The following is a 72,089-nucleotide window of genomic DNA, read 5'->3' on the forward strand; positions in this document are numbered from 1 at the left end:
GTGAAGCAGGAAGGGAGCCATTTATGAGCTACAAAAACTAGTTTCTAAACAGAGATCATGCCCTGAGCCTTTGGAGTGGGAGCATTGACACCAAGACCCTAGACTACCAGAGAACTAACCCTGGGGAGTATCAAATAGTGAGAACTCCCACAAAGGAAACCATTTGAATACAAGACCTGGCATCACCAAACCATCAGGACCACGTGGTACAGAACACCTCATCCAAAAAAAACCAGTACCAATCAATCATCAGAAGATAGGATTACCCCCTCACTCAGCTTTCCCCATCAGAGGAAAAACAAACAAGCAAACAAACAAAAACTCAGCATAAATCTCACCTTATAGGAAGCTTACACAAACCACTGAACCAAGCTTTAGGGGGTTAGAAGCCAAAAGAAAGAAGGAATTCACCCTTGAAGGCTGGGAAAAGGAAACCTCAAACAAAATAAGTTTTAAAAAAATAATAATGATAACGAAAAGGCACAGAGCTGAGTTCACTTTGGTCACTCAGTCTGTCCGACTCTTTGTGACGCCATAGACTGCAGCACACCAGGCCTCCCTGTTTATCACCAGCTCCCTGAGTTTATACAAACTCAAGTCCATTGAGTTGGTGATGCCATCCAACCATCTCATCCTGTGTCCTCCCCTTCTCCTCCCACCTTCAATCTTTCCCAGCATCAGGGGCTTTTCAAATGAGCTAGTTCTTCGCATCAGGTGGCCAGAGTATTAGAGTTTCGGCTTCAACATCAGCCCTTCCAACGAATATTCAGGACTGATTTCCTTTAGGATGGACTGGTTGGAACTCCTTGCAGTACAAGCGACTGTCAAAGAGTCTTTTCCAACCCCACAGTTCAAAAGCATGAATTATTTGGCTATCAGCTTTCTCTATAGTCCAACTTTCACATCCATATATGAATACTGGAAAAAGTATAGCTTTGACTAGATGGAACTTTGTTGGCAAAGTAACGTCTCTGCTTCTTAATATGCAGTCTACATTGGCCATAGCTTTTCTTCCAAGCAGCAAGCGTCTTTTAATTTCATGGTTGCAGTCACTATCTGCAATGATTTTGGAGGCCCCCCAAAATAGTCTGTCACTGTTTCCAGCGTTTCCCCATTTATTTGCTGTGAAGTGATGGGGCCAGACGCCAAGATCTCAGTTTTCTGAATGTTGAGGTTTAAGCCAATGTTTTCACTCTCCTTTTTCACTTTCATCAGGAAGCTCTTTAGTTCTTCTTTGCTTTCTGCCATAAAGATGCTGTCATCTGCATATATGAGGTTATTGATATTTCTCCTGGCAACCTGATTCCAGCTTGTGTTTCATCCAGCCCAGCATGTCTCATGATGTACTCTGCATATAAGTTAAACAAGCAGGGTGGCAATATACAGCCTTGATGTACTCCTTCCCCTCTTTGGAACCAGTCTGTTGTTCCATGTCCAGTTGTAACTGTTGCTCCCTGACCTGCATACAGATTTCTCAAAAGACAGGTCAGGTGGTCTGATATTACCATCTCTCCATGAATTTTACACAATTTGTGGTGATCCATACAGTCAAAGGCTATGGCATAGTCAATAAAGCAGAAGTAGATGTTTTTCTGGAAATCTCTTGCTTTTTCATTAATCTGACAGATGTCGGCAATTTTATTTCTGGTTCCTCTGCCTTTTCTAAAAATGGCTTGAACATCTGGAAGTTTACGGTTCACGTATTGCTGAAGCCTGGTTTGGGAAATTTTGAGCATTACCTTACTAGTGTGTGCGATGAGTGTACTTATGCGGTAGTTTGAACATTTTTTGGCATTGCCTTTCTTTGGGATTGAAATGAAAACTGACCTTTCCAAGTCCTGTGGCCACTACTGAGTTTTCCAAATTTGCTGACATATTGAGTGCAGCACTTTCACAGCATCATCTTTTAGGATTTGAAATAGCTCAGCTGGAATTCCATCACCTCCACTAGCTTTGTTTGCAGTGATGCTTTCTAAGGCCCACTTGACTTCATGTTCCAGGATGTCTGGCTCTAGGTGAGTGATCATACCACTTTGAATATCTGGGTCATGAAGATCTTTTCTGTGTAGTTCTTCTGTGTATTCTTGCCATCTCTTCTTAATATCTTCTGCTTCTGTTAGGTACATACTATTTGTGTCCTATATTGAGCCCTTCTTTGCATGAAATATTCCCTTTGTATCTCTAAATTTCTTGAAGAGATCTCTAGACTTTCCCATTCTATTGTTTTCTTCTATTTATTTGCACTGATCACTGAGGAAGGCTTTCACATCTTTCCTTGCTATTCTTTGGAACTTTGAATTCAGATGGGTATATCTTTCCCTTTCTCCTCTGCTTTTCACTTCTCCTCTTTTCACAGCTATTTTTAAGGCTTCATCAGACAGCCATTTTGCTTTTTTACCTTTCTCTTTCTTGGAGATTGTCTTGATCCTTGTCTTCTGTACAATGTCACAAACCTCCATCCATAGTTCCTCAGGCATTCTCTCTATCATATCTAATCCCTTGAAATTATTTGTCACTTCCACTGTATAATCATAAGGGATTTGATTTAGGTCATACCTGAATGGTCTAGTGGTTTTCCCTACTTTCTTCAATTTAAGTCTGAATTTGGCAATAGGGAGTTCATGATCTGAGCCACAGTCAGATCCCAGTCTTGTTTTTGTTGACTGTATAAAGCTTCTCCATCTTTGGCTGCAGAGAATATAATCAGTCTGATTTTGGTGTTCACCATCTGGTTATGTCCATGTGTAGAGTCTTCTCTTGTGTTGTTGGAAGAGGGTGTTTGCTATGACCAGTGCATTCTCTTCACAATGCTACATTAACATTTATCCTGCTTCATTCTGTACTCCAATGCCAAATTTGCTTGTTACTCCAGGTGTTTCTTGACTTCCTTTGCATTCCAGGCCCCTATAATGAAAAGGACATCTTTTTTGGGTGTTAGTTCCAAAAGGCCTTGTAGGTCTTCACAGAACCGTTCAGCTTCTTCAGCATTATTGGTCAAGGCATAGACTTGGAGTACCATGATATTGAATGGTTTGCCTTGGAAAATAAACAGAGATCATAGTGTCATTTTTGAGATTGGCTCCAAGTACTGAATACTGGACTCTTTTGTTGACTATGATGGCTACTCCATTTCTTCGAAGGGATTCTTGCCCACAGTAGTAGATAAAATGGTCATCTGAGTTAAATTCACCCATTGCAGTCCATTTTAGTTCGCTGATTCCTAAAATGTCGACTTTCACTTGCCATCTCCTGTATGACCACTTCCAGTTTGCCTTGATTCATGGACCTAACATTCCAGTTTCCTATGCAATATTGCTGTTTACAGCATCAGACCTTGCTTCTGTCACCAGTCACATCCACAACTGGGTATTGTTTTTGCTTTGGCTCTGTCTCTTCATTCTTTCTGGAGTTATTTCTCCACTGATTTCCAGTAGCATATTGGGCAATTGGGCACCTATTGACCTGGGGAGTTCATCTTTCAGTGTCCTATATTTTTGCCTTTTCATACTGTTCATGGGGTTCTCAAGGCAAGAATACTGAAGTATTCCATTCCATTCCATCTCAAGTGGACCATATTTTATTAGAACTCTCCATCATGACCCGTCCATCTTGGGTGGCCCTACATGGCATGGCTCATAATTTCATTGAGTTAGACAAAAATGTGGTCCATGTAATCAGATTGGTTAGTTTTCTGTGACTGTGGTTTTCAGTCGTCTGAAAGGCATAGAAATACTGCACAAATTAAGGAACAAACTAGAAATACAGAAGTCCAGGTAATTGAAGAGGAAATAGGCAAACTACCTGAAAAAGAATTCAGAATAATAATAGTAAAGATGATGAAAAACCATGAAAACAGAATGGAGAAAATGCAAGAATCAATTAACCAAGACCTAGAAAAATTAAAGAATAAACATGCAGAAACAAAGAACACAATTACTGAAAGCAAAAATACTCTAGAAGGAATCAATAGCAGAATATCTGAAGCAGAAGAACAAATCAGTAAGTTGGAATATAAAATGGTGGAAATAACTTCTGAAAAGCAGAATAAAGTAAAAAGAATGAAAAGAACTGAGGATAGTCTCAGAAACCTCTGGGACAATATCAAAGACACCAACATTTGAATTATAGGAGTCCCAGAAGAAGAAGAGAAAAATAAAGGGTATGAGAAAATTTATGAAGAAATTATAGTTGAAAATTCCCCAAACATGGGAAAGAAAATAGTCAATCAAGTCCAAGAGGATATCCATAGAGGATAAAGACATACACTCATCAAACTAACAAAGATTAAATACAAAGAAAGAATATTAAAAGCAAAAGGGAAAAGCAACAAGTAACATACAAGGGAAACCCCATACGTTTAACAGCTGATCTTTCAACAGAAACTCTGCAAGCCAGAAGGGGATGGCAGGATATATTTAAAGTACTGAAAGGGAAAAATCTACAATCAAGATTACTCTACCCAGCAAGGATCTCATTCAAAGTTGATGGAGACATCAAAAGATTTTCAGACAAGCAAAAGTTAAGAGAATCCAGTACCACCAAACCAACTTTACAACAAATGTTAAAGGGACTTACATAGTCAAGAAATACAAGGGAAGAAAAGATCTATAAAATCAAACCCCAAACAATTCAGAAAATGGCAATAGGAACATATATATCAATCATTACTTTAAATGTAAATGTATTAAATGCTCCAACCAAAAGACACATATTGGCTGAATGGATACAAAAATAAGACCCATATATATGCTGTCTACAAGAAACCCACTTCTGACCTAAAGACATATAGACTGACAGTGAGAGGATGGAAAAAATATTTCATGCAAATGTAAAGCAAAAAAAAAAAAAAAAAGCTGGAGTAGCAATCCACATATCAGACAACATAGACCTTAAAATAAAGAAAATTACAAGAGATAAGGACGGACACTACATAATGATCAAGGGATCAATCCAAGAGGATGACACACAATTTTAAATATCTATACACCCAACACAGGAGCACTTCAAAACATAAGACAAACACTAACAAACATAAAAGGAGAAATTGCAGTAACAGAATAATAGTAGGACACTTTAACACCCCACTCACACCAATGGACAGATCATCAAAATAGAAAGTTAATAAGGAAACACATCTTAAATGATACATTAGATGAGATGGATCTCATTGATATCTTCAGGACATTCCTCCCCAATGCAGAAGAATACCCCTTCTTGTCAAGTGCACATGGAACATTCTCCAGGATAGACCACATAAGTTTGCTTCAATAAATTTAAGAAAACTGAAATACATTAAACATCTTTTCCAAACATAACACTATTAGACTAGACATCAATTACAAGAAAAAAACTGTAGAAAACACAAGTACATGGAGATTAAACAATATGTTTCTAACTAACCAACAGGTTACTGAAGAAATCAAAACAGAAATAAAAAAAAAAATTCTAGAAAGAAATGACAATGAAAGCACGACAACTCAAAACCTATGGGATGCAGCAAAAGCAGTTCTAAGAGGGAAGTTTACAGCAATTCAATCCCATCTTAAGAAACAAGAAAAACATTGAATAAAAACCTAACTTTCCATCTAAAACAACTGGAAAAAGAAGAACAAATAGAACCCCCAAATTAGTAGAAAGAAATAAATCATAAAGATCAGAGCAGAAATAATTGAAAAAGAAATGAAAGAAACAATATTAAAGGTTAATAAAACTAAAAGCTGATTCTTTGAGAAGATAAACAAAATTGACAAACATTTAGCCAGACTCATCAAGAAAAAAAGAAAGAAGAATCAAATAAACAAAATTAGAAGTGAAAAAGGAGTGGTTACAACAGACAATGTAGAAATACAAAGGATTATAAGATACTATTATGAACAACTATATGACAATAAGATGGGTAACCTGGGAGAAATAGACAAATTATTAGAATAGTTCAATCTTCCAAGACTGAGCCAGGAAAAAATAGAAATTATGAGCAATCCAATTGAAAATGGGTTGCTGAACCCATACTGAAAATGAAGCTGTGATCAAAAATCTCAAAAAAACAAAAACAAAAACAAAAGCCTAGGACCAGATGGCTTCAGAAGATAATTCTATCAAACATTTGGAGAAGAGCTAGTGCCTATCCTTCTAAAACTCTTTCAAATAATTGCAGAGGAAGGAACACTTCCAAACTCATTCAATGAGGTCATCATCACCATAATACCAAAACCAGACAAAGACAACACACACACAAAAACCTACAGGCCACTATCATTGATGAAGTATGGAAATATAGAAGTCAAGTCAGTCAATCGTATCTGACTCTTCGTGACCACATGGACTGTAGCCTACCAGGCCACTCCAACCATGGGATTTTCCAGGCAAGAGTACTGGAGTGGATTGCCATTTACTTGTCCAGGGGATCTTTCAGATCTCCTGCATTGCAGGCAGAGGCTTTACCATCTGAACCACCAGGGAAGCCCATCACTGATGAACATAAATGTAAAAATCCTCAACAAAATTTTAGCAAACAGAATTCAGCTGCACATCAAAAAGTTTATGCACCACGATCAAGTTGGGTTTATTCCAGGGGTGCAAGGATTCTTCAATATATGCAATTCAATGTGATATACCATATTAACAAAATGAAAGATAAAAAAAAGAAAAACATGTAATCTAAACAGATGCAGAAAAAGTCTTTGGCAAAGTTCAGTACCCATTTATGATTAAAACTCTTCAAAAAATGGGCATAGAAGGAACCTACCTCAACATAGTAAAAACCATATATGATAAGCCTACAAAAACATTATTCTCAATGGTGAAAACCTGAAAGCATTCCCCCTAAGATTGGGAACAAGACAAGGGTGTCCACTTTTAGCACTATTATTCGACATAGTTCTGGAAGTTCTAGCTACAGCAATCAGAGAAGAAAAAGAAATAAAAGAAATCCAGATCAGAAAAGAAGAAGTAAAACTGTCACTGTTTGCAGATGACATGACACTTTACATAGAAAACCCTAAAGACACCACCAGAAAATTACTAGAGCTAATCAGTGAATTAAACAAAGTCACAGGATACAAAATCAATACACAGAAACCACTTGCATTTCTATATACTAACAATGAAAAATCAAAAAGAGAAACTAAGGAATCAATCCCATTCACCATTGTAACAAAAAATAATAAAATATCTAGGAATAAATTTACCTAAGAAGACAAAAGAACTGTACACAGAAAATTATAAGACAGTGATGAAAGAAATCAAAGATGACATAAACAGACGGAGAGATATTTCATGTTCCTGGGTAGGAAGAATCAATATTGTGAAAATGATATATTACCAAATGCAATCTACAGATTCAATGAGATCCCTATCAAATTACCAACAGCATTTTTCAGAGAACTGAAACAAAAATTTCACAATTCATATGGAAACACAAAAGACACCAAATAGCCAAAGCAGTCTTGAGAATGAAGAATGCAGCTGGAGGAATCAACCTTCCTGACTTCAGATTATACTACAAAGCTACAGTCATCAAGACAGTATGGTACTGGCACAAAAACAGAAATATAGACCAATGGAACAAGATAGAAAGAAACCCATGAACCTATGGGTACCTTATTTTTGACAAAGGAGGCAAGAATATACAATGGGGTAAAGACAGCCTCTTAAATAAATTGTGATGGGAAAACTGGACAGCTACATGTAAAAGAATGAAATTAGAACACTTCCTAACACCATACACAAAGATAAACTCAAAATGGATTAAAGACCTTAATGTAAAACCAGAAAATATAAAACTCTTAGAGGAAAACATAGGCAGAACACTCAAAGACATAAATTAAAGCAAGATCCTCTAAGACCCACCTCTTAGAGTAATGGAAATAAAAACAAAAGTAAACAAGTGGGGACTGATTAAACTTAAAAGCCTTTGCACAGCAAAGGAAACTATTAGCAAGGTGAAAAGACAACGCTTAGGATGGGAGAAAATAATAGCAAATGAAACAACTGACAAAGGATCAATTTCCAAAACATACAAGCAGCTCATACAACTCAATGTCAGAAAAACAAATTCAATCAAAAAATGGGAATAAGACCTAAACAAACATTTCTCCAAAGAAGACATACAGATGACTAACAAACACATGAAAAGATGCTCAACATAGCTCATTATTAGAGAAATGCAAATCAAAAGCACAATGAGATGTCATCTCACACCGATAAGAATGGCCATCATAAAAAAAGTCTACAAACAATAAACGCTGGAGAGGGTGTGGAGAAAAGAGAACACTCTTGCATTGTTGGTGGGAATGTAAATTGATACAGCCACTATGGAAGATGGTATGGAGATTCCTTTAAAACACTAGAAACAAAAGCACCATATGACCCAGGAATCCCACTCCTAGGCACATACCCTGGGGAAACCAAAGTTGAAAAAGACACATTTATCCCTTTGTTCATTGCAGCAGTATTTACAATAGCTAGAACATGGAAACAACCTAGATGTCCATCAGCAGACAAATGGATAAAGAATTGTGGTACATATACACAATGGAATATTATTCTGCCATAAAAAGGAATGCATTTGAGTCATTTCTGATGAGATAGATGAACCTAGAACCTATTATACAGAGCTAAGTGAGTAAGAAAGAGAAAGATAAATATTGTATTCTAATACACATATCCAGAATCTAGAAAAAAGGTACTGCAGGGCAGCAATGGAGAAACAGACATAGAGAATAGACTTATGGACATGGGAAGAGGGGAAGAGAGGGTGAGATGTATGGAGACTAACATGGAAACTTACATTACTATATGTAAATTAGATGCTGCTGCTGCTGCTAAGTCGCTTCAGTCGTGTCCGACTCTGTGCGACCCCATAGACGGCAGCCCACCAGGCTCCCCTGCCCCTGGGATTCTCCAGGCAAGAACACTGGAGTGGGTTGCCATTTCCTTCGATGCATGAAAGTGAAAAGTGAAAGTGAAGTCACTCAGTCGTGTCCAACTCTTAGAGACCCCATGGACTGCAGCCTACCAGGCTCCTCCGTTCATGGGATTTTCCAGGCAAGAGTACTGGAGTGGGGTGCCATTGCCTTCTCCGATGTAAGTTAGATAGCCAATGGCAATTTGCTGTATGTCTCGGGAAACTTAAGCAGTGGCTCTGTGTCAGCCTAGAGGGGTGAGATGGGAGGGAGACGGGAGGGAGTTTCAAAAGGGAGGGGATATATGTATACCTATGGCTGATTCATGTTGCAGTTTGACAGAAAACAACAAAATTCTGTAAAGCAATTATCCTTCAATTGAAAAATAAATTAATTAAAAAAAATTTGTGGACACATTGAGACCTCTCAGATAACATCAAGTGTAATAGCATTCATATAATAAGGTTTGAGAAGGTGAATAGAGAATGAAAGGGTAACTTAGTTGAAAAAGTAATAGCTGAAAACTTCCCTAACCTGGAAAAAGATGCCCACATCCAGGTCCAAGAAGCACAGAGTCCAAATGAAATTTATATTTAAAATGGCAAAAATTAAAGACAGATAAAATCTTAAAAGCATCAAGGGAAAGACAAATAGTTACCTAAAAAAGAGCTCCCACAAGACAATCAGCTGACTTTTCATCAAAAACTTTGCAAACTAGAATGGAGTGACATGATACATTAAACGTTATGAAAGGAAAACACCTACAACCAAGAATACTCTTCCCAAGGAGGATAACCTTCTAAGTTGAAAGAGAGATCGAGTTTTACAGATGAACAAAAGCTGAAAGAGTTCAGAATCACTAAATGAGTTTTATAAAAAGGTTAAAGGTACTTCTTTAAGCAAAACACAAGAAATCATTATTAGAAATGTGAAAATTATGAGAGGAAAAATCTCATTGGTAAATATACTGTGTATGTAGTAGATCAAACACTTATAAAACTAGTTGCAGCTGTTGTTCACTTGCTAAGTCATGTTGGACTCTTTGTGACACCATGGACTGCAGTACGCCAAGACCCCTGTCCATCACCAACCCCCAGGGCTTGCTGAAATTCATGTCCATCGAGTCGGTGATGCCACCCAACTGTTTCATCCTCTGTCATACCCTTCTCCTCCTGCCTTCCATCTTTCCCAGCATCAGGATCCTTTCCAATGAGTCAGTTCTTCATATTAGGTGGCCAAAGTATCGGAGTTTCAGCTTCAGCATCAGTCCTTCCAATGAACATGCAGGATTGATTCCCTGTAGGATTGACTAGTTTGATCTCCTAGCTGTCCAAGGGGCTCTAAAGAGTCTTCTCCAGCACCACAATTCTAAAGCATCAATTCTTCAGCACTGAATTTTAATAATGCACTAAACAAAAATAAGATTTGATAAAATACCTACGTATATTTTTTGATGTTTAGCAAAATAACAGACTGCAAATTAACTTAGTTAAATTGCAAGAATATGCTCAAAATTCTAATCATATAGGATAATATGATTATAAATTAGATTCATTTATGCAATCTCCACATACATTTATAGTTTTTTTTATATCTAACTTTCTTACAATTAGATAAAAGCAGATTTTCTTTATTTCAACATGTTTTTATACATTTATTCAAAAGACATAAATACTTGAAATAAATGGGATAGTCAAGGCAGGTTTCCAAGATTATGACAGCATACATAGTCAGCTAAATACCTGTTAAAATATGTTGTTAGCTTGATGTTTTGACAATCAAAAAGTGAAATAGGCAAAAGGGAAATAAAATATATGTGTCATTTTTTAATGAAATCATGTTCAGTCATGTTAACGATGAGAGAAAAATTGTCATTCTATTTCTATATCCTGTCTTTTTTATAAACTTAGAGTTGGTAAGTCTTTGCATAAAATGGAGACTATTTTTTTGTGTTTGATTGGTTTTAGTTCTGAGGAAATGGTATTTCTCAGTCTCTCTCCATTAATATTGTTTTCTCCCTTGTGACCTATGCATCTATGTTCCAGAGCTTAGTCACTCTCCAATACACTGTAACTCCTGAGAGTGAAATGGCCTAAAGAAAAAGAAAAAAAAATTATTTCTAGGAGTCTTGGTGTGCAGAAGATTTTAGGAAAACAAAGGTACAGTGTAGATTTAATTGATATTATAAATGTAAGTTATCAAAACATATATCTTAAATGTCCATAAAATGTTAATAAAATTGTATTTAATTTTACTTTAAAAATTCATAGATTTTGTGTATTTCTAAAATGACATTTTTTAAAAAAAAGCTTAAGCAATGCTTAGTGTATTGAAATATCTTATGTACAAAATCACCAATAATTTTTCTTTTTTTTCCCAAATATTACTAATTTCAAAGAATGTACTGATACTACTAGAATGTGAACATCCACCTGAAGGCTTCAGTCTTCTTCCTTTATATTGTCAGATTCTTGAATGACTAATTTCCAGTGCCCTAATTAAGTTAATCACATGCTATCAGATTGTGTAGAAGTTTAAAACACTGACATTTAATAGGATATTTTCAATTAAAGGTTTGCAGTTGTGGATCCTGATTTTTAATTCATGGATAACTACAGGTTTTCAAAATAAAATCCTAACAGTTAAAGAAGGGGAAAGAAGCCCCAAGAATAAAATTGTCAAAGACAAATTTATTTTAGTTTTAATTAGCCAAGCAACTCTGTCAGTGATATTTTATCACAATAAACAGAGCTATCACATGCATAAATAGGATTATTATGTTAAGACTGTTGGAAATACAGAGTCACATTAGTAAAAGAAAAAAAAAAAAAACAGACACAGATTGCAGGCTGATTAGAGATATATAACTGGAATTAGTTCATTAAAACATATTATCTGAGCTTGTACTATAAGCCAGGCCCTTAGCTATTCCAAAATGTGTGTATAAGTGTGTAATACATAAAAAATATATTACAAAGAATGGGATGTGGAGGCTGGCTAAGGGGATATATCATCATAGGCAGGCTGTCAGGAAGAGGGGATCATCAGTAGGCTGTTATTTGCGCTTGATCAATCAGCTGGTAAAGAATCAACCTGCAATACAGGATTCCTAGGTTGGGAAGATCCCCTGGAGAAGGGATAGGCTATCCACTCCAGTATTCTTGGGCATCCCCGGTGGCTCAGTAGGTAAAGAATCTGCCCACAATGAGGGAGACTTGGGTTAGATCCCTGGGTTGGGAAGATCCCCTGGAGGAGGGCATGGCAACCCACTCTAGTGTTCTTGCCTTGAGAATCCCCGTGGACAGAGGAGCCTGGCGGGCTCCCAACCAGGGGGTTCAAAGAGCCAGACAGGACTGAGCCACCACACACAGCACAGTTCAGCTGATTTGACTTTGACATTTGAGTCTGACATGCTGCTGCTGCTGCTGCTAAGTCGCTTAATTCGTGTCCGACTCTGTGCGACCCCATAGACGGCAGCCCACCGGGCTCCGCCGTCCCTGGGATTCTCCAGGCAAGAACACTGGAGTGGGTTGCCATTTCCTTCTCCAATGCGTGAAAGCGAAAAGTGAAAGTGAAGTTGCTCAGTCGTGTCCAACTCTTAGCGACCTCATGGACTGCAGACTACCAGACTCTTCTGTCCATGGGATTTTCCAGACAAGAGGACTGGAGTGGGAGGCCATTGCCTTCTCCGGAGTCTTTGACGTAGGAAATGCCTAATCAACAGACTTGACCTGATTAGGTCAGGCCATTCAGGATAAAGAAGCTTAATCACATTTTCAAAAATCCTTTCACAGCAGCATGTAGATTAATGTTTGCTTGAATTATTAGGGACCATAGTGAAGCCTAACCATGTTGCCATGCCACAAAGCTGTCACAGTATCAGGGACTCCAGTTGTCAATTTAAGGATTTGGGAATATTCCAGAAAATGTGGTTATTCTAAAGTAGAATTAGCATCTTAGAAAATATGCTATTTATTTTTAAAGTTTCAATGGTAATTTTAAAAGTGAATATCTATTGAGTACTTAACATATATTTTAAGCAATTTCCAAAGTATTTTACATGGATCAATTATTTAATACAAAGAATTATGAGGTAGATATTAGTATCCCTATTTGGGGAAATCAAGATTCAGGTTAAAGAAATTGCCTATTTTTAAGCATCATAGGCATATTGCATAATCAGTATCCTGTATAGTGTGACAGAATAGATAGAAGTGAGGAGTGAAAGAAATTCAGACAGCAAGTGTAAGATGACTAAGGTCCTGAATAGCATTCAGACAGTGACGTAAACAGAATTAAATAAAGGCCTGAATGTGAGAAAATTATATTTGAATAAATACAAAGGATAAATAAGAGAAATGCATCAAAATTCACTTCAAGGTAGAGAAAATGGGAAGCCATGAATATTATGCTAGTATTGATATAAACTAAGATATTCTCAAAGAGAGATTGTTAGGGAATGATATACTTTACACTTAGTAGAGATGTGAATCTTTCCAAAAAATAAAATAAGATAACTGGGTGTTGGTGAATTGTCTGCAGTTAAAGTACAAAGGAATAATGCAAACAGCAAACAAACATGACAAATACTTAGGAAATTAGGAAAGATAAAATATGCAGTATTTTAGGAAGATAAAAAATTAGAAAGATAAAATACACAATTTAATGAAGGAGGGATAATTAATCTTTTAAATAAATTTGAGAGCTGAGAAGAATTTCTTTGGAATTTAGCTAGTAGAAAAACAGCAGTGATATTTAAGAGGACTATCTTGATGGTAGAGGTTAGAATGCCAACTACAGAAAACAAAGAAGGAGCTAAGGATGAAAATATTCATTATTCATGTGAGGATGATTGTTGTAAGAAGGGAGGTATGATTGAGTTATATCCGGAGAATTGTGGGGTCAACTGAATGCTGTCTAAAGTGATTTTAAAAAGGCAGAAGAGGGAATTGATAGGTACAATGTGTGATAGAGCGATATATGAGAGCAAACCACATATAACTTTAAATATATCCATGAATTATATCTCTAAACAGCAATCTGATGTCAGGCCCACAATGAGGTATTAAATATTAATTTGGATATCATCAGATTTTAATCTGGTATATTTAAATTTCAAAATAAACTAAGAATTAAGAAAATCTTATGAAAATGATTTTCAGAACAGAGGGATTTAAAGAAAATAAGTCGTTTGGAGAAAGTTCCAAGGAAAAAAAAGTTTAAGGCCAAATAGTGCCAAAAGTGCTCAAAGTTGAAGAAAGGACACAATCTATTTATGAATCCATTTTATGAATGCAGAGAACCAGGAAAACAAATTTTTCAAATGTGAACCTAGTCTGACCTCTCTCCCTTCCTAATGTTGTTGGGTCATTAGAGTTTGCATACCAATTTTGAAGTTGTAGATTTATGCAATTAAAAATCTTATTTATTGATTTTTTTCTTAATTACTTACTTTCAGCTTTGACTCTCTTGTTATACCTTTTTTATTAAGTCCCTTGCAGTTTAAAGCCCAATCCCTCTTAAAGACAAAAGGACTGAAAATATGATAATGCACATTTTAAACACTAAAGTCCTCAGACATTTAAAGGTGTATAGCTCCAACTCGCGTGAAGAAAATCATGTTCCCATGGAAAAATAAGGTTAGTTCATGATGGAAAACCTCAAAAAGCACATTTTCCAGAGACAAGACAAATTATTTTCAGGACAGTACTTTACTCTTTTCTCTAGGTTTGTACTCAGTGACATTTCTTTTAATTTAGTAACACGTTATTCAGTAGACAGCTGTATCAATTAACTCAAGTTACCTTAACGTGGAATGCTCCTCTATCAATAGACATGCACCAGGATTAAAGACAAGGCTAGAAAAAATGAAGTGTAAAATAAAATAGGAAACATGGAGTTGTAATATGTCAGTTCATGTGAAGTTGTGGGAGTTAACCTTATAGTGAAAAATGGAAAATAAATAATGATGCAAATAGCTTATTGGTGAGGAACTTGTTCTGTCAATTTTAACACTGACTTTTTTGCTTTTGCAAAATAATAAAGGCATAAAAGATATTATATTTAAAAATAACTCATCATTACTTATTCTAATTAAACAGTGGCAATTCTTATAAACCTGATACCTTGATTATTTAAAGGCAGAATGCTAATTAATCCTTATTTTCCAGCATAATACAGTCATTAAAGTGCTAACATCATGATCCACTTTTCAGATCGCTCATCCTGAGATCTGATTATGAGTCCTCTCACAAGCTGTATGTGTATATAAATTTTTAAGAAATATAAACAGTAAATATATGAATGTATTTAGCATATTCAAAATAATTTGCATGCAATGTCACAATCCCTGTGATTTAGATAAATGCTTTAGTTCTAGGCCAAAGTAGGATATGTTTAGAAAGCAGAAATCTGGTGATATCTCAGTAATCAAATCATGCAGAATTTCATCTGTACACATACACATCCACCTGCAGACTGTTTTTATCTTATTGGAAATGAGTTCTACTGACATGACAGAGGCATCTTTAGGATTTTCTTTTTTATGTTAATTATCATCTGTAGTTTGCTCCCTATTCTTCACATTTCTTCTGTCCCCATGTAAAGTTATGCTAATTATTTCTATACTACTGACGTTAAGTTACCTGTACAAAGGGCTTCCTGCAAAGGAGGCACACGTGGTAAAGAAACTGCCTGCCAATGCAGGAGAGGCAAGAAATGCTGGTTGAAGCCCTGGATCAGGAAGATGCCCTGGAGAAGGAAATGGCACCCCACTCCAGTATTCTTGCCTGGAAAATCCCATGGACAGAGGCACCTGGCGGGCTACAGTCCTTGGGGTTGCAGAGTCAGACACGACTGGTCACGAGAACAGGCTTGTACAGAAACCTCACACATATGTGCGGCTGCCGTTTAGTCGCTAAGTCGTGTGTCCAGTTCAGGAAACTGAACCTGCGTCTCCTGTTGGGCAGGTGGATTCTTTACCGCTGAGCCACTTGGGAAACCCCCACACATATGTGATCTGAGACTAAATCTTGCCTTCCTATGTTCTTTATTACCAGAGTCCAGTTGAAGATAGAATACAATATATCCAATGCCTGGCTCAGTACACTGGCTACTGGTAACTAAATCTTACATTGGATTAAAACTTTTAGAGGCATCAATTATGTTCAAAGGTTATAAAAAGGACTGACAGTCATCCAGTCCAGTCCTAACTGGATATTACAGTGGAGTTAATCTCACTTATTCCCTGATAATGTTCTCTCTTCTGATTGTAGTTTATTTTTAATTCCTCATTAACCTCTGTTGCTCCAGTGTGTTTCAGAAAAATTGTTTCCCAGGCTACATTATACAATTTGATCAGAAAAAAAAACTCATATCTGTCACACTAGAAAATAAATGACAGCTCCAAACCACAAGCAACCAATACAAATTTCAAAATCCTCCTCTGCTATAATCACACTCTCCCTCTCAGCCTCACAAGAGTAATACTACAGTAAATCCTTTTTTCCTGCCTCACCAGTCTTATGCTAATACACTTTATAAGATTTGATTTTATCTTTGATATTTTACAAAACTAAGCTCCTTTGGGAAACACCCTTTCTGTGTTTTCCTGCAATAATTAATGCATTACTTGTTAATTATGGAGATTCTTATTATGTCACTTTACTCACTTAGAAAATACAGGTAAAGACATCAAACCCACAGTCTCTTCATAATAAGATTTCTTTGAATAAAATTCCTTGCCATTTATTTATGTTAATGCTTCACTTGTTGGTTTGTTTATAAATTACATAGTACTCTTACATTTAATTTTATTAGTAATTATTTATTTATCATAGGAATAACTAAAGGAGCACAGAAATGAGGGTGATAGCAACATTAAAGTAGCTAGTTTTGCTACTGAGAGTTGAAGTCAGCTTTTTTAACTTAAAGATTGGGATTTTTCTAACTGAACACAATTTAAATGTCCAATAATAGAAAATTTTTAATGTAAAGTATTCTATATTCAAAGTATATAATACTATGCAGAAATTAGCAGTAGTGATATTACTCACATTTATTGACATTAAATTTTATTGAAATTAAAACTATAACTCTGATCTGAAAATACATATCCATGCATGTATATTTTTAAACAGTGATTTACTGAGATATTGGTTTAAGAAATAATTTCCCTTTTATCTTTTACTGATTTCCCAAATTTCTAATATGGGTATCATTTACTAATGTAAGAGTATAGTACAAAATTAATTGAATTAATGAAAATATTTCTGCTTACTCTAATGTATTAGTATATTTGATCTTTGGTTTTCATTGTTAACAATTTATGAGTGCTCAGTCACAACTGATTGACATCCTATAACAATATGCATCTATTATGCAGATTTATAAAAGTTTATTTTTCCTACTAATGCATTCATTTAATTAGGCATAGTCATTTTTCAGGACTCAGCAAGGCATGTTCTTATTACACTGAAATAAGAATAGAGGGAGGGCCTCCGGAGGGCTCAGCAGTAAAGAATCCCCTTGCAATGCAGGAGCGGCAGGAGATGTGGGTTCAATCCCTGGGTTCAGAAGATCTCTTGGAGGAGGATATGGCAACATACTTCAGCATACTTTACCTGGAGACTCCTATGGACAGAGGAGTCTGGTAGGCTGTAATTCGTAGGGTCACACAGAGTCAGACATGACTGAAGCATCTTAACAGTCATGCATGCATACTAAAGGGGACAGTTCTCCTTAATGGGAAAAGGTGTATAAAAATGATACCAATAGAAGGTATAGAGAAGGCTTATGTATATAAGAAGAAAAAGGTAACTAGTCATCTAAGAGATGTAAATATACAGAAACATAATTGTCAATTGGGGCAATAAAGGAACCTTACAAAGATTCGGTACAAAGAACCAGACTATACTTTTTTTTAATGAACTATTTTATGTCTGAAAATGATATCAGGTATGTTTAGAAAAATGCTCAGATGCAGTTACACAATGGATATTAGAAAAATCATCTGAAGCATTTTACAGAAGTGAGGTGACATTAAATGTGGACTGGAAGCAATTATGACAGACAGTACAACATAATTAATATTATATACAGAAACAAAGAAAAGGCATAACATTTTAAACAGGTGGATAAAAATTTATTCTGATATAATATTCTGTTTAAACAATAAAAAATTTAAATCTGAGGCTTAATTTCTTAAATTAAAGTTTTTAAAACACAAACTAAAAATGATCACAAAGAAGGACAAAGTTGAAATTTATCACCATTGGTGATAAATGTATAAGGCAGTGAAAACAGAGGAAAGTTATTAATAATTTAAAACATTGAGGTCAATGGTAACATGTCATTTGTATTTGTAACATGAAACATGTATTTGGTAACATGTAGCATGTATTTGGTAACATGTTATTTTCTTTTTTTTTATTTTTCATTTTTTTTTCATTTATTTTTACTTGTTGGAGGCTAATTACTTTACAATATTGTAGTGGTTTTTGTCATACATTGACATGAATCAGCCATGGATTTACATGTATTCCCCATCCCAATCCCCCCTCCCACCTCCCTCTCTACCCGATCCCTCTGAGGGTGGGATGTTTCAAGAGAACAGCATTGAAACATGTATATTATCTATGGTGAAACATGTTATTTTCTTTGGCTTAAGAGTCTCCTTGATATTTGGTGTCTGCAATCTGAATATAATATGTCTAAGGTGTGTGTGTGTGTGTATATCTGTGCATGTGCTGACACATTTTGTTTCAGTATGCATTATGAATCTTATTTTAATAGGTACTTCAGAGGATCTATGGACCATCATTTGATTTATTATCATTAATTTTTCTTATGTAAATACTTTTAATGCCATTTTTTCTCAAATCTTTATTTGTACCACATTCTACATATTTTGATATGATATTTTTAATACCAAGTCATGTTATTAAAATACTCATAAGGATGAAAAGTGATATTTTAAATTAAAAATGAGTATCTATTTTTATTATTAGTATCCAAATTAATATTGTATAGAATATATGATATCAAGTCTTTAAATTTTGTTAAAAATTTCAAAATTTGCAGTAATAAATAAATGCAAGTATATTTCTGATGTATGTGGAGGAAATCATTTCTTAAACTAAACACAGAAGTATCACCTCTAAAAAGTTTTGTCAATTTTGGATACGTAAAAATTAAAATTTCTGTTAATATATTTAAAATGCACATACAAACAGAAGGAATAATATCAAGAATAGCATTTATACACATATACACACAAATTTTTCTAAATCAGTTAATAAAGACAACCCAACAGAAATATGGGCAAATTTAAACCAAAATTAAGCCATATTTTGCAAGCATTTGATTAAAATACAGAAAAGTTATGACCAACCTAGACAGCATGTTAAAAAGCAGAGACATTACTTTGTCAGCAAAGGTCCATCTAGTCAAGTTTATGGTTTTACCAGTAGGCATGTATGGGTGTGAGAGTTGGGCTACAAAGAAAGCTGAGTGCCGAAGAACTGATGCTTTTGACCTGTGGTGTTGGAGAAGACTCTTGAGAGTCCCTTGAACTGCAAGGAGATCCAACTTGTCCATCCTAAAGAGATCAGTCCTGGGTGTTCATTGGAAGGACTGATGTTGAAGCTGAAACTCCAATATTTTGGCCACCTGATGAGAAGAGCTGACTCATTTGAAAAGACTTTGATGCTGGGAAAGATTGAAGGCAGGAGGAGAAGTGGACATCAGAGGATGAGATGGTTGGATGGCATCACCAACTCAATGGGCATGAGTTTGAGTAAACTCTGGGAGTTGGTGATGGACAGGGAGGCCTGGCGTCTGCAGTTCATGGGGTTGCAGTCGTATACAACTGAGCGACTGATCTGAACTGAGAGTTCTGATAACACCAAAAACTGCAGATGTATATCAATAGCTTTCCTCATAATTAACTGGTTGGGATGTAAATTAGTAAAAATAAATTAGAAAAATAGTTTCTAATTATTGTTTATTGTTGATAATATCAGTCTCAACCTCTCTTGCTCTCTCTCTGTCGTTTTCTGTCTCTTTTTCTTCCCCTCTTTCTCTTATTTGTCCTTCTATATGAAGAGATGTACACAGATCAGCAGAGGTACATATAGGCAAATTATTTTCAATATTCTTCTATTGGCAGTTATATTCACAGATATTTATATATTTTAAAAAGTAGTATGCAATGAATCAAAATTCTCTTTAATCCATTTCTACTATTTTTTTATTCTTTACACAGAAACAGGGAGAAATTTCTAATATTTTCTAAACTCTGTTTTTACAAAGGAAAAATAGGTTTTAAACTCAAAGCTTGGCAGACAGCAATATCTAGGGGAAATTTAATAACAAAATTTTCCAATATGCTTTGTTAGATACAGCATTTATATATTATAAGCAATACTGCTTTTTAAACCATAATGATATTGCTACCTTTTAAGCTAAAATAATACACAGAATAGTTACTTAATATAAGAAAATAAATTAGAGCAAAGGTGGTAGGTATGATATGTGAACAACTGTGGAAGTGCTAGTCATATGACTAATAGCTGGGAACAAAAAAATTGAGAATAGGTTTAAAATAGATTACCATACCAAAACATAAATAATACTAAATGTGCCAGATTCCAAGAAAATAAGAGAACTTTACTAACCACAATAGTAGGAAAACAAAGAATTTTAAATGAGGAATTTTGGATGGAATGTTCATTAATTTTGCTTACTTAGAACAAAAATATAATTGTTTTACAGTATTTCTACCTATAAGCCATATATATTCTCTTACAGGAATGTATTCATTTCATACCATCATATTCTTAACTATGTGCACACTATTTTTCTAAACTATCTTAGAAATTTGTTTTATAATAATTTCGTAGTGGACTTTATAAATATAGACTTAAATTTGACAGTAGTAATAGCACAACATGCATTTTCATACTTATAATAGCTGTATTTTTCTTGACACAAGTTGTTATTCTGATAAGTGGACATGTAGTCCAATGCTGAAAACCACATGGTGTACTATGTTGTCCACTAGTGAAATTCAGACTTTCACTCTTAAGGGAAGAATCCTGCTGCATGCTGAGTGCAGCTTGAATTAAAAGTTCCCCAGCCACACCTGGGATTAATAGAAGTTATATATTAGTTTTAAAATCTAATCTTTAGAAAATTCCAACCAAGTAAATTTTACACGTACTTAATTACTTCGATAAGAACCTATGACTTCTATTTATTCTCCTATAGTATCCACTAAATCTCAAATGTTTATAGTCCATAAAGTAATACATTTAAGCAGCATAAGCACTATTTATTTACCAAATTTTAGCTTGAGTTTCATAAATAAGATGTATCAAATATAGGATATAGCAAACATATTATTTGATTAAGAAACAATGGTAGGGAAATTATTCCAAACTGGCACACATATGTCTTTAAATTAATCAGATAAACATCATCCTTGCAATCCAGGCTGACCAGTCAGTACAGGTCAATATGTGAAATATCCCCATTATACTCATGACTAGGCTGAGTCTTCTGTTAGTCCCTTCAACAAAGAACACCATTTCTCATATCACAACTTTCATGCTTTCTCTTCTACAATGAAACAAAGGTTTCTCAAATCTTTGATTATCTAAATCATTGTTATCTAAAGAGGTCTTCTGTTTTCATTGTTTTACATAGCTTTAAGGCATTAAGTTTACTTTTGTTCTCCTTAATAACAATCTCTATTTTCAGTTATTTGTTATCTATTATGTTTATCCTCAACCATAGTATATACGGTTCATGAGACAGGAACTTGCCTGTTTTGTTTTCTGTTCTTGTACACTTGTTCATTTCAGAAAGACAAACCCGACACAGAGTTAATTCTCAATAATATTTGGTGAATGAACAACTACATTACTATAAATTTTAATAGTATTTACATTTCTAATCACATTAAATCTCATGAGTCCTCACTTGATTTTTATAAAAGTGATCTCACTTGATCTGATATTGAATTTTATATCAGTCTACAGACCTTGGAAATTTTTCAGGTTTAACATTCTGCTGTTATCATTCTCTCATCTCTATTATATTTGGAAAATTGTTTCTTGGTCAGAAACCACTATTTCCCAAATCCTGGATAATTTTAGAAATTGACTTTATTTATATTTTTAGACAATAATCAATGGGGTATTGCTTGCCCCTAAAATTGCATGGAGAAATATCAATAACCTCAGATATGCAGATGACACCACCCTTACGGCAGAAAGTGAAGAAGAACTGAAGAGCCTCTTGATGAAGGTGAAAGAGGAGAGTGAAAAAATTGGCTTAAAGCTCAACATTCAGAAAACCAGCATCATGGCATCTGGTCCCGTCACTTCATGGCAAATAGATGGGGAAACAGTGGAAACAGTGGCTGACTTTATTTTTTGGGGCTCCAAAACCACTGCAGACGGTGATTACAGCCATGAAATTAAAAGACACTTACTCACAGAGTCCAAAAGTCTGTTCTCTGTGTCTCTATTCATCACATGTATATTATCAAGTGTGAAGCAGATCGCCAGCCCAGGTTGGATGCATGAAACAAGTGCTCAAGGCTGGTGCACTGGAAGACCCAGAGGGATGGGATGGGGAGGGAGGTAGGGTGGGGGATCGGGATGGGGAATGCATGTAAATCCATGGCTGATTCATGTCAATGTATGGCAGAAACCACTACAATATTGTAAAGTAATTAGCCTCTAACTAATAAAAATAAATGGAAAAAAAAAAAAAAAGACGCTTACTCCTTGGAAGGAAAGTTATGACCAACCTAGACAGTGTATTAAAAAGCAGAGACATTACTTCATCAACAAAGGTCCGTCTAGTCAAGGCTTTGGTTTTTCCAGTGGTCATGTATGGATGTGAGAGTTGGACTATAAAGAAAACTGAGCACTGAAGAATTGATGCTTTTGAACTGTGGTGTTGGAGAAGACTCTTGAGAGTCACTTGGACTGCAAGGAGATCCAACCAGTCCATCGTAAAGGAGATCAGTCCTGGGTGTTCACTGGAAGGACTGATGCTGAAGCTGAAACTCCAATACTTTGGCCACCTCATGCGAAGAGTTGACTCATTGGAAAAGACCCTGATCCTGGGAAAGATTGAGGACAGGAGGAGAAGGGGTCGACAGAGGCTGAGATGGTTGGATGGCATCACCAACTCAATGGACATGGGTTTGGATGAACTCTGGGAGTTGGTGATGGACAGCGAGGCCTGGCATGAGGTGGTTCATGGAGCCACAAAGAGTCAGACATAACTGAGCGACTGAACTGAACTGAAAGTTGTCTGACATGTTGTTTTAAATATATTAAGGTAAATTATATCTTATTCAAAGATAAATTAAACTCATAACTTTAAAATACCTTGCCTTATCAGTGTCTAAATGCCCAAATGTAGTAATGACACAAAGAGTGATCTAATTTTCTGCCAGGTCCAATTGTTATTTACCATGCTTTCAAAGTACCTCTTTTATTGTTTATTCTTTTTTCACTGTCAGAAAATATTTGTAAGCTACAGTTCTCTTCTTGAGGAATTGAGTAATTGAGATTAATCTTAGAAATATTGCTTTTTTATTATGATACATATTAATCCATTTTAGACTCAATTTCTATCACAACTAAAGCAGGTGTTTTTTTTTTCATATTTGCACTTATAAATTAAAGAAATGTTTTACATGTAACAAAAGTTAACACTGAAGAATACTCAAGATACATGCTGTTTACATGGATGATTACACATCAAAGTCTTAAAAGCCTAAGTATTTAAAGAGCTTCAGTATGATTCATTAGGGCATTGAGCAACTTGTTTGTATTATTTTTGAAAAAAAACAATTAGATTGCTCTGTGAGGATTACAATATTAATAAAATACTCTTTAATAAATAATACATTTAGCAAAGAGTATTAACTTTAATGGAGCTCCCAGTTAGTACAGTGGTAAAAATCTACTTGTCAACATATGAGCCACAGGAGACCCAGGTTCCATTTCTTGGTCAGTAAGATTCCCAGAGTGGGAAGATGGCAATCCACTCCAGTATTCTTGCCTGGAGAATTCCCTGGATAGAGGAGCCTGGCCTGCTACAATCCAAGGTGTCTCAAAGAGTCCAACATAACTGAACGTGTACACACACATTAAATTTATTAGCAGAATGACTCACTCTATAGCTATTAGAGAAACCCACTAATTGTTCTGAGAAGTTTCTTCTTACTAAGTGATACACCTCAATAGAAATAAGCCCTAAATAAATTTCCATTCAAGTAATAGCTTAACTCAAAACAGTACTGAGTTTTGCCATTTTTGACAGTGTGCATGGGCATAGAAGGTATTATGTAAAGTGCAATAAGTCAGAGAAAGACAAATCCTGTATGATTTCACTTATATGTGGAATTTAAAAAACAAAACAAATGAACAAAAACAGACTAATAGATATAGAATACAAACAGGTGGTTGCCAGGGGTGGGTGGGAAGTTGCGTGGGGAATCAGTAAAATCAGTAACAGAAATTAAGAGGTACAAACTTCCAACTACAAAATAGATGAATCATAGGTATGAAGTGTACGACATGACGAATATAGTCAATAATACAGTAATAACTTTGTATGGTGACTGATGGTAACTATTCTTATCATGGTGATCATTTTGTAACATATAAAAATACTGAATCACTATGTTGTGTACCTTAAACTAACATGGTGGTATAAGTCAATTGTACTTGAAAAAGGGAAGAAAATGTGTAAGAAGAAACAGTGGCTTTTCATTTATAACCTGATACATTTAAATTAAAAATTTATTGCAATTTTAATGTATGTCTTAAAATTTGAAATAGGTTAGTATAAAAGGGCTTCTCAGGTGGGGCTAGAGACAAAGACTCCTCCGGCCAATGCAGGAGACATAAGAGACATGGACTTGATCTTTGGGTTGGGAAGTTCACCTGGAGAAATGCATGACAATCCACTCCAGTATTCTTGCCTGGAGAATTTCATGGACAGAGGAGCCTGGTGAGCTACTGTCCTAGGGCCACAGAGTCAGACACTACTGAAGCAACTTAACACACACTCACACACATTTCATTTATACATGGACCTACTGAAAGATATCTTGGTTGCTTCTACATTTTTGCAATTATCAATAAAGCATTCATGTGAAGGTTTTTAAATGAATGTGTTTTCAGCTCATTTGCATAAATACCTAGGGATGTAGCTGTTTGCTCATTATAGTAAGAGCATGTTTAGTTTTATAAGAAATAGCCAAAATATCTTCCAAAGTGACTGTAACATTTTGCCTTCCACCAGCAAGGGATGAGAGCTCCTGTTACTCCACATGTTCACCAGCATTTGGTGTTGTAAATGTTTTTGACTTTTACCAATCTACTAGGTATGCAATGGTCTCCCATTGTTGTTTTAATTTGTGATTCCCTAATGATGGTGGAAAGTTTACCTATTGGTTCAGATGGTAAAGAATCTGCCTGCAATGCAGGAGACCCAGCTTCAATACCTGGGTAGGGAAGGTCTCCTGGAGAAGGGATAGGCTATACACTCCAGTATTCCTGCCTGGAGAATTCCATGGACAGAGAAGTCTGGCAGACTACAGTCTATGAGGTCACAAAGAATCAAATATGCAACTAACACACACACACACACACACATGATGAAGGTGGGCCATAAAGAAGGCTGAGTGCTGAAAAATCGATGCTTTAGAATTGTGGTGCTGGAGAAGACTCTTGCGAGTCCCTTCAAAAGCAAAAAGATCAAATCAATCAATCTAAAAGGAAATAAACTCTGAATAGTCACTGGAAGAGCTGATGCTAAAGCAGAAGTTCAGATATTTGGCACCTTGATGCAAAGAGCCAACTCATTAGAAAAGACCTTGATGCTGGGAAAGATTGAGGGCAGGAGGAAAAGGGGGCAATAGAAGATAAGATGGTTCAGTTCAGTTCAGTTCAATCGCTCGGTTGAACGACTCTGCAACCTCATGGACTGCACCACGCCAGGCATCCCTGTCCATCACCAGCTCCTGGATCATGCTCAAACTCATGTCCATCGAGTTGGTGATGATATCCAACCATCTCATCCTCTGTCGTCCCCTTCTCATCCTGCCTTCAGTCTTTCCCATCATCATTTCCAATGAGTCAGTTCTTCACATCAGGTGGACAAAGTATCAGGGCTTCAGCTTCAGCATCAGTCCTTCCAATGAATATTCAGGACTGATTTCCTTTAGGATTGATTGGTTTGATCTCCTTGCCCTCCAAGAGACTCGCAAGAGTCTTCTCCAACATCACATTCAAAAGCATCAGTACTTGAGTGGTCACTTTCTTTATAGTCCAACTCTCACATCCATACATGACTACTGGAAGGTCATAGCTTTGACTAGATGGAACCTTGTAGGCAACTTAATATCTCTGCTTTTTAATATGCTGTCTAGGTTGGTCCTAGCTTTTCTTCCAAGGAGCAAGTGTCTTTCAATTTCATGGCTGCAGTCACCATCTGCAGTGATTTTGGAACCCCCCAAAACAAAGTTTCTCACTGTTTCCATTCTTTCCCCATCTATTTGCCATGCAATAATAGGGCCGGATGCCATGATCTTAGTTTTGTGAATGCTGAGTTTTAAGCCAATTTTTTCACCCTCCTCTTTCATTTTCATCAAGAGGCTCTTTGGTTCCTCTTCACTTTCTGCCATAAGGTGGTATCATCTGCCTATCTGAAGTTATTGACATTTCTCCCAGCAATCTTTATTCCAGCTTGTGCTTCATCCAGCTGGGCATTTCACATGATGTACTCTGCATATAAGTTAAATAAGCAGGGTGACAATATATAGCCTTGATGTATTCCTTTCCCAATTTGGAAGCAGTCTGTTGTTCCATGTCCAGTTCTAACTGTTGCTTCTTGACCTGCATACAGCTTTCTCAGGTGGTAAGATGCCCTGGTATTCCTATCTCTTTAAGAATTTTCCACAGTTTGTTGTGATCCACACAGTCAAAGGCTTTGGTATAGTCAATAAAGCAGAAGTAGATGTTTTTCTATATTGAGTATACCAGTACTTATATAAATTACACAGTCTTAAATAAAATAGAGTACTCTCTTACATAAAATTTAAAATCATTATGATACTAATCTCATAATTAAAGTTCCAGGCTTGAAAAAAAAAATGTAAACATTTTAAAAATTGAAATTGACCTATTAGATAAGTAATATGTTTTCAAAGATTTATACAGCTTTTTTCCCATGTTTTTGTCTCTAAAAGTTAGGTGAATTGGATGAAATAATCTTATTTCCAGATTATTTTAGAATATAGAAAGCATTCATTCTTCATTTTTTAAGATGAAGTACAGTGTGAAAAGATAATAGAAAGTAAAAGTGAATAAATGTAAAAGTTACAGCTTACATCTTTATAATGGATACAAAATATTACACCATTTACATATAGATATAAACTATTACATTCCATAATAGATGTAAAATACTGGCTTCCCTGATGGCTCAGATGGGAAAGAATCTGCCTGCAATGCAGAAGACCCAGGTTTAATCCCTGGGTCAGGAAGATCCTCTGGAGAAGGGAATGGCTACCCACTCTGGTATTCTTGCCTGGAGAATTCCATGGACAGAGGATCTTGGCAGGCCACAGGTCCATAGAGTCACAAAGAATAAGACATGATTGAATGACTAACACAAAATAGTACTTATTGGTTTGTTATATGCTACTCATTACTGGAATTCTCATTAAGTACATGTAATGTGAAGGATACTACTAAGTTCTGAAATTAATTTATTTTGGAATAATTTTGTTAAAAAAAAAAAAAAGCAAGCACTTAAGGCTAATTTCAATAAGAAAAAGGTATTTATGTTCACCCCTTTAGGGACGATGACAGGAAAGCAACTACAGAGGTGTAGAATATGGAAATTTATGCAAATGAATTGAATATGCAAAGAGTACACTATTAATTTTAGGCAATGAAAAGACAGGTAAAAGTTACAGTTCTTAATGATTTGTGCACTGGGAATTGTATACCTTCCTTATTATATTAATTGAAGGCCAGATGAAGCAGCAATCGTGAAGATGTCACAGTAAAGTTTGCACAGATATGCACAACTGTCAGTGATAGGTATACCACTATTGTGTTTAATTTCTACATTACATGCATGTGACAGCTTCAGTAAAGAGGTGCTAGGGTAAGGTGGACAAATAATAAAATCTACTCTTATCCTTGAAAACTTAAATGGGTTACAAATACCTAGAACAAATCTATAAGAAATGATTTTACATGCACAACATGAAATTGCAGTAAAGAATTTGCCAAATGAGAAAAGCACACTTTTAATTCTCATATTTAAGGAAAAAAATATGCTAAAACAGATGATATTTAAAAGTCATAATATACATGAGATAATTCATTATATTAATAAGAATAATGGATAATATGGCAGTTTGGAGCATTTTTAAAAGCTGAGAATTTTGTGAGAAACTTTAATTTTAAAAAAGTAGTTCTTACTAGTAGTAAAAACTTGCACCCTTTCAAAGGCTTGAAAACATTCAGTGACACTTATTTTCTCTGTTTGTCCTTCTGTTATTTTCTGCTGCTGCTGCTGCTAAGTCACTTCAGTTGTGTCCGGCTCTGTGCGACCCCATAGACGTCAGCCTACCAGGCTCCCCCGTCCCTGGGATTCTCCAGGCAGGAACACTGGAGTGGGTTGCCATTTCCTTCTCCAATGCGTGAAAGTGAGGTCGCTTAGTCGTGTTCGACTCTTAGAGACCCCATGGACTGCAGCCTACCAGGCTCCTCCATCCATGGGATTTTCCAGGCAAGAGGACTGGAGTGGAGTGCCATTGCCTTCTCTGTGTTATTTTCTATTATTGACATTAATATCTCTTAGAAGGCCAGTAGGAGAAAAGTTATTTTTAATGTTACAATTTGGATACTTTCTAAGGTTTAGATCTGATATAATCCCTGATTGGCTATTTAAATATCAATTTCAATGACTATACCACATCTTGGCATTTAAACGTTATTATTTTGCTATTGTAGTTCAGTCCCTCTGCCATATCCAAGTGTTTTCAACCCCATGGACTGTAGCACACCAGGCTTCCCTACATTTCACCATCTCCTAGAGTTTGCTCAAATACATGTTCGTTGAGTTGGTGATGCCATGCAACCATCTGATGGTCTGTTGTCCCCTTCTCCTCAGGCCTTCTCTCTTTCCCAGCATCAAAGTATTTTCCAGCGAGTCAGCTCTGCACATCAGGTGGCCAAAGTGTAGGAACTTCAGCTTCATCATAAGTCCTTACAATGAATATTCAGGGTTGATTTCCTTTAGGTTTGACTGGTTTGATCTCCTTTCTGTCCAAGAGACTCTCAAGAGTCTTCTATAGCACCACAGGTTGAAGGCATCAATTCTTTGGCGCTATTTTTTATTGTGCAACTCTCACGTGTGTACATGACTACTCAAAAAACCATAGATTTGACTATACAGAAACTTGTGGGCAAAGTAATGTCTGCTTTTCAATACACTGTCATTGCTTTTCTTCCAAGGAACAAGTGTTTTTCAATTTCTTGGCTACAGTCAATGTCCACAATGCTTTAGGAGCCCTAGAAAGTAAGGTCTGCCATTGTTTCCCCAATATTTGCCATGAAGTTATGGGACCAGATGCCTTGATTTTAGTTTTTTGAATGTTGAGTTATAAGCCAGCTTTGTCACTCTCTTCTTTCTCCTTCTTCAAGCAGCTCTTTAGTTCCTCTTCACTTTCCGCCACAAGAGTGGTGTCATCTGTATATCTAAAGTTATTGATATTTCTCCCCAAAATTGTGATTCCAGATTGTGATTCATCCAGCCTGACATTTTGCATGATGTACTCTGCATATAAGTTAAATAAGCAGGGTGACAGTATACAGTCTTGATGTACTCCTTTCCCGATTTGGAACCAGTCTGTTGTTCCATGTCTGGTTATAACTGTTGCTACTTGACCTGCATACAGGTTACACAAGAGGCAGGTCAGGTGGTCTGGTATTCCCATCTCTTTAAGAATTTTCCACAGTTTGTTGTGATCCACACAATCAAAGGACTTAGCATAGTCAATGAAGTAGAAGTAGATGATTTTCTGGAATTCTCTAGCTTTTTCTACGATCTAAAAGATTGGCAATTTGATCTCTGGTTCCTCTGCCTTTCCTAAATCCAACTTGTACGTGTGGAATGTCTTGGTTCACATGCTGTTGAAACCAAGCATGGAGGATTTTCAACATAACTTTGCTAGCATAGGAAATGACTGTTTGAACATTCTTTGTCATTACCCTTCTTTGGGATTGGATGAAACCTGACTTTTTCCAGTTCTGTGGCCTTGGCTGAGTTTTCCAAATTTGCTGGCATATTGAGTGCAGCACTTTCACAGCATCATTTTTTTTTTAGGGTTTGAAATAGTTCAACTGGAATTCCATCAACTCCACTAGCTTTGTTTGTAGTGATGTTTCCTAAGGCCCACTTGACTTCACACTCCAAGATGTCTGGCTCTAGATGAGTGGTCACACCATCATGGTTATCTGGGTCATTAGGTACTTTTTTGATCTCTGTGTATTCTTGCCACCTCTTATTAAACATCTTATGCTCCTGTTAGGTCCATACCATTTCTGTCTTTCACTGTGCCCATCTTTGCATGACATGCTCCCTTGGTACCTCTAATTTTATTGAGGAGGTTTCTAGTCCTTTCCATTAAACTGTTTTCCTCTATTTTGTTGCATTGTTCACTTAAAAAAAGCTTTCCTATCTCTCCTTGCTCTTTTTTGGAACTCTGCATTCAGATGAGTAAATCTTTCCTTTTTCTTCTTTACCTTTCACTTCTTTTCTAAGCTATTTGTAAAACATCTTCAGACAACCATTTTGCTTTTTGCATTTGTGTTTTTTGGGTGATGGTTTTGGTCAGCACCTCTGATACAGTGTTATGAATCTCTGTCCATAGTTCTTCAGGCACTCTATCAGATCTAATCCCTTGAATCTATTTGCCACTTCTACTGTATAATTGACCAGTAACTCTGAAGAAGCTGAAGTTGAACAGTTCTATGAAGACCTACAAGATCTTTCGGAACTAACACCCCCAAAAGATGTCCTTTTCATTATAGAGTACTGGAATGCAAAAGTAGGAAGTCAAGAAACACCGGAAGTAACAGGCAAATTAGGCCTTGGAGTACAGAATGAAGCAGGACAAAGGCTAATAGAGTTTTACCAAGAGAACTCACTGGTCATGGCAAACATCCTCTTCCAACAACACAAGAGAAGACTCTACACATGGACATCACCAGATGGCCAACAGCGAAGTCAGCTTGATTATATTCTTTGTAGCCAAAGATGGTGAAGCTCTATACAGTCAGCAAAAACAAGACTGGAGCAGACTGTGGCTCAGATCATGAACTCCTTATTGACAAATTCAGACTTAAATTGAAGAAAGTGGGGAAAACCAACAAACCATTCAGGTATGACCCAAATCTAATCCCTTATGATTATACAGTGGAAGTGAGAAATAGATTTAAAGGACTAGATCAGATAGACAGAATGCCTACAGAGGTTTGTGACATTGAACCAGAGACAGGGATCAAGATCATCCCCAAGAAAAAGAAATGGAAAAAAGCAAAATGGCTGTCTGAGGAAGCCTTACAAATATCTGAGAAAAGAAGTGAAAAGCAAAGGAGAAAAGGAAAGATATACCCATTTGAATGCAGAGTTCCAAAAAATAGTAAGGAGAGATAAGAAAACCTTCCTCAGGGACCAATGAAAAGAAATAGAGGAAAACAGTAGGATGGGAAAGACTAGAGATCTCATTTCATGCAAACATGGGCGCAATATAGGACAGAAATTCTATGGACCTGATAGAAGCAGAAGATATTAAGAAGAGGTGGCAAGAATACACAGAAGAACTGCACAAAATAGATCTTCAAGACCCAGTTAATCACGATGGTGTGATCACTCACCTAGAGCCAGACATCCTAGAATGTGAAGTCAAGTGGGCCTTAGGAAGCATCACACGAACAAAGCTAGTGGAGTTGATGGATTTCCTGTTGAGCTATTTCAAACCCTAAAAGATGATGCTGGGAAAGTGTTGTACTCAATATGCCAGCAAATTTGGAAAATTCAGCAGTGGCCACAGGACTGGAAAAGGTCAGCTTTCATTCCAATCCCAAAGAAGGGCAATGCCAAAGAATGCTGAAACTACCACACAATTGCCCTCATCTCAAATGCTAGTAAAGTAATGCTCAAAATTCTCCAAGCTAGGTTTCAGCAATACGTGAACTGTGAACTTCCAGATATTCAAGCTGGCTTTAGAAAGGCAGAGGAACCAGAGATCAAATATCCAACACCTGCTGGATCATTGAAAAAGCAAGAGAATTCCACAAAAAACATCTATTTCTGCTTTACTGAATATGCCAAAGCCTTTGACTGTGAGGATCACAATAAACTCTGAAAATTTTTGGAGAGATGGGAATACCAGACCACCTGACCTGACTCTTGAGAAACCTGCATGCAGGTCAGGAAGCAACAGTTAGAACTGGACATGGAAAAACAGACTGGTTCCAAATAGGAAAAGGAGTATGTCAAGGCTGTATATTGTCACCCTGCTTATTTAACTTATACACAGAGTACATCATGAGAAATGCTGAGCTGCATGGAGCACAAGATAGAATCAAGATTGCTGGGAGAAATATCAATAACCACAGATATGCAGATGACACCATCCTTATGGCAGAAAGTGAAGAAGAACTAAAGAGACTCTTGATGAAAGTGAAAGAAGAGAGTGAAAAAGTTGGCTTAAAGCTCAGCATTCAGAAAACTAAGATCATGGCATCCGGTCCAATCACTTCATGACAAATAGATGGGGAAACAGTGGAAACAGTAGCTGACTTTATTTTGGGGGGGCTCCAAAATCACTGCAGATGGTGACTGTAGCCATGAAATTAAAATACGCTTACTCCTTTGAAGGAAAATTATGAACAACCTAGGGAGCATATTAAAAAGTAGAGACATTACTTTGCCAACAAAGCCTGTCTAGTCAAAGCTATGGTTTTCCAGTAGTCATGTATGGATGTGAGAGTTGCACTACAAAGAAAGCTGAGTGCCAAAGAATTGACGCTTTTGAACTGTGGTGTTGGAGAAGATTCTTGAGAGTCCCTTGGACTGCAAGGAGATCCAACCAGTCCACCTAAAGGAGATCAGTCCTGAGTTTTCATTGGAAGAACTAATGTTGAAGCTGAAATTCCAATACTTTGACTACCTGATACAAAGAAGTGACTCATTTGAAAATACCCTGATGCTGGGAAAGTTTGCGAACAGGAGGAGAAGAGGATGACAGAGGATGAGATGGTTGGATGGCATCACCGACTCAATGGACATGAATTTGGGTAGGCTCCGGGAGTTGGTAAGGACAGGGAGGCCTGGCGTGCTGCAGTTCATGGGGTTACAAGTAGTTGAACACGTCTGAGTGACTGAACTTAACTGTATAATCATAAGGGATTTGATTTAGATCATACCTGAATGACCTAGTGGTTTTTCTTAGGTTTCACTTTAAGTTTGAATTTTGCAACATGGAGTTCATGATCTGAGCCACAGTCAGCTCCCAGTCTTGTTTTTGCTGCCTATATAGAGCCTCTCCTTCTTTGCCCTGTAAAGAAGATAATCAATCTGATTTTGTTATTGAACATCTGGTGATGTCCATGTGTAGAGTCATCTCTTGTGTTGTTGGAAGAGGGTGTTTGCTCTGACCAGTGCAGTCTCTTGGCAAAACTCTGTTAGCCTTTGCCCTGCTTCATTTTGTACTCCAAGGCCAAACTTGCCTGTTACTCCAGGTGTTTCTTGACTTCCTACTTTTGCATTCCAGTCCCCTATGATGTAAAGGACATCTTTTCTGGGTGTTAGTTCTAAAAGGTCTTGTAGGTCTTCATAGAACCAGTCAACTTCAGCTTCTTTGGCATTAATGGTTGGGGCATAGATTTGTATTACTCCGTTATTGAATGACTTGCCTTGGAAAAGCACAGAGATCATTTTGTTCCTTTTGAAATTGCATCCAAGTACTGAATTTCACACTCTTTTGTTGACTATGATGGCTACTCCATTTTTTCAAAGTGAATCTTGCTCGCAGTAGCAGATATAATAGTCATCTGAATCAAATTTGTCCATTCTGGTCCATTTTAGTTCACTGATTTCTAAAATGTCGATGTTCACTCTTGCCATCTTCTGGTTGAACACTTCTAATTTACCTTGAATCATGGACCTAACATTCCAGATTTCTATGCAATATTGTTCTTTACAGCATCAGACTTTACTTTCACCCCAAGACACATACACAACCGGGCATTGTTTTCGCTTTGTCTCACCCTCTCATGTCTTTGGAAGAATTAAATGACAAAGAAAACTTAAGGACACAATTGTGAAATATTTCTGACTCTGTTACAAATTATTTATTATTTGTATTTATACTTTTTATCAAGTTTTAACAATAACGTGAAGTTTATATGTGTGTGTGTATACGTAAAGTGGCTCCCCAGGGGCACAGTGGTAAAGTATCTGCCTGCTAATGCACGAGACTCAAGAAACCCAAGTTTTGATCCCTGAGCAGGGAAGATCCCCTGGAGTTAAAAATGACAACCCCCCCATTCCAGTATTGTCTGGAAAATTCTGTGGACAGAGGAGCCTAGCATATTACAGTCTATGGGGTCACAAAAAATCGAACACAACTGAGCACACACACACACACATATGTATATGAAGGACTATCAAGTAATTTTCTTGCCAGAAAAATAAAAATAGTATTTTTATTCACTCAATAAAGTATATGTGCTGTGCTTAGTTGCTCAGTCGTGTCAGACTCTTTGAGACCCTGTGGACTGTAGCCCACCAGGCTCCTCTGTCCATGGAGATTCTCCAGGCAAAAACACTCGAGTGGGTTGCCCTGCCCTCCTCCAGAAGATCTTCCCAACCCGAGATCAAACCCATGTATCTTATGTCCCCTGCATTGTAGGTGGATCCTTTACCAACTGAGTCGACTTAATTTTTTTTTCCAAAAATTACAGTGGACCTCTATTAATCAATTTGTATTATATTTTTCAGTTTTTATTTCCCAAGCTATTTCACATGTTTAAGATATTGTGAAGTTTTAGTGACATCATCTGTGGCTAAGGATGAAAAGGATATTCCTTGGCCAATACCAGCCTCAGATCTCAAGTTTACCATTTATTCTTTAAATCAGTTGATATATGAGTCACTAAGCAAGAAAGCATATCAAACATAGAACAAGGAGTTTTATACAAATCCAACATAGGATTTATGACCAGCATTATGGCAGAATTGCATAAATTACTTTGATAATTTTATGAAAATTATCCATATGATGACAACAAACACTTTTTGAATCCTTACTCTTTTAAACTTCAATAGACTGACTGAACAGACACACTAGAACAAAAATGCTACATCATTGGTTTATCTGATTCAGCTGTTCATGCTATTTGAATGTGGCAGGTATATGATTATGTAGATAGATATTTATAGATAGACTGATAGACTTTTAATCAATAAATACATAATTTGCAAGAATGATTGGATTTATATATGGGTTCACTCAGGGATGTCAAATATACATGAATTATAATTTCTTTAGAAACTATGTTTCAGATATTTTTATATTGTTAATATATGATATTAGTTTACACTATTGTAAATGTAAGCTGTTCGGTTTGAATACTTATGGAGTTTGGGGATTGGAATACAATATGTTAGGTATCTCAATTTAATGTATTTTGAAGGGAAATAGCCATTAGACAATTTTCTCCTAATTCACAGACACTCGACAAACATTTCTAGGAAGCATTTTAAGGTGATGTTCAAAGACAAGACAATTTAAAACAACCAGCTCAAGAGAAATAAAAATTGTAAGTTGTTCATTAAAGCACAAAAGAAACTGACAAGTCAACAAATGGTCCTAAATCAAGGTCCTCTGTTTCCTTTCTCTTTTTTTTGTATATTTAATTATTTTGCTTTGTTTATGTAAATTCTAATATTTTTACCAAGATAAGGATAATAAAAAAAAAGAGTTCAATATCCAAAAATATAGCATTTAGAGGAAATCTCTGCATTGGAAAATGAACTTTAAGTGGTTTTTAAAATCTTGAACTGAGTTCCAGTATTTTCTATGTATTTAATGAAAAAAAAAATTTAAAAGCTTTCTTACTATAAGGATCACTTAGAGAGTCTGTCAGAAGATCTTACAAACTGAAATTCATTATTTTATTGAATTTAGATTTTTGTTGTTCCAGCTTGCACACTCAGAAACTTGACATTGTTGAGACTTGTTGGGACAGACTTACATAACTAACACTTATGAAGTTGCTAAATTGCTAACATGTTAACTTACTCATTTTTTTAAAATAAATGTAACTGAGATTTATAAGTATATTCTTCTCCCCATCATCAGTTCAATAACTTCTTGTAGATAAATGACATGAAAAGCCAGTTCCTTCTCCTAAAGTGTTATGTGAGCATAGGATAAAAATAAACAAAACTAAGTAGATCAATATATGTCTGACTGTATCCATAGAAAGATACTCCTCTTTGGTTTAGAATATTTGACCAGCATAATTGGAGACTGTTGGCTAAGACCTCATATCTCCTGGTTAAGGCTTGGATTAACAGTGTTGGTTTCTGTGGCAAAGCTACTTTTAAAATTAAAACATCTTTTCTGATTACAAACTGATTAGAACAGGATTTCTATAGTATGCACATTCATTCAATGAACCTAACTTCAAATCCAGCAATTGTGCCTTTATGATGGTTTTCCAGTTCTCCTTACTCAAAACTTTTGGAAACTTCCCACTGCAATTTCCAAGTACTGATATTGCTCACATATTTATGCAAATATACCCTTGTATCCTGTATAGTTTCTTGAAATTAGACATAAAACTTTCCTTAATCTAGTTATGCAAAAATCAAAGGTAATAGGCCTTTTGGAATGGTTAAAGCAGAATTTCTTTATGAAATAGAAATTTTCAGGATGAAGATTCCTGATAAATATTTACTAAGTAGAAAACTAGGTCTAGTTTCACATTTTAAAGGCGAAAACCCTACATTTTCATAAGATATCTTATTTACCTGCAATTCATGAGTACTATTTACCTTTTGGTTAGTGACTTTTGTATACTCATAAGTAATGTGTGTAATCTCAGGATCCTTTGTTTAAATAATAATGGATTTAAAATAACATAATCCAAAATATATATTTTTAAAGAATCCTGGTATTGCCTTAGTAAATAATTACAGATAACTCAATTTACAACCCCAAACAATACTTGTGCTTCCTCTTCTATTTGCCAGCAGTTATTTTCTGCTTGAGGATCTTGTTTAAAATTCTAAACCCCCACAACAGTGCACACTTCTTCCTTACTCACTAAAAAAAAGTGAAATTTACAAGTATATTCTTCTCCCCATCATCAGTTCAATAACTTCTTGTAGCTAAATGACATGAAAAGCCCGTTCCTACTCCTAAAGTGTTATGTGAGCATAAGATAAAAGTAAATAAAACTAAGTAGGTCAATATATGTCTGATGGTGTTCATAGAAAGATACTCCTCTTTAGTTTAGAATATCTCCAAACTGTTCAATTCTGTGAGATAAAATTAACCAAGAGGCAGTTGGTTCTCAAGAGTTACTGGAAATTATAAAAATTAAAAATCATTCTGTCAAATTGCTTTGAGTAATCAGAGTAATCTTTTTTTCTTGTTCTTTTAGAGTTGAACATCTTAATTCTACCAGATAAATATTTATTCCTAAAGAAATGAAGCATGTATTTACAAATCTAAACAATTCTGTGAAAATATCATAAAATAAAATTTTAATTGCAAAGTAAATTTTTACTTAAAGGACACATGTCAAAGTAGGCATGACCACAGAGTAAAGCATTATATTTTGCATACTGCCTCCAAATTATGCAAATATTATTAAAAATAGATAATTTCCAGGATAACCAAATTTACAGCTAAGATACAGAATGATTTTTTATTCCTTTGCCACTTGGATTTATGAAAGTAAGAGCTTTAATTTCACATTTTACTCTATAAACACAGATTGATGCTGCTAAGTTTTAAAACTTGTACAGTAGGTACTGAAATTTATTTAGTCATCATTTGTAATGAAAAGTCATGCTTATTACTACTCTAAAGTCAAAGTAAAAGATAATGAAAATCGACACTTTAGGGAAAAAAAAACAATAAGACTGAAGAAGCTATAAAAAACAGATCAATGAGTAAGTTTTATTCAGCATTAACTTTATGTCTTACTGTCAACTAAATTATATTTTTCAAAAACAATAAAACATGCATTTTAAAACAAAATTTTAAGTCTAGCATTGATTTCATGTTTACTATTCTTAAAAGAACACGGAACAGTATTTGAGATCTAAACAATGATATATAGACTAGTCTCAAAATACACAACTTTTTATGGTATCAGTTTTTCATTTTTTTATATTGGATCATACAGATCCATTGGATCAATGCATCATTTTTCATATTGAATCAGGAAATAAAAATAAAATAATTTTCACTGCAATATAGAGTATTTTATATGATTTCAAAATTATATATATGATACATAGTTATTTTAGGATATATTAGAGTTTCAAAATAGCAAAGATGCAAAAATTGTCTGCCATCTAATTCTACTTGCTAGAATGTTTTTAATCAATACTTTTATGCAAATTCTTCCTATTAGCACTTTTAAAATGTCACATATTTATCATCGTTTACCAGTTTTTAAATTGTTATTTCATTATTTATTCTCTTACTATAGCATAATTTTAAATATTTTAAATTTTGGACATATAGATGGGCAGAACTACATTTTGATAAGACAGAAGAACAACACTGCATCTTTGTCACCAATGAGACCTCTCCTATTCTGTAATTGTAATAACAAATATTGTAATTATTTTCCCCTATTTGCACCTCTAAAATGCACTTTATCTAGTCTTCAAGTGACTCATATAGGTTACAAAATGGTGAGTGTAAAAGATCCTTACTGATAAGTACTAAAGGTCATGTCTTAATAGCTTCTATAATATCTATATAGGTAGAATAAGAACTTTAGAATATCAAATAACTTTGATTTCTACTATATTGGCAGTTATAAGAAGCAAGAGTTATGAGTTAAGTAAAGTGTAAGGTTATACACATATCTGAGGTAGAAGAAACACATGAAAAAGGTTTGGAAAGGGGCATGGGAGATGATTGAAGCATTGTTTATATTGATTTTGAGAAACTGTTGGTTCAGAGTAGTTTGGTGAAACTGTGAGGGTAGAAACTGAACAGTGATGAGATAACAGATAAATGAGATAGAAATTATTTTTCAGTTCAACTGTTAAGAATGATAGGAAATGATAGGAGATGATAGGAAAACTATGAGTGAATAACTGAATGTTAAGAATCTAAAAAAATAATAATAACCAAGAAAATAATAACATGCATGAAGTTTATAAAGGAAAATCTGAAGATTAAAAAAAAAAAAGTACTGTTGGGTGATGAAATCAAGATCACCATAAAGATGGCTTTCAATAAGAGTAGGGGCAACTGATCACTGTACTATGAAAAGAGAAAAAAATGGTATTTTAAGGAATGGAGATTAGGTTTAAGTAATTTATTCATTTATATTTTCTCATCCTCAGAAACAATCTTTTTGTTGTTGTCATTTTTTTAATTTTTTTCATTTATTTTTATTAGTTGGAGGCTAACTACTTTACAATATTGTAGTGGTTTTTGCCATACATTGACATGAATCAGCCATGGATTTACATGTGTTCCCCATCCCGATCCCCCCTCCTGCCTCCCTCCCCATCCCATCCCTCTGGGTCTTCCCAGTGCACCAGCCCTGAGCACTTGTCTCATGCATCCAACCTGGGCTGGTGATCTGTTTCACCCTTGATAGTATACAGAAACAATCTTATTTGGAATAAGATCTTTAAGGAAGAAATCAAGTTAAAGTGAGTTCATAAGGGTGGTCCATAATCCAATGTGATTGATGTCCTTATAAAAGAAATCTGGATACAGAGACACATACATAGAGGAAATTCAAAGCGACAAAGGGGGAAGATGACTACTGATAAGCCAGGGAGAGAATCCCAGAATGATGCTGCTCTCAATCCTCACAAGGAACTAAGCCTGTTGACAAACTGATTTTGAACATCTAGCCTCCAGAAATGTGAGAAAAGAATTTTCTACTGTTGAAATTTATGGTACTTTGTTAAGGCAGTACCAGCAAACTAATACAGAGGCATAATAATAATTAGCTTAAAAACAATAAATTAAAATACCCTGTAAGTAATTTATGAAAATGTCTAACACTCCACCCCCTCCCTGCACAAATAAAAAGACTAAAATTTTTCCTTGGTATGTGGACTATTGTTTCAAATCTTTCATTCTATTTATTTTGTGAATATGCAACACAATGAATATGTTTTCACCTGAATTCATACAATGCAGTAGAGCTTAATATGATGCAATCTGAGCTTGTTAGAAAAGATTCTAGGTAACAGTCCTAGTCCTATCACTCAATCTATTAACAATTATAGTGAACTTAAGACAAATAAAATTATTTTTCCTCAATAATTAATTGAATATAATTGTTGTTGTTCAGTCACTAAGTCATGTCCCACTCTTTGTGACCCCATGAACTGCAGCACGCCAGGCTTCCCTGTTCTTCACTGTCTCCTGGAACTTGCTCAAATTCATGTCCATTGAGTCAGTGATGCCATACAACCATCTCATCCCCTGTTGCCCCCTTCTCTTCTTGCCCTCAATCTTTTCCAGCATTAGGGTCTTTTCCAGTAAGTCAGCTCTTCACGTCAGGTGGCCAAAGTATTGAAGCTTCAGCTTCAACACCTGTTTTTCCAATGAATATTCAGGGTTGATTTCCCTTAGGTCTGACTGGCTTGAACTCCTTGCTGTCCAAGGGATGCTTGAGAGTCTTCTCCAGCACCACAGTTCGAAAGTATCAATTCTTCGGCACTCAGCCTTCTTTATTGTCCAGCTCTCACATCCATACATGACTACTGGAAAAACCGTAAAAGGTCGATATACAGACCTTTGTTGGCAAATGACGTCTCCATTTTTTAATACACTGTCTAGGTTTGTCACACACACCTATCCATTCATCTCACTGTCATAACAATAATACACAAATTTTCAAAACTTTGTAAAGTACAAAGCTGTAACAAATATTAGAAGTTAACATTTTAAAAAGTATCTTACTAATGTAAAACAGAAAGTTATAATGGCATATTAACAAAAATACAGACTATTAGTGATGTCTGAAATCATTTAAAGTACAATCTAAAAGGGAACAAGTTTCAGTTGGCAAAGTTTTAGTTTTAGTTTCATATTAATTTACTTTAAATAGCTATAAACAGAAAATAAATGTCATTTAAATTCTGTACACTCTTAAGGCAGGGAGCATCTGTCAGCATAATAGGTCCTTTAGCCTCCTGCCGGGCAAACCCAGCTAGTAGACATTTTAAAATTGACTGAGTTTGAGAAGAAGCAGTTTTTCATATAAAAGTTGGCAGTTAAGGAGGAAAATGTTTTCATCCTAATTGAATTGGATTTGGCCACTGGGACCTTTTCTATTCACCACAATAAATTTAGAAACCATTTGTAAATTTATACCACTCAGGATTTTCCTAGTTACCTGAGAAAGTTGCCTAACTCAGCTGTTAGTGCTGACTCTGCTCTTTGCTTCTCTAATAGTTTTCTGCACACTTTCCCTTGTGGGTTCCTGAAGAATTTAAGGAGGGATCTGGGTTTATTTAGCAGCTGGTTATCTCCTGCTAATGGCTGACGAAGATACTAGAACACACTATTTGCTTTGCTTCTCTCTTAACTCATCCTGCTTATTGGAGGGCATGTTTTGAACCTGTCAGGAAAATAGCACAAACTTCAAGAGTTACAATTATAATGTTATGCCAAATGCTTATTCTAGGATTATACTTTTTAAAGCAACTGGGATAATATGTTGCAAACATTTAGTGTTTTAGCAATCAAATGCTGCATTCATTTTTTAAGGCTATAGTGAAAATGATGGTACTGGATATATACTTAATTTAATAGTTATTAATGATTTCCCCTTAAAGTACAAAGACATGAACACACACACAATCACATACACAATCATACACAATGATTATTTTCATTGGTTTAATTTTTAATTCAAATAATTAGTATAGAATATAGCTGAATACATTTAATGCTCATTTTTTGCTACTCATAATATGTTAAGTGTTCAACTTCTTATATATCTTTACAATAGTCCTCAAAAATAATGCTAAAAGAAGTTATTTGAAAAATCCATAATCTAATAACTGGTATATTTCAATGTAATTTTTAATGGTATTTTTCTATTTGGATTGAAAACAAGTACCTAAATCAGGGGCAAAAACACACTATATACATCAAAGAGAGGATTAAAAAAATTGGGAGCCAGACCTAAATAAAAAACAGTTATGTTAGCTCTGTTATCCAGAAATTGTATCCCCATCTCCACACAGCCCCTCGAAGTTGTATACACAGAATTCTAAAAAAGAAAAGAAAGGAGAAGTTTCAGAATTCTACAAAGAGTTGGATGGCATAAAAACAAAAACAGAGACAAAAAGCAACAACAACAAATATTAATAAGAATCAGGGCAACTGATGCAATGGAAACAGTGCTATATCATTATTGGGTGAGATGTCTGACTACTTAGGAAGCAAAATTACTTGCTAGTTAGGAAGCCCTGTGTGCCTATTTGATCAAGAAAGTGGAGATATAATGAGAGAAGCTAGGGTGAGAAGGAGGGTCCCAATGAATCTGAGTCCATTCCCAGCATCTGCTTTTGTAACACTGTGTGTTTCCTGCCAATCAAGTCAGCAGAGGGACTCGTAGCAAGGCATCAGCAAAATTGCTGATATCTTGGATGATTATAAAATTATTGTCCTACATAGGACAGTTTTGACAGCAAAATGGATCACTCTTAATAATTACTCGGACAAAAGGCATAAGCTGGGAGAGAAATAAGCAAACTACTAGCAAAAGGAGAAGGGGGCCGCAGAGGATGAAATGGTCAGATGGCATCACTGTCTTAATGGACATGAATCTGAGCAAACTCCTGGAGACAGTGGAGGGCAGAGGAGCCTGGCGGGCTGCAGTCTATGGAGTCACAAAGAGTCAGACACAACTTAGCGACTGAACAACTATGTGTGATTCCCCAACTACTACTCCACTTGATCAAGTGTTCACAGTTGCCTATTTTGTACCTTTCGCTTTCAACCAAACTTAAGTTAGGCCTCTCTCCGCCCCATAAGCCCCTGAATTCTGCTTATCTCAAAACCTGAGCAGACATTCAAAGCAGAGCATGTTGCCTTATTAGGTGTCCCGAGAACTGGCAGATAGGGCCGGACACATTTTTGTCAGGCTCTCTGAGTTACTTCTCTGAATTTTCCCAACTTCCCATTACTTATTGCTTACTCTTTGCTATAGAAGAAAATATTTTTCTGTTTGATTTTGAGATATTCCTGAATTCTGAGGATTGTCCCTTTTGTAGTGGCCTTTCCAATTAAGTCTAGATTTCATTTGATTTGACACACCCAACAAGTGCTCTTGGAAAAGCTTCTTTCCCTTGAAATAAAGTGAAGACTCTTAGGGCTCTCTGAAGTGAAAAGGACTTTTGTCCCTATAACAAAGCTGGCTGTCCAGGCCTCACCTTCAGACCTGTTGGAAGGAGAGGAAAATGACAGACAGGTCCATATTGCCCACCTCCTCAGACTAGTGCTGATTCTCAAAGTCTGGCCTGTGTTTGGGGTGGTAGGTGAGGAAGATGAGGGTAGAATGGGGAAAACTTAGAGCTAAAATAAATGGGAAATTGACACTTGAAGTTGGGCTAAATTTAACTGGACTTAATAAATATCTAATTAGCAGTAGAGCTATGGGTTGATTCAAGATGTTCCTGAGAGATAGGAGATACAGTTACAACACAGTATGATTACATGTAGTATTTACAAACCATTTCAATTATCTTTGGCTTATACTCCATTGAGTTAAGACAGATAGGTACATTTACTTGTTATGTTAACTGGAATGCTTTCAGTAAGAAATAAAAGAATGCCTGACTCACAGTCTATTAAAGAATGGCATTTAGTTTCCTATGTACCAGAAGTCTGCAGGAAGATAGCTGCAAGGTTGGATGGGAGGCAAAATGCTATTATTAAGGATATGTGTGCATGTTAAGTCACCTCAGTCATATCTGATTCTGTGTGACCCTATAGACTGTAGTCAGCCAGGCTCCTTTGACCATGGGATTCTCCAGGCAAGGATACGGGACTGGGCTGCTATGTCCTCCTCCAGGGGATCTTGCTGACCCAGGGATCGAACCTGTGCCTCTTATGCCTCCTGCATTGGCGGGCAGGCTGTTTACCACTGAGCCATCAGAGAAGCCCCCTAACATGGCTACAAAACCTAAAGATAATGCTCCCACATAATTATTTACAGAGGAATGTAAGAAGAAGGACAATGCTTCTGGTGGGACAGAATTGGTGTATTATCAGATACACTTCTACGTTTATCTAGAAAGAAAAATTTTACCACGAGTACCTCTACCCAGCACAAAGAATTTTTGCTTCTCTTTGCTCCAAATCTCATTATCATCTTGGAAGCAGGGGATAACCAGGGAGTGAAAATAAACAATTTTTAGCTTCAGATTTTGAAGGCAGTCTTTGTCAGCCTAGAAAAGACAGGTATGGCATAAGTGAAAACCTATGTACTAAAGTACAGTATAGTAAATGTATTATATGCTAGAAAGATACTAAGAGGGTAGATCATAAGTGTTCCTACCACACACACAAGAAAAGTATGTGAGGTGATGGATGTATTGATTTGCTTTATTTTGGTAATCATTTAACAATATACATATCAAATTATCATACTATACACTTTAAATATATACATTTTATGTTTGTCAACTGTACATCAAAAAAGCTGGAAGAATAAAAAATACATTTACTACAGGAAAAATCATAGGATACAATATAATAAAAATCTTTGGGCTTATCAACTATTTTTACTAACTATATCTATATCACATATAATCTTCAGTTCTGTACAGTTCAGTCACTCAGTCGTGTCCGACTCTGCGACCCCATGGACTGCAGCACGCCAGGCCTCGATGTCCAACACCAACTCCCAGAGTTTACTCAAACTCATGTCCATTGAGTCGGTGATGCCATCCAACCATCTCAGCCTCTGTCATGCCCTTCTCCTCCTGCCTTCAATCTTTCCTATGATCAGGGGCTTTTCAAATGAGTCAGTTCTTCACATCAGGCGGCCAAAGTATTGGAGTTTCAGCTTCAGCATAAGTCTTTCCAATGAATATTCAGGCTGATTTCCTTTAGGATGGACTGGTTGGATGTCTTTGCTGTCCAAGGGACTCTCAAAAGTCTTCTCCAACACCCCAGTTCAAAAGCATCAATTCTTCGGCGCTCAGCTTTCTTTATAGTCCAATTCTTATATCCATACATGACTACTTGAAAAACCATAGCTTTGACTAGATGGACCTTTGCTGGCAAAGTAATGTCTTTGCTTTTTAATATGCCATCTAGGTTGGTCATAACATATAACCTTATTTAAAGTTAATTCACTATGTGAAAGTGAAAGTGTCAGTGTGCAGTCATGTCTGATTCTTTACGACCCTATAGACTGTAGCCTGCCAGGCTCCTCTGTCCATGAAATTCTCCAGGCAAGAATTCTGGAGTGGGTAGCCATTCTCTTCTCAAGGGTATTTTCCCAACCAAGGATTGAACCTGGGTCTCCTGCATTGCAGGTAGATTCTTTACTGTGTGAGCCACCAAGGAAGGCCTAATGGTTACTTATTAAATCCATATATGTCTCCTGGTGAGAAAAAAAAAGAACTTGCATAAAAGTAACATTTTTTAAATGTAGTTTTGTTCCTCTGGAACTTACTATTCAATTCTACTGAAATGTTGGTATTAGCAGAGACAGAAAAAAGCAACTCAAACTGAAGAAAAAGAGATGCATAAGATACCATTTTATATAAACTTTTTCATTTTTATAAATTATAAGTTCTATCTATTTTGGGGAATCACAAATGACCTAAAGGACAGATAACTTTAACTACAGTCAAAGTCACTCTGTTTAAATGCTTATCAATACAGTCTTTCCCTTAAATCCTCTGAGGCTTATTGTCTTTACAGTCAGTAAAATTTTGCCTGTTCATCTGCCTGCATTACTAACCTCATGCCAAAATTGTTATTGTTGTATAAATCAACAAGTGCAAGTTATTGTTCAAAGTTCTCAAAATCCTATAACGGCACAAACTGCTGGAAATTATAACAAAATATGTCTTAGACTGGTTGCTTTTCAAACACAACCTGAACACTGCTGAATATATTTCTGAAAACAGTTAGGTCTGATATTAAGCTTTATTTATTTTGCCACTGTGCTTTTTTTTTTTTTAATCAATGAGCAAAATATCTGTATCAGTAAGCATAGAAGAATTATGAATCAACTTCTGTATATCTATACTACACATGAATTGAATAGATTAATACATAAAACATAAACTACTAGCCTTTGAATTTTAACAATACAAGAAAGGAAAGAAAACATGTATCATATACATTATCATAATATATATCAATATATTAGATACATTTCATATAAATCTAACTTCTGAAACCCAGGAGAATATTTTCAGAATACAAAATGGGATTAACCTTAAAAATGACAAAATGATGATAAACTCACTAGTATGAAGGCACCCTCAGAAGAAATCAAGAGCTACCCATAGTTTCAGTACTGTCTAACCCCCACCCAGGTTTGTTGAGATATAATTGACACACAGTATTGTGTAAATTTAAAGAGTACAATGTGTTAATTTGATATGCTTATAAATTACAAAATGATTACCAGTTATATGATATAGTATTACTAGCTATAATCACCTTACTAACCACCGTGTGTACCATGCTGTACATTAGATCCCCAAACTTGTTACTCTTTTAACTGGAAGTTTGCACCTTTTGACCACCATCTCCCTATTTCCCCCACACCCTGAACCATAGTAATCACCACTCTATTCTGTTTCTCTGAATTGACTTTTTTAGATTCCACATTTAAGTGATAAGAGTATTTGTCTTTCTCTGACTTATTTCATTTAGCATAATCCCCTCAAGGCAGGCCCCACTGACTTCCATTCCATTAACTTCCCTATTCAAGATCATACAAAAACTATTCAGTCAGTTCAAGTTAAAAGTATTTTCACTCTCTCATTTACCATATCAAAGACATTTATTCCTTAAAAAAATATTTTTTTCTATCCCTTGCCCTGTTAGATATTCTTAAGTTTGCATACTTAGTCATGTCCAACTCTTTTCCACCCTTTGGACTGTAGCCCACCAGTCTCCTCTTGTCCATGGGATTTTCCTGGCAAGAATACTGGAGTGGGATACACTGCCATTTCCTCCTCCAGGGGACCTTAAGGATCAAATCTGTGTCTCATGTCTTTTGTATTGCTGGCAGATTCTTTACCAGTTGAGTCATTGGGGAAGCCCCTCTTAAATTTAAAACTGGACAACTGAAATTATTTTACAAGAAGTCATGAGTATGGTTTGCTATTACCTTTAGTGTTGCCAACTCATGACAATTCACTGAGCATTGTTTTGTCTCTTTCTATCTTCTCTTTCCAAAATTTTGATTAGTTTGAAGATGGAACTTTTTACTCTGCATATTTTACATTTTCCTATACTCTATCACTTTGTACTACATTCATTCTATGAAGTTCGTTAACATCTACTTAGCCTACCATTCTCAACTTAATGTGCTGTTAAATCTAGAATTTTTAATATCTATCCTTATGTTTTCCCATTGCAGGTTCTATTTATTTATTATACATATATTTTATGTAGTATAGAAATACTATATTGAAATAGATTATATGGTTATAAATCTAGCTATTTTTCAGGATCCTGGTTATATATATACTTTATATATATATATTATATTCTCTTATTTCTTATTAACTGAACAACCATTTCTTTCATGTTTGCTATTTATATTTTAAATATTGAATGTGCTACTTCCTGTAACTTAAAATTCTAGCATATAAAATATTTACAGAGCTATACTTAAGAATGTTTTTGATAGTTCTTGTTCATATGCCTTATTCTTTTATGTGTTGTCTTTAATTTTTACACTCAAAACTGCTCATTTACCTTCTAGAATTATCTGAAAAAAATTATTTTAGTGTATCATTATACTTATTACAATCTTCCTTCAGAAAACATTTCATTTACTTCTTCCAGAGACTGGAGGAATCTACAACTCTTTGCCACCTTTGAACAAAATTCATAGTTTGAGATTTTGAGTGAAAGACAGGGGTCACTCAGGATTTGAATTTAGGATGCAATTCTGTGTTAAGGCTGGCTTCTGATTAAAAATTCTCTGAGATGAGTTAATTTTCCCCTTACTTTACTCAGTGTTAAGGCAACTTTTACTGCTTTCTTCTGGGTAGAAAAGGGACTAATTCTATTTTACTTTTCCTCTGAGAGTATAGTTCATTTAGTTCTCAGCTTTATGAATCATGGGCTTCTGTATTACTTTTCCAAGTTGGCCTTAGAATTGCTTGAAGTTTTCTTATTTCTCATTTACAAGAGACCATGAAAGAAAAGTTCAGTGTAAGAGGATAAACAAAGGAGGGTAGCTCTTGTGAATAGTGCTGCTATGAACATTAATATGAATGTATCTTTTTTAATTATCTGAGTATATTCCCAGAAGTAGGATTGCAAGATCACTTGGTAACTATTTTTAGTTTTGTAGGAAACATCCATACTATTCTCCATAGTTGGCTGTACCAATTGAAATCCCACCAACAGTGTAGGAGGACTCATTTTTCTCCACACCATCTGGAGCATTTGTTATTTGCACACATTCTGATTGATCTGATGTGACAGTTCATTGTATTTAGATTTGCATTTCTATAATATTAGCGATATGGAGCATCCTTTTATGTGCCTGTTGGCCTTCGATAAAAACGGATAAAAAAGATGTAGAATATATATACAGGGGCTTTCCAGGTGGCGCTAGTTGTAAAGAACCTGCCTGTCAATGCAGAAGACATGAGACATAGATTAGATACCTGGATCTGGGAAGATCCCCTGGAGGAGGGCATGGCCACCTACTCCAGTATTCTTGCGGGAGAACACAGGAGAATCCTGTGGTCAAAGGAGCCTGGTGGGTTACAGCCCATGGAGTCGCATAGAGTCAGACATAACTGAAGTGACTTAGCAGCAGCAGCAGCATACAAATACCATGAAATATTACTCAGCAATATAAAGAATGAAATAATGACATTTGTAGCAATATAGAAGAACCTAGAGATTATCATATTAAGTGAAGTCAGATAGAGGGAAGTCAGACAGTCTTCTGCCCATTTTTTGATTGAATTGTTCATCTTGTGATATAGAGCCATAGGAGCTGTTTGTATACTTTGGAGATAACTTGGTTGCATCATTTGCAAACTCTCAGTCTGTAAGTCATCCTTTGCCTTATTTTTTGTTTTCATTGCTATGCAAAAGCATTTAACTTTAATTAGGACCCACTTGTTTATTTAATTTTTAAATTTCTATTGCTCTAGGAGACAAATCCGAAAAGATATTGCTGATGTTTATGTCAAAAAGTGTACTGCCTATGTTTTCCTTTAGGAATTTTATGGTATCAGTTCTAACATTTTGGCCTTTAATCCGTTTTTAGCTTATTTTTATACATGGTGTTAGACAATATTCTAGCTACATTCTTTTACATGTAGCTGTCCAGTTTTCCCAGCACCACTTATTGAAGAGACTGTCTTTTCTCCATTGTATATTTTTGCCACCTTTGTCATAGATTAAATGACTATAAGTGCATATGTTTATTTCTGGGCTTTTTTGTTCCATTGGTCCATATGCCCGATCTTGTGCCAGTACCATATGTTTTGATGACTGCAGTTTGTAGTATAGGGGTATATCAGGGATCCTGATTCCTCCAGTTCTATTCTTCTTCCTCATGATTGCTTTGGCTATTTGGGGTCTTTTGTGTTTCTATACAAGTTTTAAATTTTTTGTTCTGGTTCTGTGAAAAATACCATTGGTAATTTGATAGGGACTCCACTGAATTTATAGATTGCCTGGGGTAGTATGGCCATTTTAACAGTACTGATTCTTCCAGTCCAAGAACAAGGATATCTCTCAATCTGTCTGTGTTATCTTCAATTTCTCTCATCAGTGTCTTATATTTTTGGAGTAGAGGGCTTTAGCGCCTTTTGTTGCTGTTCAGTCGTGAAGTCATGTTTGACTCTTTGCTACCCCATGGGATGCAGTGTGACAGGCTTCCCTGTCCTTCACTATCTCCTGGAGCTTGCTCAAACTCATGTCCATTGAGCTGGTGATGCTATCCAATCATCTCATCCTCTGTCACCCCCTTCTCCTCTTGCTCTCAATCTTTCCCAGCATCAGGATCTTTTTCAGTGAATCAGCTCTTTCCATCAGATGGCCAAAGTATTGGAGGTTTAACTTCATCATCAGTTTTTCCAACGAAAATTCAGGGTTGATTTCCTTTAGGATTGACCGGTTTGATCTCCTGGCTGTCCAAGGGACTCTCAAGAGTCTTCTTCAGCACCTCAATTTAAAAGGATCAATTCTTTGGCACTCAGCCTTCTTTATGGTCCAATTCTCACATCCATACATGACTACTGGAAAAACCATAGCGCTGCCACCTTAGGCAGGTTTATTCTAGTTATTCTTTTTGATGTGATGGTAAATGGGATTGTTTCCTTAGTTTCTCTGATATTTCTTTATTAGTATAGAGAAATGCAACAGATTTATTTATATGAACAATGAATCTAGCAACTTTACTTAATTTATTGATGAGCATAGTAGATTTCTGGTAGCATCTTTAGGATTTTCTATATATAGCATCATGTCATTTGCAACCACTGACAGTTTTACTTCTTTTTTTCCCAATTTGGATTCCTTTTATTGCTTTCTATTCCTCTTTAGGGTTCCAAAATTATTTTATTATTTATTTATTCTTTAATATTTCTCCTTTTTAAATTTTTCAAATGGGAAAATAATTAAGTGGTAACTCTTTTGCAAATAATAAATAGAAATGATTTAATTAGCATGTAATAATAAGATTGTGTCCATTACAGAGACTGTAATACTGATAAATATGTGTAAAATAATATAAGTGAGTCAGTTTAATGGGTAAATGAATGCACTTAAAATAACAGATAAGACCTTGTATTTTAATTTTTATAATAATGTGATCATGAATTTAAAGTATTATAAAATGCATAATGTTAGAGGCTTTAATCAGTAGTGTAAAACTATAAATGGTAAAGATGTCAATGCTTAAACAGTTTAAGTTCATTATTCCAGGGATATCAGTGTTGCCTGAAATTGACCCATGAAGCTCACTCTAGGTGCCTGGACAATCAGCTAATTAGTACAACCGGCTTCTGATTTCTTGTGAAGGAATTTCATTTTAGCTCAGCTTTTCACATGCATATCTTCCACGTGTGAGGAATCTGATATTTTTTAGACAACTACTGTAAACAGTTGCTAGGTAAACCATATTGCCTGGTACCCACGTAGGCCACTTCTCTCTCCACTAGTAATGTTGTTCTTATAAATGCCCTATAGAAGTGCAAGCCCTATAAGTGGAAGAAGAAGCACAGAATCTGCCACTGAACACATGTCCTCTCATTCCACACGTCTTCATACTTTTCTGTGAGATGCTGAGAGGACTTTGAGAACTCTACCTTCATACAAAATATGAATGGCTTAGACCACTATATCTGATTTGTGACAAAATATTTATCTTTTATGTTTATCTATCACTTTGTATGACATGCTATGTATCTACTCTCACCATATTATACTATAACTGATTAAATAGCAAAAGTGAAGAAAGACCAATTAAAGTTCTTTAAATACTTATATCAGAGAAGGGCTAATTTTGTCTCCCTAAACTTTGTCTCTCACATCTTAGATAATGTCTACATAATGGTAGGCAACTATTTGCAAAAAGTTAAATTCTATCTAGGTATCATTTTGTCTACAAAGATGCCAAGAATTCTTTTCTGTCTCATTTTGATTGTCCCTTTTCTATTGATCAGCAAATTATTTGGACATTGTATATGTACAATTTCAGTTATCATATATACACAGGTAATATGTCTACTGAATAGATGGTAAATGATAGAAAATATGGGGGGAAAAAGGCTTAAATTGTTTCAAAACCCAAAACTATTTCCTATATTCTAATCTTTTTCCTTCAGAAATATACACATGAAATTACTTGTGTTTCCCAAAATGTTAACTGTGATTTTATTCTGGCACTGCAGTAGCAACACACACATTCCCTGTTTTCAAGAAATTTCATTTATCAATTATGGAGGTACTACAGATAAAAATAGAAAATCAGAGAGGAATATAATGCAAAGATGTAATATATGCATAAAATCTATAGAATTTTTTTATGTGACACTCTACTGTAGTCTATTCAATTTTTTTAGCATTTGAGGCAACTTTCAGGTGAATTGCCAGTGGTTAAGAATCTGAGAGTACATCTTAATTAGTCAGGCTCATACTATTTATAGTTATTTGAGGTGTGCATTATCCTCTGCCTCTACAGGAACCATTATTGCTTTAAGGGCTGGAGTCTACACAAGGCAGCCAAGCATGTGACAGAGACAGCAGGGCCCACTCTGAAGCTGCTGAGTCCATCTGTCATAGCAAGGGTTTTAGCATTTACTTTAAAATCAAATCTCAGGCGCTGCTCAGCTGCTCAGTCGCTTCAGCCGTGTCCGACTCTCTGCGACCCCACAGACAGCAGACTAGCAGGCTCCTCCGTCCCTGGGATTCTCCAGTCAAGAATACTAGAATAGGTTGCCATTTCCTTCTCCAAGTCATGACTAGCTCTGCATTAAATTCAACTAAAGAAGTGTGCAGTATGTATGCATTCAATCTGTGGGGACATTAAACTTTGTTATTTAAGAAGACTGGAGAATACTATGTTTTAGGGAATTAAGTTAAATATGCAATTGTCACACACATTCTGAATAATGTGAATAATACATTTTTCCCAAGAACTATATAAATTTATATAGGCAATTTTCAATGTTCAGAAAGAATATCAGTTATGAATTTTAAAATGCTTAAAACATCCTTAATAACAATAACTTTGTTTATGAGTTAATAGCAATTTTTAATTGATCAAAGAATAAAATATAATCATTACTATTTCAGAATATATGGGTGTGTATGTGTGTGCATATACATATGTTAATATGCACCATATCTATAAACATAGATATGCACTATATATACACACACAGATATATGATGTCTCTATATAGTATACACTGTATGAATGCATGTGTACACACACTCTTGTGGACTATAAATGTAGACAATATCCATATCTATACATACATGTATATTCCTATATATAATGCATTTGTATAAGTTTCTATATGCATGTGATTTTTTGATATATTATAAAACTTGCAATGCATACTATGTGTCAATCACTCTGCTCTTGGCTATGTAAATGATTTCAACTGATGATTTTCCTTTCTCAAATTTTCACTAGTCTTTAACTCATTTAAAAATAGGACATGGGAAAAATAACTTAATGTACTGCCTTGAATGAAACTGCAGTTTTATGTATGAATGAGAGGATCAAGCAGGTAATGGAGTTAAATATTCCACCAGTGCCTCTTAGCTAAAGACAGTTGTTTTTTAGAATATTTTCCCACCTTATCACTCAACAATCTATTATTCTACTAAGAAGGAAATGAAAAGTGATGCAATCATTTGATGGGATGTTTGCTCACTCTGACAGGCAAATAGTCTGTGAAGAGAAAAGTAGTGTTGATTTCATCAAAGAAAAACTGTTGAAAATCAATCAGCTCTCATATGCAGATAAGAAAATAGTCACTTCCTTTCAAGTCATCAAATGCTTTCAATAAAAGTCTATAACTGCAACATAATTAAAATGTCTGTTAGCATTTTATTAATCATTTCTGTGGATTTAAAAAGGGAAATAAGTCCCAGTTTATTTTCCCTTCTGGATTTATGTATTTGTGTTCAAAACCAAGAGTGGGCAAGTCCCCTCAGAACTATATTTCTGCATAGCCCCATAAACCTCTGTGAAAGCTGACTCAGACACTTGCTTCCCTGACACCCTCCAGAGCAATGTTCAATGTTAACAAGTGACTCTGTTGAACCAGCAACAAAATGGTCAGAATCAGAATTTGATATAGTCTGTCAAAGCATAGGCAAAATTACAATTCCCAAACTACAAAGGATGTGATTACAAACTAGCATTTTTACATAATAGAATAAAAACTGCTGACAGTCCTGTGTAAAGTCACCTATCCATTCATTAACCCATCTTTCTTCATGCAATCCAGAGTCACTCACATCTGACACATGTTGCATACTGTATTTCAACATACACAAATTTGGCCTGGACATAGTGACCGGTCTTCATTATTTTTATATTGAGTTATAACTAAAATAACATAAACCTCATCTGGGTCCATTTCAATTAGATCTGACAATTAAAGGTGTACCCACCACTCATGTTTTGCTTAAGGTTTTAAACAGTATCTGTAAGGTAAGGGAATTAGAGAAAGCGAGGTTCAGAAAAAGAAGGAGACCGGCACTTTACAGGTACAGATCACCTTTAATGAGGCGAGAAAGGGCAGCGGTCAGACTAGTGAGCTGCTGCACTAACCCAAGAAAAGAGTAAGTATATACAGGCATATATGTGGAAGTGGGGGTGGGGGGGGGGTCGCTGTTCTTCTCCAAGGTTGTTCAGAGTAGTTATCTCTTAAAGGGCTGGGGCAAGGAATTCTGGAGATCCACCAGAGGCTGGACTGGCTAGGAGCTGGGCGTAATCAGCCTTAATGTCCATTTTTTCCTTCGGATGGGAGAGTTCTTTGTTTTGCATAGAATGGTGGGGAGGACCTAGAGGGGAGTTTTAACTCCAGGCTATTTTGAGACCTGTAACTTTCCTTCAGTATCCTCAGTGTGATCCTATAGGAAATGCATAACAGGGCAAACTTCCTGAGAAAACTCGTGTTAAGTCATATTGTTCACAATTAGTTTATTTAATGTGTGTGTGTGTGCACGCTGTTACCTCAGTCGCGTCCGACCCCTTAGGACCGTAAGCACTGTAGCCCACCTGGCTCCTCTGTTCATGAGATTCTCCAGGCAAAATATGAGAGTGGGTTGCCATGTCCTCCTCCAGGGGATCTTCCCAACCCAGGGGTCCAACCTGGGTCTACTGCATTGCCAGGCGAGTTCTTTACCACTGGCACCATCTCAGAAGCCCATTTTATCTGACAGCATCAATTAATTCATGCTACATATATTTGGGGGGACACCTAATATATGCCAGACAAACATTAAAAGAACCATACCTGAATGAGAAATGGGTCTCGAGGATTTTAGTAAAGGTGGCAGGTGTGTCCACACTTATGAAAGTGAAAGAAGACACAAAAACACTTCAGATGTAAAACCTGAGACTTGATGGCTAACCAGATCAATTGTTTCTTTTCATTCTTACGGTTTAATCAACCTTTTCCTTGATAAAGTTTCATGAATTTCCATGTTTCCACAAGCTTCTATGAATCTGCATGTATTCTCCTATCCCAGTGATTTGATATTAGTTAGGGTTCTCTTTATTTAATATCATGTCATCCCCTGGAGCTCCGATGGTGAAGAATCTGCCTGCAATGCAGGAGACCTAGGTCGATCCTTGGGTTGGGAATATCGCTGGAGGAGGGCATGGCAACCCACTCCAGTATCCTTCCCTGGAGAATCCCCATGGACAGAGGAGCCTGGCGGGCTGCAGTCCATGGGAGACAGACACGACTGAGTGAGTAGGCACAGCACACAGAACAGCACATCTAAAAATAATGACAGTTTACTTCTTCCTTTCTTGAACATGAAATATTTTGTTTTTAAATACTACTGAGTTCAATTGGCTCAATTTTATAATATATTTATGTTCACAAGGCAATTTTTCTACAATATTCTTTCTGCTTTCCTTGTGAAAAAAGTCTTATAATCAACTTTTTATAGAGCTATACTGTAATGATATTTTAATTTATCTTTTCCACTTTTTGAAACAGTTTTAAATGGAGTGATCATTTGTTCTGTGAAAGTCTGATAAAAACAGCTTGGACTAGTGACTTTAATCATCTATTCATTACAAATTCATTCACATGAGTTTGCTTTAAATATTTACAAAGAAATTTTGAAAATCTCTACTGCATTATGCTTATGAATCATGGTTTTTTCTGTTGTTCTCAATTATCAATCTCTAGTGCATACTACTTTTTATTAATCTTTTCAATGCATCGGCTTGCTTTTCCTGATTGCTTATACTGCTTTATCGTATCTTTGCTCTCTTACAACGTGTCTTTGCTTACATTTACTTATTTCCTTCGACATATTCAGACCTACCTGGTTGTTTTTGTGCTGAAAACGTAACTCTTATTTTTTTAGACCACAAGCACACAGAATTGTATCAGTCGTTATCTTTTGATTCATGGCACATGCTTGTCAATGGTCCCTACATGGATGATGTAAAATAAAGCCATGAGATTTCACTTTAAACTCATCAAATTGCTAAAGGTAGGGAAAAGCCCTCATACTATTGATAGCTGTTAAAATATACAGTAAAATTTTCACTCTCTATGGGGATGTAAATTTGGTGTGTACACATTATAGAGCAGTTTAGAAACATAAAGTTTGAAAAAATAATAAATTTGAAAAAAAAAATTAAAACACACTGATTTTATTTCTAAATACAAATCCCTGAGAAATTTCACACTAAGTAAACAGCAAGATATGCATAAGAATGTTCACATCAGCACTGTTGTTACTGCAAATGAATGAAAACAACACACATCATTGGAGTCAAAAAAATTCATCCATATCTGCTAACTGCTTATTTATTATTTTTTTTACTCTATAACTGCAGGCATTGTAAGTGAAAATTTCAATTCTAATTCTTTCCAAACTATACTGTATTCCATGTATTGCATTTTTATTTCAGGATTCACTGTTTTCTAAACCTTAAAATTAACTTATTTTCAATGGTGCTTCCTTGATAGCTCAGTTGGTACAGAATTTGCCTGCAGTGCAGGAGACCTAGGGTCGATCCCTGGGAAGGGAAGATCCCTGGAGAAGGAAATGGCAACCCACTCCAGTATTCTTGACTGGAAAATACTATGGACTGGGGAGCCTAGCGGGCTACAGCCCATGGAGTCACAAGAGTTGGACATGACGTAGCAACTAAACCACCCAATGTGTCAAATATTTTTACATATTATCTTTAAAATCTTTTGATTCAGCAAACCTCCTTCTGAGTATATACTCAAAGGAAATTAAATCAGGACCTCAAAGAGATATCTGCACTCCCAAGTTTATTGTAGCATTATTCATGATAGTCAGGATACAGAAACACCTACGTATCTATCAATGGATAAATTGATAAAGAAGATACAGTACATTATTCAGCCATGAGACCAAAAAAATTCTGAAACTTGTGACAACATGGATGGACCATGACAGCCTTATGGTAAGTTAAATAGGTCAGATAAAGAAAGACAAATACTTTATTATATAACTTATATGTGTAAACTGAACAAGTCAAACTCATAGACACTTGAGAATTAAATGACAGTTACCAGGAGCTGCAGGTAGGAGAAACTGGAAGTTGTTGTTCAAAAGGTACAGACTTTCAGTTATAAGATGAATATGTTCTAGGGTTCAGCATGATGATTATAGTTACCAAAACTGTTTTTACATATAGTTGCTAAGAGAGTAGGTCTTAAATGTTCTCACCACGAAAAAGAAGTGATAATTATGTGAAGTGATGGAGGTGTTAACTAACACTGCAGTGGTAATAATTTTGTAATATATAAGTACATCAAATTGACACATCGCACACTTACACTTACATAATGTTATATATTATTACATCATAAAAATATAATCGAACTTTTTCAAATATTATGTAAAGTGTATTCTCTATAAGAGCAGTTACTGTTCTAATTGTTGATTTTACTGGGTCAGTATTTATTAGATACATTCCTATATTTTGTATATTTGACTTGCTTACACTGAGTGAAAAAGTCTCTCAATTTTTTGCTTGCATCCCTTCTTCCTTTCACTTATTCTTCATTTTTTACTCATTTGCCATTACTACCACTTGTCCTTCTGGACTCTGGATCCAAAATTATTCCTTTACAAAAACTAAGAGTGTCATCTTGTTAAAGTCATGAAGAAACAATAAGGGAAGCAGTAATAATAGGCAGTTTTATTTAATTTCTAGTGAAAGTGTTAGTCACTCAGTTGTGTACAACTCTTTGTGACCCCATCTACTGTGACCTGCTAGGCTCCTCTGATCATGGAATTCTCCAGGTAAGAATACTTCAGTGGGATTCCATTTCCTTCTCCAGGGAATCTTCCTAACCCAGGGATTAAACCTGAGTCTCCTGCATTGCAGGGAGATTCTTTATGGTCTAAGCCATCAGGGAAGCCCTAATTTCTGATAATAAAGCTGATTTCCCCCTGACTTCTGAAGTCAGTAATTTTGAATTAAAATGAGATCTATTAGAAGATAACAATGATAGTAAGAGATAACAAGTTAAACTTTAATTACGAGTGAGAGAATCTAATCTATGTCCCTAGCATCATCAATGAACCTTGCTCAGTTTGCTGTCTAAACTAAACGTTTGTAGTTCTCTTTACTCAGAAGAACCCTTACTTCTTCCCTTAAATACCTGCTTCCTACACAACACCTAGGAAGTTTATTACATCAACTCTGGTTTAACATTTTATATTTCTTTCATGTTTCAAATGTACAAGTAATTATGATTTTCAAACCCAGAGATGTATATTTAGTTATCTATATTCAGTCCATGGGGTCACAAAGAGTCAGTCATGATTGAGAGACTGAACTGAATGGATCACTTTTTATATGTGAGCTGACATAGTGTGCACCACTTCTGGTCATTACACTAAAAATACTCCATAAATGATACTTCATGTTCTTTCCACTTCCATGAATGTGATATAGATGAGAACAGCCACCATGAAAGCCATATGTAAATGATGGAGAGAAAAAAAAATGTAAGTAACTTGAAATTCAAATCAGAACATGGAGGAAAAATATGTTCATCCAAAACAACTATTTTAATGTTTTTATCTGGGAAAAAAACTTTATTATAGTTCACATTACTATACATTTTGGACTTTTTAAAAATAAAAATACAGTCAAAGGACAAATAAATAAAGTGGTAGTTACTACAGTGAAATTTATGACATTAAAGCAATACAAAAGCTAAAAACAGAACATGTTGATTGAATAAAATGATATGTGCTAGTATAGTCTAAAAGAGCAGTTGACCCTTGAACAACACAGGTTTGAAGTGTAGAGGGCCACTTATGTGAAGACATTCTTCAGTAGAAATTATTTCAGTATTATAGTGTCTGTGGTTGGTTGAAACAGAATTTGGAAGAACTATGAATATGGAGGGCCAACTATAAAATTACATGAAAAATTACATTTTTCAAGGGTCAACTCTATTCCTAATTCTGACTTGAACAATCAGTATTAAAGGACAAAGTAGAGTATTAAGGGCACATATGACCATCAGAATTCTTTCAGGGTTAAATGATGAGATGATTTTTATCAAATAAGTTTTGAATACTCAGTTATATAATTAGACATATTAATATGAAATGCAGGGCTAGAGAAATAAATTTTGGATTCATCAATATAATACAGATTGTATCCCACAAGTCTGGGCTGATCAAATAGTCCATGGAGAGAAATCTTAACTATTAAACACTACAAAAGTTAAAAGTGTGATAGAAAAGCAAAGTATGATAATTAGTGTGAATAAAGACCAAATTAGAATCAACTAAGATAGGATTTTAAATAAATGGTATATACAAAAAATAAGAGTATAATAGGAGACAACTGTTCACAAGAGCCCAGTGTTCCAAACACAGGTTTATGGTGAAAATAATATAGGATAGATAGCTAAGGAAAATTGTTCATTTATTCCTAATTTCAGTTTTAGGATCTTTTATGTTTCTGACACTCTAAGTGACCAAATACACACACACACACACACACACACACACACTTCTTGAGCCTCTGTAAGTAAATTTTGAAGGCTACAACTTTGTTAAATAAATAGTAAGATACAAAAACACATGTCAGAAGTAAAGGACTAGGGAATTTACAATGTAAGCATTCTGTGACTATTCCAAGATTTTCCACACCAGCTAATTGAGCAACTTGATTGCCATATTTTACATATTTTTTTCTGCTTATATGTCTTTGACAAGCCAAGTCAATTTGGGGGGATCATTTTCATGGGAGAATTTGATGATCCCAGAGACTGCTGTTGAAATCTGTCCAGCACTCTGATATTTGCCCAGAGTTGAATGTTTCAGAAAATAAAATTTCAGCAAACCATTCTTATATCAAAGAGAACTACAAGCTTCTGGATTCCTATACACAAGAAAACTTATCATAAAAGGAATTTTAAAAATTGACACATCCTAATAAATGGACCTCTGAACTTCAGTTTTAAGATGGCTTAATTTGGCCTGAATTATGCACATTACTGATGCTTGGTTTCAGCATCAACTCTGATATTTTAAGCAAGCTTTATCATCAGTTCTACCCCATCTTTCATCATAGCCTTTCCAATGGGTTGTATGATCAGTGAAATCTCTCTCCAATGTTGTGCCAAACACTGTATCCCATTTTCTCTCCATGCCCACCCATACATATTTCTCTGCTCTTATAGAGAGTTTAGCTAAATTACTAGACAGTACTGCTTCCTGAGCATTCATTTTGTTTGGTCAACTGGCCTGCAATGACTTTAAATAACACTAGCTACTTATGCATGCCCTAGATAGCAGCATGCAGTCACAAGTAAATGAAAGTTCCTGATAGGACTTTCCCAACATTTCTGTGATGAACAGTCCCTCCTGCCATCTAATGCCTTCCCCTCATGAATGCCTTTGATTCAGACTGCCATGGTTGTGGTTTAACTGCTAAGTCGTGTCGTCCAACTCTTGCAACTCCATGAACTGTAATGCACCAGGCTCCTCTGTCCATGGGAATTAAGGTTTTGGTAAAATTGCCATGGACTTACCAAGATCTTTGGGTTTGAGTTGACCAGTCTGTCGTTAGCCTGGGATCCTCCAAGCACTTTATTCATGGAACCTAATAAAAGCGTGTATCCCAGATCCTGTCTATCTGTTTCTCTGTCTGTACTCTTCCTTGACCTCCCTATGTGACCCCCTCAAGGCATGCCACGTACTTCTTCAGGACCTGTGAGCAATAAGCTTCTCTATTTCAATTCACTCTTGTGGTCTGTTGAAACAGCATGTTGAACCCCTGCTCACCATCTGGCACCTTGTGCCCCATCTAGCAAGTGTTAATCTGACAAATGCATAACCATTCTCTATCACCTTTTCCTTAGTTTTAAGCTATTACCATCTCACCCTGAACCAAGGCAGAGCACCAACAGATTTCAAATTTATCCTTACTTCTAATCTCTCCTTTTTTTATCTTCTATACTTCAATGAGAGAAAGGTTTTTTTTTTTTTAATTTTGAATATTTTATCCTGCCCTTCCTTTCTTAAAAATATACAATAGCTCCCACCGTGTGCAGATGCAAGCACAACTCCTAATCCACTTTTACTCATTCGACCCATTCAGCTATCACAACCCCTCGTTCTGTATATACTAGCAACACACTGTGTGTTTGAATCTGTTAGTGGAAACTCTCTAACTAGGAGGTATAGTTCATGAGTCCTCGTCACTGACTGTGTCCACAAGTCTCACTATTCTCTCAATGAAAATATTGCTTTGATAAGCCAGTCGAGATTCATACTGGTAGAGCAAGTCCAAGTAGGAAATTTGTAGGGCGTTACAAAAGTATATAACTTACCGTGATTCTGAAAAGTCAGGGTAAGACAAAAAATCAGCTTCATTCTCAGCTATAGCAGGAATTGTAATCTGCAGCACAGTAACTTTGATGAAAAAGGTCAAGAGAGTCTCATGAATATAATCTGCATCAGCCTCTGTTCTGTATAACAACCTAGAGTCTGTACATTCTGTATCTTTGCCAAAATTAACCTGAAACTTTGTAACTGGTATGAGTTGTGGGGTGGGGAGAGGATTGGAAAGTAAGATCCACAATGCCCTAATACATTTTTATGTATTATTTATCATAGTTATAATTCCTCTCTGAAATTATTGTATAATGTCAAGTCTAAATGATCTTCCCCCTTTAAATATTCCTGATCGATTTCTCCACATAAATACCTATGCATGTGCACATATATCATACACACACACACAAATATACACTTATTACACTCCTCCTCTCCACTCTGCAGATTCCTGTGTTCCTTACCCTAACCTCCCACTGCACCTCAGAAGGTGCCTATTTTACAGGACTGATGAAAGTAGTAATAAGAGACAATATTTATTGATATTAAATACTAAAAAGTACTGTCATATAAGGAGAAAGTGAACACCTAGTGACTGCTACAGGAGAAGGCAATGTCAACCCACTCCAGTACTCTTGCCTGGAAAATCCCATGGATGGAGGAACCTGGTAGGCTGCAGTCCATGGGGTCGCTACTAGTCGGACATGACTGAGCGACTTCACTTTCACTTTTCACTTGCATGCATTGGGGAAGGAAATGGCAACCCACTCCAGTATTCTTGCCTGGAGAAGCCCAGGGACGGAGGAGCCTGGTAGGCTGCCGTCTATAGGGTCGCACAGCGTCCGACACGACTGAAGCGACTTAGCAGCAGCTGCAGCAGTGACTGCTAATATTTATATCATTATTTTTGCATAATTTCTGATTATTTTCAGAATTGTAGCCATAGATATATAGAAAGAATGGGAAAAGTTGGAGATTCTAACCAGTCACAAGAGTAAATAAGAATATAAAGTGACAGAAATCTAAGAATTTATATTTGGTTTATGATATTGGAAATATTTCCTGTATGAAATAGACAACCAGTTTTTTTTTTTTTTCATGAAAGGTAATTATTATTCTGGGTGTACAAAGTTGCATTTAATTTACCAAATTATTTTAAACTCTTCAAAATGTCCCACTCCTTTCACTTTTATTGTTCCTGAGCTAGTTTTTGTAGACATGTACATATTATTATTTAAAATCATAATGATATTTTACTAATGTTTAAATTGCCTTAAGTAAGATTTAAAATAGTACTGTGTGCTTTTGATCTACTTAAGATGATAATAATCAGTCTTTGTGAAAATTTTCTTCCCTTTGTATGAAATATTTTCCTCTATGATAACTATTAAAAATATAACTATGAGGCAGGTATTTTAATTGTCCTACTGCCTTTTATAAATTTTAGATGATTCATGAATTGTAAAATAAGTTTAGATAATTAGTAAAATGTGGGTTATTCCATAAAACACTATACTGAATATAACATACATTTATATATGTGTATATATACATGTGTATGCATATTTATGTATGTCAAAATATATATATGCACATGTATCTTTATTTTCAAGCAGGATTCTTCAGATAAAATACACTTGTTTATACTCAAAAGGCTAACTCCAATTTAGAGCAAGACACAATATACCTTGATGTGTAATTTCAGCAATACCTGAGATAGCTCTCCCTTGATAAAATGATTTTAATTTTTGTCATCAATAACTTCCCTGCACACACAGAGTCTCAAATCCCCTTGAGATTTAGTAATTGCTATTTAGTAATTGCTAAAGCCAAGCTTACTCATGTCCATATTTAGAAGGTAAATTTTGCAGGATGAACTAAAATATCTCACTTTAGAAGATGTTCTTTTCTAGAAACATGTATGCTTCTAACTAGCTACAGCATTCCTGGCTGATACCCCTGCTGATTTTGCTGACAGCAAAGAAACTAGTGGTGCCCTGGAGTCATCCTAGTTATCTTTTATACTTGAGAAATATGGCACTTTGTTCTAATTTTATTCTTGATATGAAAAATGGTGTCTGTTAATGCCCAGAATAGAACAATTATATTTTGGTATTTATTACTGAAGGGCAGTTTCTTTTCTGACATTTTCTTACTTATAATCTAATCTTGCAGGCCACTATATTTCAATACCTTACTACAATATGCAATCTAGCTCAGCCCATTTATATGTGTAAATACATACACATATACATATAAATAGGGCTTCCCTCCTGACTCAGTAGGCAAAGAATCTGCCTGCAATGTAGAAGACCTGGATTCGATTATTGGGTCAGGAAGATCCCCTGTTGAAGGAAATGGCAACTCACTCCACTATGCTTGTCTGGAGGATTCCAAGGACAGAGGAGCCCAGCAGGCTACAGTCCTTGGAGTCACGAGTCAGACAGACTTGGCAACCCAAACCACCACCATACATATAAATATTTCTATTCATGATAAACCTTGAGTATGTCTGCTAATAGGGAGCTTACCAACTCCAGAAAAGTTATTTGTGCTAATTTGAGGTTTTTTATTTGTACAAAAATGTTTCTTTGAACATATTATCCTAATAAACAACAGGTCATATTTATTGAACATTCAAGAATGCATCAAAGTAATCACAGTAACAGGTTTGAATAAGTTTAGTCTTCTTGCAGGTATGTTTCAGTCTTTGCTTTATTTGAGATAATAAAAATTCAATATCTGACTAGTTTGAACATTGAAAAAAGTTGGAGCAATTATTAGACAAGACCTTTTTTCAAAAAATAAGATATAATTCATTAAACAAATGAGTCCTGGAGGCACATAGTCCATTTGTTCCAAGCAGAACATATACTGAAGGATTTTCTTTACTTTTTTGTAAAACTTCCTAACTCCTTTTATTTCATATTTATCTTTCTTGTATCTCTCATAATGTGTATTAAACTCGCCTTTCTATTTTTCTGTATCTTTTTCCTTCTCATGGTTATTTTTTCCTGCAATGCATTGTTATCATGTCTGTTTTTTTCTCTCATATGAGACCTGCTTTTTTTCCCTCATACTACTCTCTCTCTCTGTTTCTCTTTTTGTAGACAGAGAGATGATCGGTATTGTACATATATGGGTATACACACACACACACACACACACACACACACATATATATTTCTTCCCTGAAGTTCAGTATAAATTAGAATGCATTTAATAGTAGAAACCTAATGAAATATATTTAAACACTGAGAGAAAGATATTAACTGCCACAAAAATCATATGTAAGGGTGGTCCTAACAATTTTTGACAGTTGTTAAAACATATTTGGAAGAATTTCTATCTCTGATCTGCTTCCTAGGATTTTTTACTTTATCTTAATGTTTCATCAGTTAAGAGGCATATTCTTTCATAAGCAAGGGATAAGTGGTGATATTTGTGGTGTCCTATGTGCAAATTGTTGGATTCTATTACCCTTGTTGACTTGAATTAGGTCACTTGCCCATAACTGAAAAGATTATTATGTCCAGAGAGTTGAAGGATTGATTTTCTTCTCTTGATGGGGACTAACCAATGTAGCTCCAAGTGAGCTTGGCACTAATTCCCTCCTTCCAGCACACTCTGAATTTGACACAGTGGAAAAGGATTGACTTTCTCAAAGGGAAATCAATGATATTTTGGTGGCAATAAATGCTAGAGAAGGACTCAATAAATGCCCATATTTCATGGCCCTTCTCAATTCAAGCTTTTTCCTTCTACTGCATTATTTCTTTCCATTCCCAAAATTCCAACTTGATCCTTCAGTTTCAGTGAGAGACCTGGTTTGTTTGTTCTGAAACATTTGTTTGCATGTTTGTTCTACTTCATATTCCATTTAGCTATTCTAAAATTTACAATGTTACCCATGTTTTCTATGAAATCATGTGGAGGGAACATTCCAAGGTGCTGCACTTAATATCAGATTAGTCTTCCCTAGTTATATAAACTTAAATACACTTAATAATAAGGAAATAAGCCACACAACTCTAAGTTAACTTGTCTTCCCAGGGGAACTCTCTGAAGACTGCTTCTTTAAAAATAATATATGAGGAAATATATGGGGAAAATACATACTATATGAGGGAAAATATATGAGGAATTTTTCATACATAAAAACAGACACAAGAGAAATATTTTATCAGAATAGGTTTATAGAGTCTAAATTTCAGGCATATAATTTTTTAAAGTTAACAAAGAGGATAACAGAAGAGATTTCTGGAGGAAAAATAAAAGAATGGAGAAATTAAGTTTATACTACTGCAACAGGGAATATGTTTTCTGAGAATTCATCTAGTGAAATAAACTTTTAAACTCTAAAATAGCTATTTCTAACATCTAAACAACATATATGGAATTATAATATCCTGTAAATATATCAACTTTTTTATATAGATATGCTGTTTCCATATTCTTATTTAATATGTAAGCTCTTACATATTAAGAGCTTAATTTTTTCAACATATTATTAACAGTATTTAATTTATGTTACGTAGTTTATGCCTCAAAAATTTGAAATGCATATATAAAATGCTATTAAGATAAATTTCTCATTGTTTTTCTTTTAAAGGCAATTTACTACAGAAATGTTATGTTCAACTATTTCTTCAAGTAAAAATACATGATAATTGGTCAAGTTATTCTGGGATTTAGTTGAAATGTTTCCGTGTTCCATTCTCATCCATAAACAATGGAATGAACTACTTTTAAATATAAGACTTCTAGCTTAAAGGGTCAATTCAGTTCCAAACAAGATTGTGGTGAAACGCTTTATAACTAATCATATCCTGATAAAATTCATCAACTTTGAAAAAAAGCTAAAATGTTAGGAGTTTCCATCCAAGAGAAAATATATATATAAAACTAAAATACAACAGTGTCTCAGTTTCAGTATCTTCAACTCTGGAATTCAGAAAACAATGGAGTAACAGCAGCAGATTACTAAAATGAAAGAACTATAAGAGTCCTATATTCTTCTTAGTAAATGGCATCACCATCCACATTGATATAGTTTTTCAATTCCCAAACATAGGAATTAGTGATAAACTTTCTTTTCCTCATTACCCATATGTAAACTACTTGTTCATTTAACAGATATTTGTAAACAAATATATATTCACTTTACAAAGTTTATGTATTTTGTGTATCTGTAAATGTCAGTGACTCTATGACTAAAATTGCATGCTCCTTATGGAGCAATATTGAGTTTTTTCTGTTTTGTTTTGTTTCTTTTTGCCTTAAGGCCTTTGCACTGGCACTTCCTCTGCAAAGGAAGTCTTGTTATGGCTGGTTCCTTTCTGTGTTTAAGGTTTAAGCTCAAACATTGCTAATTCAATGAAACCTTCCTTGACCAATTATCAGGTCTTCCAGACTCTCATATTTACTTTTTTTTAGCATGAAATATTAAACTTAATTGAAGTATAACTGATCTACAATGTTGTGTTAATTTCTGTTGTACAGCACAGTGATTCTGTTATACATGTGTATGTGTATGTGTGCTCAGTCATGTCCAGCTTTTGGCAACTTCATGGACTGTAGCCCACCAGACTCCTCAGTCATGGAATTTTCCAGGCAAGAATACTAAATAAAGCAGATTGCCATTTTCTACTCCAAGGGATCTTCCTGACCCAAGGATACAACCCACATCTCTTGCATCTCATGCACTGGCAGGCAGATTCTTTACTATTGCACCACCTGGGAAGCCATATATACTTATGCATATATACATACACTTTTTCACATTCTTTTCCATTCTATATTATTACACATGTTGAATACAGTTGGCTGTGCTATACAGCAGGACCTTGGTGTTCATCCGTTCTGTATAGAAGTTACGTTTGCTAACCCCAACCTCCTCCAGCATCTCTCTCCCAACCCCCTCCTTATTGGCAACCACAAGTTTGTTCTCTATGTCTGTGGAGCTATTCCTCTTTTGTCATTTGTGTCATATTTTAAATTCCACATATAAATTATGTCATATGGTATTTGTCTTTCTCTTTCTGACTTACTTCTAAGCTTAACTTTTTAAATTATATTCTCATTTGTTAATTATCTCTCCATTCCTATCTCCTACCATTTACACAAAAATATAAGTCCCACAAGATCAGATACCTCTTTTGTTTGTTCCCTAATGTATAGGTGAAACATAGAAAAGTGTCTGACAGAATTGTTGGAAGAAGAAACATGATTTTAATTTTTGGAATGGCTATTAAATTGATTCCATTTAGAAGTTGAGAGTCACAAGAATAACTTCTAGAGTACCTTGAACTGTACTATCTTCTTTTCAATCTGAACTGAAACCAAAAGAGATTCTAAAAAAGAATCTAACCTCATAAATTTCATAGTAGTAGGTACTTTTTAACCACATGAGACTCGTTAGCTGATATCCTTTTTCACCTGACTCTGTGTCTCTGAACTTTCTTGTAATTTCATCTCTCTTGAGGTCACTAGAAGGCTCCATGCTAGGATATTAAACTAATCCCAACCAAAACTCCACAATTTCATGTGGAAGTATCCAACCCAGTAATAAAATATAGAGGTAGAAAGACACAAGCTTGAATTTACTGTTAGATGATCTTATTTATTCTGGTATGGGGAGGCAGCTGTACTTTGTTGTTGCTTTGGGTTTTATTGCTGTTGTTTAATGAGTGAAAATAAAGGTAAAAAGAATGTTAAAGTTACCACTTACATATCAATGATTTTTCTTCTTACCCAAATTATCAGTCATTCATTAGAGATAATTTAATTATAGAAAGATAACTAGTAAATCATATATGATTCTAAGATGGTTAAACCTCTGATATGTCCCTAATGTACAAAATATTACAACTGTATTTGCTTCACAGATGCTAGAAAGAAAGTGAACTAATTTTAAATAACTGAACAGGTGAAATGAGAAAAGAGACCTAATACCATATAGGTTAAAAAAGTGGACATATAAGTAAGAATAATACAATAATATTTTGTGAGGCTTTATTGCTAGATGAATATTAGGTCAGTTTTTGTTTCTCAGTGATCATGATGGGTAAATTTATGTTCTTTTAAGTGTACTAAAATCATTTATTTTAGAATAAATTATAGCAGAATTTACATTAAAATACTAAACCCCATTGTGAAATTGCATTTGAAATAATATAACACATAATAACATTCGTGTGTGCATATGTATGTATGAGTGAGTGCACAAATATGATTCTTTTCTATAATATAAAAAGTAAAACAAGAATCATTTAAAACAATATTACATTAGAAGCAACAAAGACATAGATTCCTGTTCCTAAGAAAAAAATTGTGATAGTTTTAAATGGAGACTGATGAAAGTACACTGTATTTCTAATTTAATTTCTATGTGCAAGGTTTCTGATTAACAACTTTTAGAAATAACCCCCAATAATAGCAACAAAAAAGTTCTATCCTCGTTTTTAACATACTAATTTTATTCTTAAAAATTTGAGTAAATATTAAAATCTTAACAAAAATAGTTTGTGTTCATTTGTAAGATGAAGTTAGGTTCGGATCACTGTGATCAGTGTTTCATATATATGACTGATATGATATTTAGAAATCTTATTGGACACTCAGGACTAATTTTCACTTTTTCAGATAGTCTTTCTTTATGTAGGATGTCTGGCATATTTGACCCTTCATCAAAAAGTGCCTCAATCCTTATAAAGACAACCAAGCAATCTCTAAGGATACTGCTGAGCTGTACAGGGGTTGGGAAACTATGACCTCTGTGCCATAAAATGACCTATGGCCCCTTTTGTATGGCCCATGAGCTAAGAATGTTTCTACATTTGTAAAGAGATTCAAGAAAACAAGCAAAACAAAGGCTATGCAGCAGAGATGCTTAGTGTTTGACCCTTATAACAAAATGCTGATCAGTCCCTGCACTGCTTCCACGATTGACATATACTTTGTATTGTTCACCAATATACTGGGACTAGAAGTGTTTCCAAAATGTAGAAGGGATATAATTAATGTTTGTATAGAGTCAGGAAGGGATAAACTATAATTAGAGTAAAGAGACTATAAAAATATAACACTGAAAGGAACTTAGAAATCAAAGCAAATGTGGCAAAGAGGATCAGATGGTTAAATTAACCCATCAAAGAACTCAGCTAAGACTGAAGTCATTACCTATTTTATCTATGACTTCTAGTATATTATATATGCATAAAGGTATATATCTGTGTATACTAAATAACACAATTTAATAAGCTACTGTACACAAAATTTTATATCCTGTTTGCTTATTTTTTCCTCCTAGCATCTTTGGTAAAGTTTTTTCTATATCATTGAATAATTTTTAGGAATACATATATTTAATATTTATTGCTAAAAATACATTTGAATTTTTATTTTTCTTCTATTTTTATTTCTTACTATAAAATAATATCACAATATTAAGTAGAATGTGATTCTACAGGATTTTTATATCTCTATCTATATCTACAGATAGTCAACAAACCAACATACAAGACACATTTAAGTGAACTGAGGAAGAAATGTAGGGAAAAATAAAATCTGGACTTAAATGATAAAGCTTATGGTATTGAGAAACCTGAAATTAAAAACACTATGCCTAGAAGGAATCATTCCCAGACAAAAATTATTAATTCATTTTCCCTTAAAAAAGCTCTGCAAGAATTGTATTATCTTGATTAATAGATGGTTAAAGCTAGTTGAGTACAGTCCACTGAATTACAGACAAATGCAACATATTTTATGGACTAATCTTAATATTCATAACACTATATTTAATGAGTATTGATCTTGGAACAACACTTTTAAGGATAGAAATCTCCATGACATCATGAGCATAATGTCGATTAGAGTTAGTAATGATAAATGTTTGAAATTTTAAAAAAGGAGACATACTGAAATTTAACCAAATTCTAATTAAATCTGCTATCTGGTATAAGAATCAGACAGTTTGTGAAGTTTGCCATATCCTGTATCTGAGTAAGGCTGTTAGAAGATGTTATTACTTCTAAATTGCTTTTGTGCTCTGAGCTAAAACACAAATCTCTCAGACTAAGTATCACATTACTATTTAATAAACATATTTTTCTCTCATTTTATTGCATATGTAAGACTATATCTATAATTAGGCTTCCCAGGTGGCTCAGTGGTAAAGAATCTGCTGCCAATGCAGGAGACACAAGAGACGCGGGTTCAACCACTGAGTCAGGGATCTTCCTGACTTTCTCAGGGAGAAAGAAATGGCAGCCCACTCCAGTATACTTGCCTGGGAAATGTCAGGACAGAGTAACCTGGAGAGGGGAAGTCCATGGGGTTTTAAAGAGTCAGATACAACCAAGCATTCAGATTGTGTATATATATAATTTGGCACATCTTCATTTCGTTCTGCATTTTCCATTTGTCCATGTGAAACTTTGAAATGCAAACTAAGTAAAAATTATGTGAGAAATGAAAATGAATTCACATTGAAATATTCACTTATTTAAAATTGGTAAACTCTTTGCTGACAGCAATAAAATTAAATATCCCTAATAATCTTGCCTTTAGTGAATTTATCTTACCCTCTTATGATTAGTATTATTTTGCCAACACAATGTATATTACTTAATAAGTATTTTAAAATGTATTTAAAATGTGCAGGAAGGGTGCATTGTGTGTGCATTGGATGTGTGTTCATTTGTCTATGTCAATGTGTATACATTTGGACTGTATAGATCTGGTATGTTTTTTGATTAATACAGTTCAGTTCCTCAGTCATGTCTGAGTCTTTGTGACCCCACGGACTGAAGCACACCAGGCCTCTCTTTTTGTCACCAAAACCTGGAGTTTACACAAACTCATGTCCATTGAGTCACTGATGCCATCCAACCATCTCATCCTCTGTCATCCCCTTCTCCTCCAACCTTCAATATTTCCCAGGATCAGGGTTTTTTCCAATGAGTCAGCTCTTCACATTAGGTGACCAAAGTACTGGAGTTTCAGCTTCAGCCTAAGTCCTTCCAATGAATATGCAGGACTGATTT

Source organism: Cervus canadensis, chromosome 15 (assembly GCF_019320065.1).
Source record: "Cervus canadensis isolate Bull #8, Minnesota chromosome 15, ASM1932006v1, whole genome shotgun sequence".
Taxonomy (NCBI): Eukaryota; Metazoa; Chordata; class Mammalia; order Artiodactyla; family Cervidae; genus Cervus; species Cervus canadensis.